General features: G+C 42.2%; 3 protein-coding genes across 3 annotated transcripts; all 3 read right to left on the bottom strand.

The window, feature by feature from the left end:
• Positions 1 to 18066: 18066 nt before the first annotated feature.
• On the bottom strand, positions 18067 to 22590 carry HELT (helt bHLH transcription factor). The gene is made up of 3 exons (XM_070754886.1): positions 22396 to 22590; positions 22014 to 22110; positions 18067 to 18608 (listed from the first exon to the last, which is right to left on the bottom strand). The coding sequence occupies exons 1-3, from the start codon at positions 22561 to 22563 to the stop codon at positions 18121 to 18123; spliced, it is 753 nt and encodes a 250-aa protein (XP_070610987.1). The 5' UTR covers positions 22564 to 22590; the 3' UTR covers positions 18067 to 18120.
• A 6501-nt stretch (positions 22591 to 29091) lies between these two features.
• LOC139169080 (endonuclease domain-containing 1 protein-like) lies at positions 29092 to 38675 on the bottom strand. The gene is made up of 2 exons (XM_070754885.1): positions 38282 to 38675; positions 29092 to 30223 (listed from the first exon to the last, which is right to left on the bottom strand). The coding sequence occupies exons 1-2, from the start codon at positions 38555 to 38557 to the stop codon at positions 29621 to 29623; spliced, it is 879 nt and encodes a 292-aa protein (XP_070610986.1). The 5' UTR covers positions 38558 to 38675; the 3' UTR covers positions 29092 to 29620.
• A 7868-nt stretch (positions 38676 to 46543) lies between these two features.
• Positions 46544 to 46984, bottom strand: LOC139169154 (angiogenin-2-like). Its single transcript, XM_070754981.1, has one exon. The coding sequence runs from the start codon at positions 46982 to 46984 to the stop codon at positions 46544 to 46546; it is 441 nt and encodes a 146-aa protein (XP_070611082.1).
• Between the last annotated feature and the right edge of the window lie 13964 nt (positions 46985 to 60948).

Below are 60948 nucleotides of genomic sequence, written 5' to 3'. Positions count from 1 at the left end.
TTTTCGTAGGATATTCTGTTTCAAGTGGAGGAGTGAAGGGCTCTTCTGGTGAAATATCTTTGGACATTTTCAAGGGTGTTCATGTCTGAGATGTGGTATGGGTTCCAGACAGATGAGCAGTAGTCTAGGATGGGTCTGGCAAAAGTTTTGTAGGCTCTTGTGAGTAGTGTGAGATCGCCTGAGCAGAAGCTGCGTAGGATCAAGTTAACAATTCTAGAAGCGTTTTTGGCAATATTGTTGCAGTGGGCTTTAGCACTTAGGTCATTCGATATTAGTATTCCAAGGTCTTTTACTGAGTGTGGGTTGGCAGTGAGAGATTGTTTATTCAGTTTGTATATGCGGTTTGGATTCCTTTTGCCGATGTGGAGGGTGGTACATTTGTTGGTTGATATTTGAAGTTGCCAGGTGTTAGACCAGTCTGAGACAAAGTCCAGCATGTCACATTTCAATCATGGTCCATTCAGCAGAGAATCTATGCAATAACTGATGAGACTGACGTGAGGTTATTTCCCAGGATGGACAGTTCATTTGTCTTTTATGACATGGGATATTTTGAGGAAATATATATCCCATAGTTTAATACACGTGCATCAGGCCAAATTTTAGAACATTGTTTTCCACTTTTTAGTTTGCCTGGGCCGCACGGACTGAAGAAGAATTGTCTTTACTGCATATAAAATATATAATTGATATATATAAATAACAAATTTTTTTAAAAAAATATTTTATTATGAACATGTGGGGCTGCATTACTAACTGTCTAGGGCCACTACAGGCTGGACACATCAGTTTTATATAAAGAAATGTTTTGTAGGTTTGCTTGAAATAGGATCAGTCCATTGGAAGTCAAAATGTACTTAGAAAAAAGTACTTAGAAAAATTATAGAATGTGCTGAGATCGATATGATGACGAGGCGGTTAAATAACCAAGAAGAATCGGAATTTATTTATTTATTTATTAGTTGGACTTGTATGCGGCCCCTCTCCGGAGACTCGGGGCGGCTCACAACAAGTAAAAACAGTCACAACAATCCAATTAATTAAAATATTTAACGATTTAAGAAAACCCCATGTAATAGCAAACACACACACAAGCATACCATGTATAATTAACATGCCCAGGGGAGATGTTTAGTTTCCCCATGCCTGACGGCAAAGGTGAGTCTTAAGGAATTTTCGGAAGGCAGGAAGAGTAGGGGCAGTTCTAATCTCCGGGGGGAGTTGGTTCCAGAGAGCCGGCGCTGCCACAGAGAAGGCTCTTCCCCTGGGACCCGCCAACCGGCATTGTTTAGTTGACGGGACCCGGAGAAGTCCCACTCTGTGGGACCTAATCGGTCGCTGGGATTCGTGCGGCAGGAGGCGGTCTCGGAGATTTTATAATATTTGGCAGAAGGTATATATTTGGTGGGATTTTTTAAAAAATGTATAAGGATGTTGAAATATTAAGTTAAAAAGTTAAACTCTTTAGAGGTAGTGATGTTTTACAATAGAATATATTTCTTTGATTTGATCCAATTTATAATCAGACTTTTTCTTTTTAGAAAACATAAATAGTTCAATATTTCACTAGACTTGTTTTCAAATAGTGAATTGTAATAGGTATTTTTATAATTCTCTGTATTGATCTAAATAATAATAAGTTTTTTTCTCTTCTGTACAAGGAAGATTTCTATTCTGTGCGGAGCAAATGTAGCTCCTTTTTAAGTTATGTGTTGTGTTTGTTATGTTTGTCTTTTGAAAAACAATAAAAACATTTTTTAAAAAAAGGAAGTCAAAATGGGACCAATCTTCCATGACTTGTAATGTTTTTTACATACAAAAGGAGCCCAAAGAACTAACTGGAGATGCCATATCTAATACAACCCAATCACCAGGAATAAAAATGAATCAATAGTAGGGGAAGAGGAATAAATCAAAAGCAGGAGTAAAAGTTACTGTACATGTACAACATACATAAAAGCAAGTTGCCTTATTCTAGCACCACATGTGTGCGATTTGTGACACTTTCCATTTATTCTAAAGTGTGTACACCTAAAGACCAATTTCCATTGGATGACTAGATTTCCCAAGATAGACCCCTTCTTCATTCAGAGTTGGCTGAACAAATAGTTTCCATTTTAGAGGCATAGATGTACTCAAAGCTGTTAATCCAAACATGGTTTTAATTGTAAATAAAATTAAAATAAAATTATTATTATTATTATTATTATTATTATTATTATTATTATTATTATTAATTAGATTCTCACAACACAATAAAAACAGTTCATAACAAATCTAATAATTTACAATTTAAAATATTTTTAAAAACCCATTATTAAACAGACATACATACAAGCATACCATACATAAATTGTATAGGCCCGGGGGAGATATCTCAATTCCCCCATGCCTGACAACAAAGGTGGGTTTTAAGAAGTTTACGAAAGGCGAGGAGGGTAGGGGCAGTTCTAATCTCTGGGGGAGCTGGTTCCAGAGAGTCGGGGCCACCACAGAGAAGGCTCTTCCCCTGGGGCCCGCCAAACGACATTGTTTAGTCGAATGGACCTGGAGAAGGCCCACTCTGTGGGACCTAATCGGTCGCTGGGATTCGTGCGGCAGAAGGCGGTCTCAGAGATATTCTGGTCCGATGCCATGAAGGGCTTTAAAGGTCATAACCAACACTTTGAATTGTGACCGGAAATTGATCAGCAACCAATGCAGACTGCAGAGTGTTGGTGTAACATGGTCATACCTAGGTAAGCCCATGACTGCTCTCGCAGCTGCATTCTGCACGATCTGAAGTTTCCGAACACTTTTCAAAGGTAGCCCCATGTAGAGAGCATTACAGTAGTCGAACCTCGAGGTGATGAGGGCATGAGTGACTGTGAGCAGTGAGTCCCGGTCCAAATAGGGCCGCAACTGGTGCACCAGGCAAACCTGGGCAAACGCCCCCCTCGCCACAGCTGAAAGATGGTTCCCTAATGTGAGCTGTGGATTGAGGAGGACGCCCAAGTTGCGGATCCTCTCTGAGAGGGTCAATAATTCCCCCCCCGGGTGATGGACGGACAGGTGGGATTGTCCTTGGGAGGCAAAACCCACAGCCACTCCGTCTTATCAGGGTTGAGTTTGAGTCTGTTGGCACCCATCCAGGCCCCAACAGCCTCCACACACCAGCACCTCACTTCCACTGCTTCGTTGATTGGACAAATGTTAAATGTAAATAAAAAACATAGTTTTAATTGTACATGTCAGCCTTATCAGTGGAGAGTTTTTAAAAATGATTTTGAATAATGTGTGCATATTCAAAAATACTTTTCATACTCATTTGTTTTAACTAACCCTGTAACTCTGCAACAACTGGACACAACATAAGTTTTCTTGCTTGGAGAGATGAAAAGGTTTATGTAGCAGTTTTATACTAATTCATATCTAATTAGATTTGACAGAGAAAATTACAAAGTACTGTTTCTTCCAACTTTAAAATACATTTATAACAAACTTTTTCATTAGTATGCAATTCCTCAGGTAAATTTAAGTTTATAATATTGTCTTCATTTCCCCCCCTAATTTGCTTGTTATAGATGTGGCACCATCAATGTTAGCAATAAAATGTAAGTTGATTTCTGCTCCTTAGAGTTCATGTAGTAACTCTCATTTTGTACAGCCAGTTTAATCATTCCTTCTGTATTTTATTTATTTTGTTTTCAATTTTTCTATAGTTAATTGAACTTTTAAAGTTAGGTTGGTAGGCTCATCTAGTCAGGTTTATAGCTTCTCAAGATCTAAGAAAGTGATCTGTAGGTTATTCTGTAAAAGCCTGGCTAGACTAAGGTAGGAATACAGGTGGTTGAGCAAACACGAACAAGTATTGCTTTGCGTTGCCAAAGGAAACAAGAAAGGCCTAATGGCTGAGCATTAGTCAGACAGATACAATACATGTGCTTTTTCTCATGCAAAGGAAAAAAATTAGATGCAAACTTTACATTTAAAACTGCATTGTTTCCCTTTTAATCTGGCCACCATCCGAGTGGTGATCTGGATGTTAGAGAAGAGATGAATGGGAGACATTGGCAGGGATTGAAGCTTGGGGATGAATGTGGAAATGTAGAATGGATGTTTCTTTTTTTCCTAGCTTTGAGTTGACTGTTGTTTCTGTCTGTTTTTGAGAACTGATCCAAAGGGACAGGGAAGTCAGTGTAGCAGCTCTGAGGAAGGCCCTCCTCTACAGCTGCAGCTCAGCGGATTAGGGAGCTTCATCCACAAGGCAACATTACACAAGTAGCCTTTGAACAAAAGTCATGGATACTATTAATGATATGGTAATCCTTAATCGAGCTACCTCCCAGTAGTGATTATACTGACATGGGAAGAATATCTAAGTCGTAAAAGCAGCCCATAACAACACTGCCCTATTGTCCACCCCAAGCTTGACCACGACTAACTTTGACCAGCATCTCTAATGTCGCTTCCACCCGCACCCCCACCTTCTTCACACTGATCCTAGATCTTTTAAGATTGTCTCCCTGCACCCCAAGTTCCCACACACATTTATTATCATCTCAGAATTCACACTGCCAAATGCATGAAGTAGCCAATGCCATAGGAGACCACACAAAAGTTAGTTCTGTAGGTCTCGGTGAAGATGTTTTAATTGGCTGACAAAAGATCTCGTGTGGATCATTTGGCTTGCAAATCCCTAATCCGTTGCTCTTAGATAACACAGAATAAGGAAAGCAAGGTACTCAGTTTAACACGCAGAATTGCAGAAAGAAAGATGTGCCTTAAAATCTCTTCAATGTTTGTTTTTCTCCCACTTTTTGGAGACATTGTTGCTGCTTCATTAGGCTGCTATTACTAAAACCTCTCTCCAATTCTGGAAATTAAAGCCCCAAGACATTCATTCATTCATTCATTCATTCATTCATTCATTCATTCATTCATTCACTCACTCACTCACTCACTCACTCACTCACTCACTCACTCACTCACTTACATACTTACTTACATATTTACTTACTTACTTACTTACTTACTTACTTACTTACTTACTTACTTACTTACATACTTACTTACTTACTTACTTACCTACCTACCTACCTATTTATATATTTATTTATTGGATTTGTATGCCGCCCCTCTCCGTAGACTCAGGGCAGCTAACAATAGTAACAAAAAACAGCATGTAAATCCAATACTAAAACAACTAAAAACCCTTATTGTAAAACCAAACATCCATCCATACAAATATACCATACATGAATTGTAAAGGCCTAGGGGGAAAGAGTATCTCAGTTCCCCCATGCCTGATGGCAGAGGTGGGTTTTAAGGAGCTTACGAAAGGCAAGGAGGGTGGGGGCAATTCTAATCTCTGGGGGGAGTTGGTTCCAGAGGGCCGGGGCCGCCACAGAGAAGGCTTTTCCCCTGGGACCCGCCAAACGACATTGTTTTGTTGACGGGACCTGGAGGAGGCCCACTCTGTGGGACCTAACCGGTTGCTGGGATTCGTGCGGCAGAAGGCGGTCTCGTAGATACCCTGATCCGGTGCCATGAAGGGCTTTATAGGTGATGACCTATAGGGGACACTTGGTCAGAGAAAGCTGTTTTATACACCCGTCCCCTTTTCAATTACTATTGTTCTTATTCTAAATGTATGATTCCAGTGAGGGGCTACCAAAATTTTTACTACCACACTGGGCGTGGCTTATACAGGATGCCCTGTGTTTCATTTCAACATCTTTCAGTGCAAATTGGGTGCTCTGGGGTGGAGCTCCATTTTTGCTACCCCACAGTGTTACCCCAGTCCGGGCAGTAGCCCGCCCCTGTATGATTCCCACCCAAATCATGGAGTACATTTTCTGCAAGAATGTCTACATATTGAGGTTAGATCCCATTCTTATAAATCTTAAACTTCAGTATGTTAGATCTCATTATTGCAATGATTAAAATGTACTATTCTAGTTCTAGTTCTAGAATATGAGATATTACTTTTCTTCACATTTATTTATTTTGCAGCTTATTTTCTCTTCTAGGCTTAGGCATTGTAGACTAATATTAAATTTGAGTCATAATTCTATGTTTATACAATAATCTGGTTGATTATTGAGAGACTTATTGAGACTTATTATTGAGAGACTGAAAATCTGGCTTGCCACTGTTCAAATCCCACAGTCAAGAATTTATCAGCATTGTCTTTATATTGATAATAGCTTTTGACTGAGATATCCGAGACCTTTTACATAGGTCTTAAGCAGGGCACAGACCGCGCTGACATCTCTTAGAAAGCTATTCACAGGGCCATGTGGTGAGGTTCTAATCTGGGAAGAACCACTTTCTCTGTGTGTGATCTGACAAAGTGACATATCACTTGACCCCAGTCACTGCAGCTGTATTCACCGGTTGGAAAGTTAGCAGAAAAGCAGATGATGCTTTATGTGCAGGCCTTTATCTGCTAAATAAATGACCAGTGTCATCTCTTGCCCCTTCTCTACACAACTGAAATATCTGTTTATAGCGTACAAGCAACACATTTGAATTACAGTTGTTAAGTCTTAAAATATATCCATTTGGGGGAGGTGGTTGCAGAAAATACATATTCATTGTCTTCAAAACTGCCCCAAAGCAATGTGTATACTTCTATGTTTAATTGACACATTGAACTTTTCACTACATACATAAAGTGCACTAGTGTGCCTTTCGTCCCCTGTCCAATTGTCTCTCCTTATCTTAGAAACATAGAAACAGAAGACTGACGGCAGAAAAAGACTTCATGGTCCATTTAGTCTGCCCTTATACTATTTTCTGTATTTTATCTGCCTTAGTAAGCTATATTCACTTAACACATTTCTTTCAATAAAACACAGTTTTATTCCGTTTTAGTGCTTTAATTAAGAGTTAGACCCTTTGGAACCAACTCCCCCAGATATCAGAGTTGTCCCCACCCTCCTAGCCTTTTGTAAGCTCCTTAAAACCCACCTCTGTCGTCAGGCATGGGGGAATTGATACTTTCCCTCCCCCTGGGCTTATAAAATTTATGCATAGTATGTCAGTATGTATGATTGATTTCTAAATTGGGGTTTTAAATTAACTTAAATATTAGATTTGTTTACATTGTATTATTATTGCTGTGAGCTGCCCCGAGTCTGCGGAGAGGGGTGGCATACAAATCTGATTAATAAAATAAATAAATAAATAAATAAATAAATAAATAATAGTCTTGGCAGATCATTCTTGCAGATTCCTGTCTTTTAATGAAGTGCATAAAAGCAGAAAAAGTCCATCGTGGCAAGACATTAACATGATGTGAGACTAGTGATATTTTAAAGATGTGATATTGTGCCCCCAACCCTCCATGCTGGGATGTCATGTTCCTTGCCCTTTGGGTCACATCTTCTGCAGGACCCCATGCTGTGAGCATGCTGTGGCATGCTCGCCTGGGTCAGAAGGTGACGACTTTAGGCTCTATAACCACGGGAGGGAAGTAAAATAACTCTTCATTTTAACCATTGATGTACATGCGTCTATAAATATAGTAGACTGCTAATCCTGATGCCAAATCTATTATAAAGCCTTCAGATTTGTGCCTTTAGACCAGTGATTTTCAAACTTTTTTGAGCCGCGGCACATTTTTTACATTTACAAAATCCTGGGGCACACCACCAACCAAAACGATACAAAACGACACTCTAAGACACTCTCCTCTCTTTTTCCATCCCTGTCTCCCCCCCCTCTTCTGTTTGTGTGTGTGTGTGTGTGTGTGTGTGTGCATGTGTGTGCGTATATACATACTCTTGAACCATTTCCAAAAACAGGTGAGGGCTGGGGGGTTTTCTCTCTTATTTTTTGGGTGCTTTTTATCTCACTTCTCTCTCTCTCTCTCGTTTCTCTTTCTTTCCTCTCATTCTCTGTCTCAATCATTTTCTCATTTCTCTTTTTTCCTCCCCGTTTTGCTCATTTCTCTCTCTCTCTCTCTCTCCCTTCCTCTCCTTTTTTCTCTCTCTCTTGCTTTCTTTCTCACTTTCTTTCTCTCACTTGCTTTCTCTCTCTTTCACTCTTTCTTTCTTTCTCTCTCTTTTCTCTCTCTCTTGCTTTCTCTCTCTCTTTCTCTCACTCTTTCTTTCTCTCTCTTTCTCTCACTCTTTCTTTCTCTCTCTCTCTAAGCAAAAAGTTGTGAGACCAGAACCTGAGCTTCCTTCTTCGCGGCACACCTGACCATGTCTCGCGGCACACTAGTGTGCCACGGCACACTGGTTGAAAAACACTGCTTTAGACTACTGATTAAGAATAGGGCCCTTGGTGACCTTCTGGGTTGTGACCAGCTACTCCTTCAAGAGGCAAAATTGTTTTCCCAAAAATGCCCAACGAATGCATCTCCTTTTTCAACTCTAGGTAAATCTTTCAGATGTACACAAGTCACCTTTATAAGGTGACATTCATAAAAGGTGACATCTGAGTGATTTGTTTGAATATAATGATGTTTTGTTGGTTTAATAAAAGGTGTAGTAGGTGTGTTACCAAATCATTGTTCAAGTAAAGAAAGCTTAGAACTACGTTGCCTAAAACACGATCTAAGTATTGCCCACAAGATCATATGCTGCAACGTTCTACCTGTCAATGACTACTTCAACTTCAATCGCAACAACACAAGAGCACGCAACAGATTCAAACTTAATATTAACCGCTCCAAACTTGACTGTAAAAAATATGACTTCAGCAACCAAGTTGTGAAAGCATGGAACTCATTACCGGACTCAGTAGTGTCAACCCCTAACCCCAAACATTTTTCCCTTGGACTATCCACGATTGACCTATCCAGGTTCCTTAGAGGTCAGTAAGGGGCATGCATAAGTGCACCAGTGTGCCTTCCGTACCCTGTCCAATTGTCTCTCCTTATCTCCTTTATCTTTTCTTCCTTTCAAATATGTTCACCTATACTTTTATATCTTTTCTTCTATTCTTTTCTTTACTTATATTATTACATATATTTCTCTTCAATGTGTATTATGTATTGGACAAAATAAATAATAAATAAACAAGTAGGTTTTATTTTTATTTACTTTCATTTCCTTATTGACATAGGCATTCATTTGCTAATTTTGCTGGTTGTGAAACTCCATTCCCTCCATTCACTTCCTGAATACTAGTGCAAAATACTTCGGGTGGCTAGGCTCAGCACCAATAGAGTCGGTACATATGGTTTTGCCCTCAGTATTGCCTACATAAAAGTCAATGTTTTGATCTCTTGAAGGAAAATAATGAACAGAATGGGCCAATATTGTAGCCCCGGTGCTAAAAACGGAGCCTTTTCAGAACGGCTTCTTAGCACCTGCAGCCAGCAAAGTCATTTGCACATGCATAAATAAATTAACAATGAATAAATAATGTAATCCCCCCCCAACACATATAACGTATACACATGCACACTGTTACCTTCAGATTTGATCAATGGCTCCCACTGAGTGTATTTGTTCATTTCTAATTCTTCCATCATTCCTCCCCACTTCTCTTTTTTGGATAAAGTCTTCAGATACTTGCTGACTGACTGTCAGGCTCATTTTATTATTGTTTTCGCTTGATTAGTTCTGTATGTGCTGGGCTGCTCTTAAAACCCACATCTCTCATGGAGTCTCCCCAAAAGCTGCGTTTTCTCTTGTTTCCTAAAAAGGGATGGAAAGTCCCTGCCCTTTCTCTGGACAAAAGCTCTGATCCCCCCCCCCTTCTAGTTATTCTTCTGGAGCTGGCTCCTTCCGTTCACCCAAGCGCAAAAAAACCTCATTAGGGGATACCTTTCTTTTTTGCCTTCTATATGCAATGCATGTAAGGCTTTCATATGTCACGTTTTTCAGGTCTCGGCTGAATTTGAACATTTTCGCCTTTAGTTTAGTTTAGTTTAGTTTAGTTTAATCAGATTTGTATGCCGCCCCTCTCCGCAGACTCGGGGCGGCTCACAGCAACAGCAAAACAAGACAAATCCAATATTAAATTAATTTTAAGAACACCACAAGTTAAAAACCAATCATACACACTAGCATACCATACACAAATTTTATAAGCCTAGGGGGAAGGAACATGTCAATTCCCCCATGCCTGATGACAGAGGTGGGTTTTAAGGAGCTTACGAAAGGCTAGGAGGGTGGGGGCAACTCTGATATCTGGGGGGAGTTGATTCCAAAGGGTCGGGGCCGCCACAGAGAAGGCTCTTCCCCTGGGTCCCGCCAAACGACATTGTTTAGTTGACGGGACCCGGAGAAGGCCAACTCTGTGGGACCTAACTGGTCGCTGGGATTCGTGCGGCAGAAGGCGGTCCCGGAGATATTCTGGTCCGGTGCCATGAAGGGCAATGCTATAAGTTGAGCTTACAACACATGGCTGGCTTGTGTCTTTTGGCTTTTAAATGGTTTTGGCTCAAAGGTCATAAATTCTGTTTCTTTTTAAGAAAGATCTTTGCGTAAAAATCACCTTTATAGGAAAACGTAAGGTTGCTACAAAAATACATTCTGACATGGATGCATCAAAGGATTGGATAAAAATGACCAACGACAGCTAATGCCTCCCTCTGCAGTATCTACCAGAATTGGATCCTTAGCCATTATTTGTTAATTGCTTGGATCCTGTTGTGGTTAGCTCTGGCCCAGCTCCTGCCCCAAGGACTGTAGATGTGGGGGAGACATCCACATGCTGCAGGCCTGTTTTGCCCCCCGGTGGAATCTGCTGATGAAGGCTCCTCTGACCAAGAAGACATGAGTGACAGAGAGGAGGAGAGTGGGGCAGACAGCTCAGAAGGAGATCAATTATCTAGCTCCTCCTTGGATTTGGAACAAGAGTTCATGATACAGCCACGCATGTGGAGAGCGATGCATAGGCAACAACAACTGAGATATTGACAAAATTGAACGGGTCCAAAGATGGGCTACAAGAATGGTGGAAGGTCTTAAGCATAAAACGTATCAGGAAAGACTTAATGAACTCAATCTGTAGAGTCTGGAGGACAGAAGGAAAAGGGGGGACATGATCGAAACATTTAAATATGTTAAAGGGTTAAATAAGGTTCAGGAGGGAAGTGTTTTTAATAGGAAAGTGAACACAAGAACAAGGGGACACAATCTGAAGTTAGTTGGGGGAAAGATCAAAGGCAACATGAGAAAATATTATTTCCCTGAAAGAGTAGTAGATCCTTGGAACAAACTTCCAGCAGACGTGGTTGGTAAATCCACAGTAACTGAATTTAAACATGCCTGGGATAAACATATATCCATTGTAAGATAAAATACAGGAAATAGTATAAGGGCAGATTAGATGGACCATGAGGTCTTTTTCTGCCATCAGTCTTCTATGTTTCTATCTTTTCCCATGTTTCTAAATTTATCTCTTTGCCAAAAATTTTTGCACCAGCTGATCTCTTTTCAGTTGGCTACTTACCAGGTGTTTTTTTATGAAGAAGACTAGAATTAGAGGTCTACTAACCAGATGATAGTTTTCAAAGTATACCTCCAGCTGTTCTTTTTTCCATCGTCTCTGTTTACATTCTGTTAATTCCCTCCTGTTTCCTCCGATGCTTTTCTTTAGGAAACCATGTCATCCTTTTAATATTCATGGCTATCTTTGAATAACCATGCCTGCAACGTCCACCATTCCAGCTTGCCATTTTGCATCATCTGAGGTTAACGAAGTTGTTGTCATGAAACCATGTGGGGCTGGGAAGAATTGGTCGCTTGTTCAATAACGCTTGAAAGCACACATGACCTCAGTATTAAGAAAGCTGCAGTGGACGGTCCTGGGTGGACCCAGACCCATGCTGGTTGCAAGGCTAAGACAAATTCGAGGCGACTGAAGCCTAGTTTTGTCCCTTGTGCAAAGAGAGCTCCTGATTTCATGGGGAAGATTATTTTTATTCTTGCCCAATCAAGGATGAAGCCCAAGAAACAAGGGGCTACAATGGTTCGTCCCCAGACCAAACTGCTTGCAAGCTTGCTCTTGTATCTTGTTGGGGGCACTATACAACTTAATTTAAAGGAGAGCGTACAAGAAAGAAGAAAATCTGATGCTACTCAGGCGGAGGGGAGGGGGAGAGAAAAATTAGCCTCAAAACATATTTATTTATTTCTTCCCTTCACCTAAAATAATATTTCTCACAGTTTGGGGATGAAATTAAGACTACTTCTTATTTACTTATTTACTTATTTACTTATTTACTTATTTACTTATTTACTTATTTACTTATTTACTTATTTACTTATTTACTTATTTACTTATTTACTTATTTACTTATTTACTTATTTACTTATTTACTTATTTACTTATTTACTTATTTACTTACTTACTTACTTATTTACTTATTTACTTATTTACTTATTTACTTATTTACTTATTTACTTATTTACTTATTTACTTATTTACTTATTTACTTACTTACTTACTTACTTATTTACTTATTTACTCATTCATTTGTCCAATACACAAATACATAGGAAGAAAAAAGACATGTGGTAATATATATAAGGGTAAAAGTGAAGTTAGAGGAGAGGATATATGAAAGGAAGAGAATATATATGATAAGTGAGAGAAAGGAAAGACAATTGGACAGGGGACGAAAGGTGCACCGGTGCACTTATGTATGCCCCTTACTGGACTCTTAGGAACCTGGAGAGGTCAATTGTGGAGAGTCTAAGGGAGAAATGTTGGGGGTTAGGGGTTGACACAATTGAGTCCGGTAATGAGTTCCACGCTTCGATAACTCGATTGTTGAAATCATATTTTTTACAGTCAAGTTTGGAGCAGTTCGTATTAAGTTTGAATCTGTTGCGTGCTCTTGTGTTGTTGTGGTTGAAGCTGAAGTAGTCATTGACCGGTAGGGCGTTGCAGCATATGATCTTGTGGGCAATGCTCAAATCGTGTTTTAGGAGCCGTAGTTCTAGGCTTTCCAGGCCCAGTATTGTTAGTCTATTTTCGTAGGATGTTCTGTTTCGAGTGGAGGAGTGAAGGGCTCTTCTGGTGAAATATCTTTGGACATTTTCAAGGGTGTTGATGTCTGAGATGTGGTATGGGTTCCAGACAGATGAGCAGTAGTCTAGGATGGGTCTGGCAAAAGTTTTGTAGGCTCTGGTGAATAGCGTGAGATTGCCAGAGCAGAAGCTGCGTAGGATCAGCTTCTGGAGAAGCTGATGAAGGATGAAGGATGAAGGATGAAGGATGAAGGATGAAGGATGAAGGATGAAGGAGAGCGTAGAAGAAAGAAGAAAGTCTGATGCTATTCACGCGGGGGGCGGAGGAGGAAAGAAAAATTAGCCTCAAAACATATTTATTTCTTCCCTTCACCTAAAATAATATTTCTCACTGTCTGGGGAGGAAATTAAGACTACTTCAGACTGTTGATCTTTGTAAATGAGTACAGAAATGAGGAGAGACTTAGTGCTAAAATGAGGAGAAGCAGGGAAATTACAGACAAGGAAAGATTGTGGTGGGATAAGGAGACAAACATTTTATCCCAAGCCCATTGTAAATCTAAAGCCGAGGTTATCCTCCTGTGTTAAATGAAAAGGGAAGGGGAGGGCACAGAGAGAGAGAGAGAGAGAGAGAGAGAGAGAGAGATTGAAGAATAGAAGCAACTTTTGAGACACAAAGACTGTCTTGGGCTGCTGCAGGTTTGCAAAATTATATGTAAATGATATCGGTTTTGACTGGTGGCCTTGGACTAATCCTAGAAAGGATATTGAGCAGAGAAAACTTAGGAAGGAGGGAGAGTTTTGATCTAATTTGGTTAACACTACTCAAAATGTTGAATAAATTAATAATAATTTATATTTCCAGGGTAACAGTGGGTGTGTAATGCTGCAATGCCAAAGGAGATCTGAACAGCTTAGCGCTAGGACAGAGAAAAGGGGTTAAAGACTTTTTCTTCATATTCTGCCTCAAGAGATGAAGAAAATGTGTGTAAGACATAATTTTTGGTAATAGACGCCAGCTATTCTTCCACTACCACATGGATTTTATCCTTAGCTTAACAAGAACTGTTTTCTTATAACACTAATAATAATGTTACACCAACACTCTGCAGTCTGCATTGGTTGCCGATCAGTTTCCGGTCACAATTCAAAGTGTTGGTTATGACCTATAAAGCCCTTTGTGGCATCGGACCAGAATATCTCCGGGACCGCCTTCTGCTGCACAAATCCCAGCAACCAGTTAGGTCCCACAGAGTTGGCCTTCTCCGGGTCCCGTCAACTAAACAATGTCGTTTGGCGGGACCCAGGGGAAGAGCCTTCTCTATGGCGGCCCCGACCCTCTGGAACCAGCTCCCCCCAGAGATTAGAATTGCCCCCACCCTCCTTGCTTTTTGTAAACTCCTTAAAACCCACCTCTGCCGTCAGGCATCTGGTAATTGAGACATCTCCCCCGGGCCTATACAGTTTATGCATGGTATGTTTGTGTGTATGTTTTTGCTTTTTTAATAAGGGGTTTTTAGTGACTTTTAAATTATTAGATTTGTTATACATTGTTTTATTGTTGTTGTGAGCTGCCCCAAGTCTACGGAGAGGGGCGGCATACAAATCTAATAAATAATAATAATAATAATATGCTCAGCCATATTATTTGTGATCCGCCCCGAGTCCTCGGAGAGGGGCGGCATACAAATCTAATAAATTATTAATTATTATTATTATTATTATTTGGAGTCATAACAAACCTGGTTGTTATTTCTCTTCCTTTCATCAAAGTTTATGTCACAGAAAAAAACACACAGATTCCCCACCCCCCATGTTTACAGTTTAAAGGGGAAAATATGGAGTATGTGATACACAATTGTAATGAACATTTTTTTGTCCTTCTCAGGAATTGTGGCTTCACAAATTGTGGATCCATCTATTTGATGACCTTAGCAAACAATATATTCAGTTCACATCTTAAGTCAGCAATAAGTTACTGTTTCCCAAGAACTAATTTGGAACTGCTTTATTTTATTTATTTATTTATTTATTTAGTTAGTTAGTTAGTTAGTTAGTTAGTTAGTTAGTTAGTTAGTCCAATACTCAATGAGGGTTTTAGTGGGTATATATCTATATACACATAGTAAAATACATGATGAAGGTTATAGAGGAGATACTCATAGTAAAATATATCTATGAAAGAATAGAGAAGAAGATATAGTAATAGAACATATTAATGAAAGAATAGAAGAAGAGATATAGGAATAGAAGAAAGGTATAGGAGATATAGGAGAGCAATAGGACAGGGGACGGAAGGCACTCTAGTGCACTTGTACCCGCCCCTTACTGACCTCTTAGGAATCTGGAGAGGTCAACGTGGATAATCTAAGGGTAAAGTGTTGGGGGTTTGGGGATGACACTATGGAGTCCGGTAATGAGTTCCACGCTTTGATAACTCCGTTACTGAAGTCATATTTTTTACAGTCAAGTTTGGAGCGGTTAATATTAAGTTTAAATCTGTTGTGTGCTCTTGTGTTGTTGTGGTTGAAGCGTTATGATTGTTACAGTATCCCCATGGTCATGTGATATACATTTGGATGTTTGACATCTGACTCACATTTATGGTTCCAATGACCCAAGGCCACGTGACCCCCTTTTGCAACTTTCTGACAAGCAAAGTCAATGGGGAAAACAGATTCACTTAACAACCATGTTGTTGTTGTTGTTGTTGTTATTATTATTTCAATTTTTATGCCCCCCTTCTCCTTAGACTCAGGGCGGCTTACAACATGTTAGCAATAGCACTTTTTAACAGAGCCAGCCTATTGCCCCCACAATCCGGGTCCTCATTTTACCCACCTCGGAAGGATGAAAGGCTGAGTCAACCTTGAGCCGGTGATGAGATTTGAACCGCTGACCTTCAGATCTACACTTTGAATTGTGACCGGAAATTGATCGGCAACCAATGCAGACTGCGGAGTGTTGGTGTGACATGGGCATATTTAGAGAAGCCCATGACTTCTCTCACAGCTGCATTCTGCACAATCTGAAGTTTCCGAACACTTTTCAAAGGTAGCCCCATGTAGAGAGCATTACAGTAGTCAGACCTCGAGGTGATGAGGGCGTGAGTGACTGTGAGCAGTGACTCCCGGTCCAGATAGGGCCGCAACTGGTGCACCAGGTGAACCTGGGCAAATGCCCCCCTCGCCACAGCTGAAAGTTGTTTCTCTAATGTAAGCTGTGGATCGAGGAGGACGCCCAAGTTGTGGACCCTCTCTGAGTGGGTCAATAATTCCCACCCACCAGGGTGATGGACCTGTCCCTGGGAGGCAGAACCCACAGCCACTCTGTCTTATCCGGGTTGAGTTTGAGTCTGTTGACACCCATCCATACATCACTTCCAGTAGAAACCTGAAAAGAAGGCTGTGTTCTGACAAACTGATTGTCAAAATATGGCGTATGTTTCATTTGCTTCTTGAAGATAAAGCTGTAGATAAATCATGAGAGACTGTCCGAATGAGTTAGAAACAGTTCGCAGAATACTCTGTTTCGTGCCGGTAAGAATGTTTGCTTAAGGAGATTTATAGCTGTTATATCCCAGTTATTCAGAATGAAATGTTAATTGCGTCATAAAGCAAGAGCTGGACAATAGAAGAATGAATAAAGACATTCCAAGCATACACACCTTCTTCCCCCAGGAGTTCATCTTTATTCTTTCCCCACCGGTAGTTACATGTCTGTTTAGAGTGATGGGAGGGCCATTGTGGTGCAAGGTAATATCTTCTCTTTAGATAACTAATGGACTTAAAGATGTTCTTTGCCTTTAAGAATAGCATGTCAGGGACAATATTTAATTTAAAATTAAATATTGTGCAGAGATGACCAAGTTAACTATGGCAGTTAGAAATGATACTGAGTCCTCATTTAACAACTGTTGGGACCCTTTCTACTGTTGGCTAAAAAAAAAAACCAACTCGCTTAACTAATGATAAGAACTGTATATATTTAAACAGATACAAATCTGGTATAAAACTTTTCCTTCTTTTTTCAATAGATGCAAGAGACATTGATATATACCCTAAAAGTGGAATGACTTTTTGAAAGCCTCTTTACCTTGATTTATTCAACGCTTGCTTTTACTTATCTATAATTCTAAAATTAGATGTAAGGAAACACAGTTCTACCGTACACCCGCCCATTCCTTTCTTCCCTTCATTCTTCTTCTTTCTTTCTTTCTTTCTTTCTTTCCTTTTGTAGGTCTGTATGTTCATTGACTGTTTTGTCTTTATGTCTTGGTTTACTGTCAAAGCATACGATTATTGCTTATGTAATTTGCCATGTTTTAATTGTTAATCGCAATTATTTGTTTCTTATGTATTTATTGTATATTTGTGTTGTGGTTCAGCCTGAGGCTGCTCAGGGACCAGCTGTGTCTCTGCTGGCTCCATGCCCGGAGGAGGAGGACAGCGAAGAGGAAGGGGCTGAGCAGTCGGACGGGGGAGGGGAAAGTCAGGAATGGGACGAAGGAGAACAGCATGAGAGCCCTGGGGGGGGGGGCTCTCCCCAGCCAGTAGCTTGGAGTCATTAGGGGATGAAGCACAAGCCGTCATTGACTTGCGACAGAGACGTTCAGATCAAAGAAAGGAGCAATTAAAGAAGTATTATCAGCACTGAATTAGGAACAGCTGGGCTTGGGTGTGGTCCTCCTTAGCAGGGTTTAAAAGGCAGGCAAGCCCTTGAAGCCATGTGGAGTGTTATCAGTTGGAGTTACGGTGTCCTGCTTTGTTCTCGACGTCTCTGTTCCTGGCTTGTGGCCCAGCAGTTTGGAAGACCCGTGGGAGGTGTAGGTCTGCTATCTATAGCCTCGTCTTGGCAGCAAGAATCCTGTATTGCTGCATGGACTTTTGCCTTCATGGATATATTTGAAGATACAGCGTTTTCCTGTTTGTAAGGACATTTTCTGTTACCTGTGTTTTTCTTGAATTTTATAAACTGCCTTTGCCTTTTACTGGTGTGTCTGGCTTCCCTTTTTGGGTTGGTCTTGGCTTCCGGAGTGACCCAGACAGAACAATTTGTAAATAAAATTCTTATTTTTTAAAAAAAATTATTTTTTTAAAAAAAGAATAACATGTCAGAAGAAACCATCCAGTTCTCTAATTTGGCCACGAAAGACACGGGAGCCCTCTTTGGAAAACAAACTGGACATCCCAGGCATAGGCTATAACACCGATGGATGTTGGCCAGGAGGCAGGCTAAATGTATTGGGGTGGGAATGGCCAATCAGGTTGAGGTAGTGACGATCCAGCCCTTGTACCGATGGCAAGAAATTGTTGCGCTGCTGGCCTGGACTAGCGAGGGGCATAGCGGTATTGGGAAGGTAAGGGATGGTGGGGTTTCTGGTGGAGCTGTGCCAGGAGAAATGACCATGCCCAGCCGCTTGTGTGAAAACAGGATCGTTCGTGCCTTGACCCAAGCAGTCTGGAGCTGGAGGAAGCTGGTAGGAAAAGTCTGACTCTGGAAGAGGTCCCAAGGAAGCATAGAGAGGTTCTGTGATGAAGTGAGCCTTGGATTGCAAGAAAGCCAGAATCCGAGCATACTTGGTATCTTTGGTCTCCATTCTCTCCACTGTGGTCAGGTAGTGAACGAGGTTCTTCATGCATTCATGATAGCCATAATAAAAGTAATTGGCAAATTCAGCTAGAAGCTCTGCTGGAAAGAAAGAAAGAAAGAAAGAAAGAAAGAAAGAAAGAAAGAAAGAAAGAAAGAAAGAAAGAAAGAAATAGCATTGCATGATTGGCTTTGGGGATTTTTTGATTTATAGTGGTACATTAGCTCTATTAGCAAACTTTTTTTATTTTTAATTGAGTAGGCTAATTTCTGAAACTGACAGTACAGTAGTACCCCTAGATACGAGTATAATTGGTTCCAGAAGGGAGCTTGTATGTCGAGCAACTCGTATCTGGAACAAATGGCTTTAGACTTTGTTTTTCCCCTCTGAGATAACCAGAAGCAAGGATTCTTGCGCCACCTAGTGAATGCTCGGCTCGTATCCCGAATTTCAGCTCGGGTCTGGAACAGAAATTTCTCTCCCCTCATGGCTCGTATCTTGAAATACTCGCATGTGGAGCAGCTCGTATCCAGAGGTACTACTGTACTCAAATATGGCAAGCCTCCAAGTTAACAAAATATTAATAAAGGTATCTATGAAAGGCAGGCTGAAGAACAATGACATTTATTGACTATCCAGTGGTGGTAGTAGTAGTAGTAATAATAATAATAATAATAATAATAATAATAATAATAATAATAATAATTTATTGGATTTGTATGCTGCCCCTCTCCGTAGACTCGGGGCGGCTAACAACAATGATAAAAACAACATGTGACAATCCAATAATAAAACAACTAAAAACCCTTATTTATAAAACCAAACATACACACAAACATACCATGCATAACTTGTAATGGCCTAGGGGGAAGGAATATCTCAATTCCCCCATGCCTGGTGGTATAAATGAGTCTAGAGTAGTTTACAAAAGACAGGGAGGGTGGGGGCAATTCTAATCTCCGGGGGGAGTTGGTTCCAGAGGGCCGGGGCCACCACAGAGAAGGCTCTTCCCCTGGGCCCCGCCAAACGACATTGTTTAGTCGACGGGACCCGGAGAAGGCCAACTCTGTGGGACCTTATTGGTCGCTGGGATTCGTGTGGTAGCAGGCGGTTCCGGAGGTAATCTGGTCCAATGCCATGTAGGGCTTTAAAGGTCATGACCAACACTTTGAATTGTGACCGGAAACTGATCGGCAGCCAATGGAAGCCACGGAGTGTTGAAGAAACATGGGCAAATCTTGGAAGCCCCACGACGGCTCTCGCGGCTGCGTTCTGCACGATCAGAAGTTTCCGAACACTTTTCAAAGGTAGCCCCATGTAGAGAGCGTTGCAATAATCGAACCTCGAGGTGATGAGGAATCACAAAGCAGATCAATAAGTCACGAAACCTTACTCTAAACTCTCTTAAACAGAAAGTTTATACAGAGAATAGTCTAAAATCAATGTCTGTCTCAGATTTTCCCAACATGGTTCTTTTCAGGTGTGTGAACCGTAAATCTACCAGTTTCAGCCAAGCCAACTGGAAAGATGAAAGGTGTCCATCAACACCTTCCCCAAGACAGAATTAATCATTATTTAACATAACTTCAATCAGCAATGTCATATACTACACACACACACACACATTATGGGTATATGTGCACAAAATACGCATCTGCTGAAAGTTAACACATCACAAAGTTGATCAATTGGCAAGTGTGCTATAGTCCCTAAAAATTTGTGGCACCATAACATTTTTATTGTTCATCTCAAAAGGCTTTTGTTTTAGTCTATTTAAGTCCAATCTTTTGGACTTCAGGGATCGCCAAGGTCATGATTTTAAATCACACGGACCCTAATTCATAATTTTAAATCCTGTAGGCCAGTGGTGAAATCTAAACATTTTCCTGGTTCTGTGGGCATGGCTTGGAGGTCAGGTGAACGGGTGGGCATTGCCAACTTGTAAAATGTGGTGAAACGCTCTTGCTTAGCAACCAAAATTTTGAGTTCAATTGTGGTCCTTCCTTCCTTCCTTCCTTCCTTAGAAACATAGAAACATAGAAGACTGATGGCAGAGAAAGACCTCATGGTCCATCTAGTCTGCCCTTATACTATTTCCTGTATTTTATCTTACAATGGATATATGTTTATCCCAGACATGTTTAAATTCAGTTACTGTGGATTTACCAACCACTTCTGCTGGAAGTTTGCTCCAAGGATCTACTACTCTTTCAGTGAAATAATATTTCCTCACGTTGCTTTTGATCTTTCCCCCAACTAACTTCAGATTGTGTCCCCTTGTTCTTGTGTTCACTTTCCTATTAAAAACACTTCCCTTCCCTTTAACATATTTAAATGTTTCGATCATGTCCCCCCTTTTCCTTCTATCCTTCCGTCCTCCAGACTATACAGATTTCCTTCCTTCCTTCCCTCTTTTCTTCCTTCCTTCCTTCCTTTCTTTCCCTTCCTCCCTCCCTTCCTCCCAGGGGCCAAGATTTCTCCATGGACCACCAAAATATTCTTGCAGACCACCAGCTGTCCGTGGACCACTGGTTGGTGACCTGTGTCCTAGATTCCTAGATTAGTCAACATTTAACAAATGCTGGATACAATCAAATGCCCAGCTAGCCAACCATACTGTCTTTGCATCCATCAATGTCCAATTACAGAAGGTCACATGCTTAATTTAATAGCCATGTTTTCTACAGTTAATCTGTCTCTTGCGCTCATGAACTGCCTGCCTCCTCACCCCATTCTATTAATTCATTCTAGCCCTTAACACAATAATCATTCCAATAAAAATAAATACTAAAGATTAAGATCAGGGAGACAGATCAATCACAGCCTTGAATCTGCTATTCTCAGGTGTGACAGAGAGCAGCTGGATTACCCTACATATACATATAGTACATGCAATACATGATTCTATTACACAGAACCATGAAAGGGGGGGAGTTTTTGAGTCAAGATAATATGCAAACCAAGTCATTGAATTATGGAAAACCTAACTTACTGCTTAGCATTTCAAATGAAAACGTCTACATTATAACAATAGTTCCCATATCAATAACATTTGAGTGAATTCATGCTTCCATTGTTGAAAGCCAAACTGGTATCTTTAAATAATGTTGTTTTCTACTTTTCTCCCATACCAAATAGTAATGTGTTCCTTATGTCATGTCTCTGAAAATATCCATGTACTGTTATCTTATTTTTCCCCATTACCACCGGGGAGCAATATATTTGAGACTGGCCTGAAAAAGTGTACATTTCATTCCAAAAAGAAAGCAAATTTTAATCTGTAGCAAGAGAAAACAGTCTTCCGGCCTTTTAAAACATGAGGTTCACCAAATCTGAGCTACAGTTCTTACGAAGCTCTGTCTTATCATCCAGTCGAACTAAGGCGCTCTGCAAGCTTTCTTTCCCCCAAATCCAGCAGCATCTCTTTCTGCGCCGTCTGCCCGGCTCGCCCCGTTTGGTGCCAAAGCGCCAGGACGCACCGCCCGCCCGAAGAGCGCGCCTACCCTTTTCTCTTCCCCGGGGGAAATCCGCGGAGTGAAGAGCCCTCAGGTACTGCACCGTCATCTCCAAAATCTCCGCCTTCTCTAGCTTGCCGGAACTCTGCAAAGAGCCAAGAGCAACATTTCAGGAGAAGTCACATCTGACGCAAAGGAAGAAAGGGAGAGGGGAGATTTGGCACAGAACGAAAAAATCATTCCGTTTTCCTTTCCTAATAAGTCTCTTTTCCTTTTCTGCCCCCCCCCCTCGGAATTGCAAGGTTTCCCGCTGGAGTCCTCAAAGCCAAGAAAAGGACCAGCCAAGGCCCCCACCCGCCCGTGTCACTTCTCTGGAAAGACGCCAAAGCCCCCGGGAGTTTGTTTTTTTTGCTGGGAGGCGCGCGTGTACCTGTTTGGCCAAAGCCATGGGCACGGTTTTCCCGAGTTCGTTTAGGCAGCGGTTGATCCGGTCTCTCCTCCTCTTTTCGATCACTTTGTGCGAAATGGGGATCTTCTGGAAAACACGTTGGCGGCGCAGAATAAATATACACAAGTAGCAGACAGGCGGGGAGATCATCAAACCGGACTCCCACCGGTTGGTGCATTTAACACCACCAGGTCATTTAAAAAGTTACTTTTATGCTTCTGGGTATCCATCTACTCTTCCCCTTTAAAAAAAAAATCCCCTGTCAAAATCATCTTTGGGAGCCAGAATTCTAGAATTAAATTCTCCCCACCGTTTGCTGAAATTTTGTCGCGCGCGCGAGAGAGAGGTTGTGTATCTTTTGTCAGTAACCAATTACCTAGAACTAAAGAGAGAGAGAGAGGTTGTGTATCTTTTGTCAGTAACCAATTACCTAGGCGCCCCGAGTTTTCGGAGAGGGGCGGCATATAAATCCAATAAAACTAAACTAAACTAAAACTAAATAGGATCTCAGATACATTTGACGGGGCGGGACAGGACAGGACAGAGGAAAGTGTTACCAGGACGAAAAGACAAGGCGCGAGAGGCACCACAGGCTCACAGGAGCTGCTGCCCAAAGTGAAAAACCTCCTTTCGACGTGTTTGCACTAGTAGCTCGTCTGCCTGGTGCTGCGTGCCACTAACCCACCCTCCTCCACTCCCTTTTAAAGCCACAAACCCAAGGGCCGAAGTTAAATGGCCCCAGAAGAAAGCTGCGTTCGGCCTGAAGCGCGCGGGGCAGCGCCAAGGCGCCAACTCACTTTCCGTTCCTTAAGTTTTGAAGACATCGAGGAAAAGCAGCGGACGGGGCAAAAAGCTAGCCGGAAGCACTCGAGGTCTCTAACTCAAGTGGCCCAGGTGGATTGTGGAGCCCGGACTTCCAAGAGGCGGTTTATAAAGCGATCATTTCTAAGGCGAGGGGGGGGGGCGATATTCATGGCCTGCCTGGTTCCATAGGATTAGGGAAAACAGCATTAGGAGGAGACATGCATTAAAGATAAGGTTTTCTTAAATGTATGTATGTACAGGGTATTTCTACCCCCCCCCCTCAGCCCCAGAGACCAGGGGCGGGTGAGGAAAGAACGACAGATCAGCTTTGTCACTACACGTGGCCATCGAGGACACGTGGTTGGCCCCCCAAAGAGTATTTGCCTGGCAACGGGGCAGCGCAGGACCACGGAAGGAACAAGTGGAGCGCAGTGGGCGCGCTAGAGGTTGTGAAACATCAGCGCCTTTCTTCAAAGCCCCCCAAACGCCTGGTCGGTTTCTCACACGACCGCCTGTTTACAAATCCCAGCCACCTCTTCTCCCCCCCCCCCCCACTTGCCTTCCTTCCCTGTCCAAGCCCCGACTGCATTTTAAAGCCTGTCCAGAGTCATTAAAGTAATTAAGTAAGCCCTTAATAGGCTGTTCCGCCCAGTTCAAGGAAGAGCCCTTGGAGACGGAGTGGGTCCGTTTGTTCTCAGGCTTTTCTCACACGACTTGGTGACACGTCCATCTTTATGAGAGATGGCAGCGAGGCTTTTCTAATTCTATCGCTTTATGTGACGGGAGGGCACCCCGGCAGGTGTGGGGACTGAAGGGTGGCACAAGACCCCTCTCCCGGCTTTATGAATTTATCTCCTCCCCTCAGCAGACCCAGGGAGGCTCCTTCAAACTTTTGGCACACGACAGTCCTTTTTCTTATGGTGTGTATGTCTCCATCTTGTTTGCCTCGCTCCCCCGCCCCCGTCCCCCGCCGCCGCCGCCTTTGGAGAGGCTCAATTTGTAGCCTATTATCCTATAGGAAAATGTCCTATTGAAAAGTGTGAATAGTTTCGTTGGGCCTAAATTTTAATAATGCTGGTCAAAGAAAAGAGGGGCAAAATAAAGAGGGAATCGCAGCTGCTCCGAGAGCGCATTATGCGGTGTCACCTGCACCTATTCATTTGCCTAATTTTGGTCAATTTAACAAACTTCGGGAGAAATTATTGTGGCATTGTTAGAGAGGGTAAAGCTTTCTGATCGAATTAACAGCATGTTTTGATCCGGTAAATGTCTTGAGAAAGAAAGAAACAATCGCGTTTAAAGGGGCTTGGAGCGAAACGCACCAAGTGGAGACGCCAAAGCGCAGCGCTCACAAAGGAAGCAAGTAAACTGCCACAGGGAACTTTTGTACACGCGCATTGCTGAAGTTTTTACACAAAAAGGCATTATTTCATACTTGAATAGTCTAATCCAACAATTGTCTATTTTCTGCAAACATATTTTCACAGCATTGTTATTTTTTTTCCGAGGGCCTCTGCTTTGGCAGCCGCGCCTCTTGCCTTCGAGAGCGCAAAGGGTTCTCATTCGGGGGGTGGGGTGGGGGCAACAGATTTGTTCGAGGGGGGGCATCCTGAGGGAAATAATGGACGCTTTGGAAAGATGTTTATATATTCTGAAAGACTAAAGCGACTCCAACGGGAATCTAGGGAAATTCGCAGAAGAAGAAGAAGGACCCCTTTTCCTCTCCAAAGCTTCCGTGCGCATTTCCAGATCTCTTTCATCTCGCGGTGGCACCTCCTTATTTCACTGCCCAGGGACACCCCGCACCTCCCAGCCACTTCATCTGATCTAGTGACTGCCTGAGTAACAAACGCGATCAAAAATACAACTCTGGGTTTGCCAGTTCATATCAAAATAACCCAGAGAAATTTGGAGAGGTATGCCAGAGCCTTAACATTTCCATCCACGGAGCCCCATTCCAGGGAAATACGATTCGCCGCGCTCCCGATTTCAAGTTCTTGCTTTCGTTGTCCTATTTTGCAGGTTCTCTTCTCTTTCTTTAAAACAGATTAATGTTCATCTCTTCTATTATTACTTTGAAAAGTGCCACATCACGTCCTTAAAGTTTACTGTTTTCTCTTTTCATTGCATTCATGGTAACATGCAAATCGGGGCTCTTCTCTCGTGATAAAATGCTAGCCAAAGAAACGTTCTTTCCCGGTGTTTTGTCTGCAACCTGTTTTGTCTGCAACCTGGTGGGTGACTAAACCAAATCCTTACAGAAAGTTTCCAGAAGCAACGTGCCCTGCTCCATCCAGCCCAGGGACGCTCCCGAGTGCTGCCCTGCTTGCCAGAGATATCCTTTCAGAAAGCTGTTAGGTTTCAGTATATTCAGTCCTGCACAATGGGATTAGAAACTAACCGTTATCATCCAAATTAACTAAACTTTGAATAGTAAACGTAGGGGCTTTATCCCCCCCCCTCCAGCCAGTGGAGAAGGAGTTGATCCGCTTACTGTCTGTGTTAACCGCCAGCTGCAGGCACCTGCGAGGCAATTCTTCTTCACCACTCAGTTTGTTTATTTGCTTCTTCCCCCCCCCCCTCCTGCCAGAGAATTGTGTCTGGTCCAGGACAAGCTTCCACGAGGTGCAGGTTCAGGCCGGCCCTGAAAGCTAGAAAGGACACGTGCAAAGTGGATATGACAGGGGCGATGGTGCCCGGGTGCTGGAAGCGTTATGGCATATTAAGGAGATATGTTTGCTGTTGCTTTTGATTTTTAACGTTATTTTTCTGCTTAGATTAACAATGAGGGCTCCAGACGTATATTATTAGCTGCTTTGGGAAGTGTGTGAACGTCTCCTGTTAAAGACAGGCAGAGGTAGGGTTTTTATTTTATTTTATTTTATTTATTTATTTATTTTATTATTTATTCATTTGTCCAATACACAAATACATAGGAAGAAAAATAGACATGTAGTAATATATATAAGGGTAAAAGTGAACTTAGAGGAGAGGATATATGAAAGAAAGAGAATATATATGATAAGTGAGAGAAAGGAAAGGCAATTGGACAGGGGACGAAAGGCACACCAGTGCACTTATGTACGCCCCTTTGTTTTTTAAAAAACTTTTAAACTCTCCTTTTTAAAGATTTGTCAGTGCAGGAGGTTGTTAACTGAATAGAGGGTGTTAATTTTGCCCTGTTCCCTCTCTTTTTTATTTATTTATTTTATTTATTTATTTATTTTGTCCAATACACAATGAGGGTTTTAGTGGGTATATGTATATATCTATATACACATAGTAAAATACACGATGAATGTTATAGAGGAGATACTCATAGTAAAATATACCTAAGAAATAATAGAAAAGAAGATATAGTAATAGAACATATCAGTGAAAGAATAGAAGAAGAGATATAGGAATAGAAGAAAGGTATAGGAGATTTAGGAGAGCAATAGGACAGGGGACGGAAGGCACTCTAGTGCACTCACCCTTTACTGACCTCTTAGGAATCTGGAGAGGTCAACCGTAGATAATCTAAGGGTTAGGGTTCACCTTCACCTTCCTAACCATGAGGAAGACTTTTAAAAATTGTTTTGTTAGTAACCTATCTGTTTTAAACTATTTTTAATTAAGAGAAATGCTTTACAGCAGGAGTCCCCAAACTTGGCAACTTAAAAGACTTGAGGACTTCAACTCCCAGAATTCTCCAGCCGGCTATGCCAAATTTAAAGATCTCTGCTTTAGAGCGATGGTGCATTTATTTATAAAAAGGGTAATGTTTAAAAAAGAAACAAAGAGGCTAAATGCAAAATTGTGCCCAGTCTTGTATAACAATAAATGAGTCTCCTCTGAATCATACTTTTTTATTTATTTATTTATTTATTTGTCCAATACACAATACACATGGAAGAGAATAGACATGAAGTAATATATATAAAGATAATATGTAAAAATAGAGGAGAAGATATATGAAAGGAATAAAATATATATGAGATATGAGATAAAGGAAAGATAATTGGACAGGGGACGAAAGGCACACCAGTGCACTTATGTACGCCCCTTACTGACCTCTTAGGAACATGGAGAGGTCAATCATGGATAGTCTAAGGGAGAAATGTTGGGGGTTAGGGGTTGACACTATTGAGTCCAGTAATGAGTTCCACACTTCGACAACTCGATTGTTAAAGTCATATTTTTTACAGTCAAGTTTGGAGCGGTTAATATTAAGTTTGAATCTGTTGCGTGCTCTTGTGTTGTTGTAGGATTGAGTTTGAGTCTGTTGACACCCATCCAGACCCCAACAGCCTCCAGGCACCAGCACATCACTTCCACTGCTTCGTTGACTGGACATGGGGTGGAGATGGATAACTGGGTATCATCGGCATATTGATGATACCTCACCCCATGCCCTTACATTCAGTGGTCAGGAGAAGATCTAAAAGTCCCAAGCCTGGTGTCAAAGATGAGTTTGTAAACTCTTCCGGAAGGCAAGGAGGGAGGGGGCAGTGCGAATCTCTGTGGGGAGCTGATTCCAGAGTGCCGGGGCTCCCACAGAGAAGGCTCTTCCCCTAGGTCCCGCCAACCGACATTGTTTGGTCGACGGGACCCTAAGGAGGCCAACTCTGTGGGACCTCACCGGTCGCTGGGATTCATGCGGCAGAAGGCGGTCTCGGATATACTGAAAGACACCCACAAGGATGCAGATCTTTGATAAGCAAGTTTTATTGGAGGAAATAAGAAAGCCATTGAGACAGAATTCTACCCGCCAACCATGCAATGATTGCTTGCAAGATACGTTTTTCAGCATTGCCATAACCTCAAACAAACAAAACAATTTTCATCATTTGAGGACTACTTGTATCAAATATAAGCACTGTATAACATAACATCAATTTTGATACCTATACGTTCAAGACCACAATGCCAAATGATGGGTCAGCTCCTGAGTGAGTTCCTTGACTCAGCTCATGCCCAGCAAACAGTTCCAAAACATGCAAATGAGAGTAGAAAAATAGGTACCATGTTGATGAGAATGTAACTATGCACTGTGCATCTCGGTGTATAGTGCTACTGGCCACATGATTAGAGGAAATATCTTTGGACAATGTTGGCTCCCACAGCTAAGAAATGGAGATGTGTACTGCCCCCTATAGATAGACATGACTGGACAGGGGCAGCCCAAATCTTTTTCAGTCAACCTGGGCAATCCAGGTTTAGGAAGTGGATTTTCTGCAATCAAAAGATGGATGGTAGCCATTTAACAGTATCGATTGCTAAATGTTTCCTGCAGCCAGAGTTTAAAAAACGGACAAACCTGGAGATTCTTGTTGAACCACACAAATATATCACCTGCTTTTATACTCCAGTGTAGTCTTCCTTTTAGTAACTGGTATGGAAAGTGGAGTTAAACTTGGAAAGGGAAATGTTTTAAGGCCCCAATTCTATGCAACCTTCCTTAGAATTAATCCACGTTAGATCCAGATGTTTCTAAATGAAGAACTGAAGAATTCAGGATTATTGGATTTAGATGATGATGATGATGATGATGATGATGATGATGATGATGATAATTATTATTATTATTATTATTATTATTATTATTATTATTATTAATTAGATTTGTATGCCGCCCTTCTCCGAAGACTCGGAGAGGAGTACATCATATCCATCTCTCTGTTTACTACAATTTGACTCAACCAACCAACCAGCCAGCCAACCAATCCAGGGCAAAATAAAGAAAAAAACCTGAAGCTATTAGCAATGTATCTTTCCTCTGTACCCCCAAACATATAACCTTGATTGACTGATTTATTGATTGATAATATTGTGAAAAATGGAGTGATCAAATTTCTAAATTGACATACTGAAAGACACCCACAAGGATGCAGATCTTTGATAAGCAAGTTTATTGGAGAAAGTAAGAAAGCCATTGAGACAGAATTCTAGCCATCAACCATGCAATGATTGCTTGCAAGATACGTTTTTCAGCATTGCCATAACCTCAAACAAACAAAACAATTTTCATCATTTGAGGACTACTTGTATCAAATATAAGCACTGTATAACATAAAATCAATTTTGATACCTATAAGTTCCCTCCCACAGAGTCCCATGGACTGCAAACCATTCCTTCCCACTGCATTATTTTTAAACAAATTATACATAGGTTGAAATCACATAAGCCCATTCATCTTCTCTAAACCGTGATAAATGAGATACTGTTTTGGCTGTGTCAGCATTTTGCCTTTCATCTGATTATTGAATTAATTGACTTTTTATGTTTGCTCCATAATATAATCAAACATTTAGCAAATGGGGGGAGGGGGGAGTCATAGATCAAACCAGGATTAAAATTAACTGCATTCTTTCCATATGTGGAATAACTAAGCTGCTAGGTTTGTACTTGGGTTTCATTTGTTCAGTTTTGAGGTACATTACAAGCATTATTGAAAAGATCAATGCTTTTCGTCTTCTTGTCCTTGTTCTTCTTGTTTTGGCTTTTGTCGTTGTTGTTGTTCTTAGAGTTGTTCTGGTTCTTGTTGTACAAAGTAGCAAGTTCATCTTGCAGCTGCTCCAAGGTAAGACGGTTTATCTCATCCCTATCATTTTTAGCAATGACTGCCCAGGATCGTCTACGCTTTTTATCAATCACACAACAACCTGCTGCCCAGATATGACTAGGTATATTAACTCTTCCATTGATTAATTTATCCCCGGGCACTGCACCCGCAATGATATACGTACGCTGGCATCCTACTGCGTTTATAGTTTCTTCATACGTGCGCCATTGCCCAGCATTGAGTGGGGGATACTGGGGCACGATGTTGGTTATGGTGAAGGTTGCATTTTTACTCTCCTGATCTGGTTGATGGCCATTTGGAACCAAGTGTCCCCTGTCATGCCGAATACTCTCTCGGTAATCTTGGTCAACCGCCTGGTTCTTTTCAAGAACTTTTTTGTTAATTGCACAGGTCTCTTCCAATTCCATGCTTTTCCGATTTTTAGCCACAGGCAGGGCAAGCTAGGAATAATAAAGGACAATCAGTATGTCTGATTTTCATTTCCACTACATTAAGTCAAAGTCCCTGAATCTGGGGAAAGTTCCATCTTTTTAAATATTTTTAAAATAATTTTCCACTTTTAAAAAGAAAACACAAAAGTAAATACAGAAGAAAATCAAAGGAAATTAAATTAGTAATGGTATATGCAGATATTAGCATTAAAGTCACTATATTTATACTATATTAATTATACACTGTCTCAAGTGTGTATAATTAGAACATGCATTTTTCCATTAACAAAATAATTTCATATATTGTATATGTCAATGATTTATCATTCAGGCTATATTACACACACACACACACACACACACACACACACACACACACACACAATGGTAAAGTCTCGATTTTATTTCTTACATACTTCAAAATATTTAAGAAAATAAAAATAATAAACAAACTAACTTTATTAAAACAACTATAAAGCAAAACCAAACTACCTATACCTTTCTTTATCTTAACGCATATTTTATCGTTTTTTATCTTACGATGGATATATGTTTATCCCAGGCATATTTAAATTCAGTGACTGTGGATTTACCAACCACGTCTGCTGGAAGTTTGTTCCAAGGATCTACTACTCTTTCAGTAAAATAATATTTTCTCATGTTGCTTTTGATCTTTCCCCCAACTAACTTCAGATTGTGTCCCCTTGTTCTTGTGACTATGCCTTTCCTTCCACAAGAACACATGTCATCTATCCATTGACTTTCATTACTGTGAGACTTAGTATTACTACACTGTAATGGTTATGTTCTATCGCTCTAAATCGGGTTTGTCATTTTAGTAAAGTGTATAATTAATTAATTATTTTATTTTATTCAATTTCTGTTTGCATTTACGAGTGACGAATTTAATGCTAATTTTATTTTATGTTACTTACCTGCTGTTCTATTCGGGTCCTATGTGACCCGAAACCAAGTTTGAGTCCCCGGTAAAACATTTTACCTGCATATCTGAAACTTGAAATTTCATGACTTTTCATCATTTCAGGGGTTCTCTCTATGATAATTTTTTTTGGGGGGTGGGGGGTTTCTTTCTTGCTGAAAAAAACCCCTCCCTAATGTTGTGGTTCCGTCTGAGGCCCCTCAGGGAACGGCTGATCTTCTGTCGGTTTCCAGCTCAGAGGGAGAGGATGAGGAACAGGAGGTGCAGGCAGACGAGGAGGAGGAATCCCAGGCTAAAGAAGAGGGAGGACAGCCAGAGTCCCCCCAGAGGGAGCTCTCCCCAGCAAGCAGCCTGGATTCCTTAGAGGAAAATGCACAAGCCATAATTGATCTGCGACAGAGAAGAGCTACACAGCGAAGGGACCAATTGGCTAAGTACTTTCAGCATTAAAGAGGCAACAGCTGGGTTTGGGTGTGGTGCTCTTTGGAAAGGCTTAAAGGCAGACCCACCCTTCCTGGCTTGTGGAGTTTTATCTTTGAGAGTCTTGGGACCTGGCTGTGAACTTTGGCGTCTTGGAATCCTGGTTTGTGCCTTTGACTACTGAAACCTTGGGGTGGGTGTGCCAGCAAGAAGCTTGCTGTATTGTCGGGACATCAGGACTCTGCTGTAAAGTATTATAGCCTGTCTGTTGGGAAGAACAGGTTTTCCTCTGTGTTTATTTTTTCCAGCTATAAAGTACTTTTGCTTTTACCAGAGTGTCTGGCTGTTTTTTCCAGTTGGTGTTGAGGTCTGGGGGAACCCAGACAGAACACCTAATAGTATGTTCCGGGTCTATTTGACCCGGACTGCAAATTAGTCATTTTAGGTACTTATATTTGGTCTTTTTGAAAGCTTTTTTCACCTGGAAACATGTTTGAACATTTCTGCACACAATGGAATGAAAATTGAACTGAAAAAATTAATCCTTATTGGTTTATTTTGCACATAAATGTGCCTCCCCCCCGTTTTTGTGAAAGTTTTTTTCAATTTATGGATAGTTTTGCTTGCAAAATGCAATCTATTTTACTGGAGTTGGTGTGGGAATGGTAGCTTGAACATTTCTGTATATAAGAAAAATATAAAGGAACTGAAAAAAATGATTCTTACTGGTTTTTTAACATCAGAAATAAGCCCCCCCCCCTTGGCTGCTTGCAGCCATTTTCACTTTTTATTTTTTTATGCTCCAAATCCGAAATATTCTTTAAAATCTTAGGCATCCATTTACTCAATTTAACAATGCTGATCATCAAAAAATATTTTTGGGGTGGTGGCTAATTGTTTTCTGGGCAAAAAAAATCATAACTTCGAATCTGTTTCTGTTCGTATATGACCGGACCAAAAATATTTTTTTTAGGTACTTGAATTTGATCTTTTTGAAAACTTTTTCAACTGGAAAACTAGTTTGAACATTTATGAACATAATGATATGAAAATTGAACTGGAAAAATTGAGACTTATATTTTTATTTTGATCAAAAAGCCCCTCCTCCCATCCTTTCTGAATTTCATGTCAATTTCTATTTTTTAAGGCTACAAATCCCTAAGGAATTTTCCCCCAAAAGGTTTGATATACTAAATTGAACATTTCTGAATATAAGAAAAATATAAATGAACTGAAAAAAATGGTTCTTATTGGTTTATTTTTGCCACAAAAGGGACACACACACCCGGCCTTGCTGTGTGCCATTATTGTCACTGTTTATACATATTTGTCTAGAAATATTTGGAATATCCTTTTGAAAATCAACCACATTGTAGCCAGATAACTAATTTTATGAAAGAAATCCATTTTACTAAAAAAAAGTACGTAAGTTTGAAATTAACAGCATAATTTTTATATAAATTGAAATAACTTTATATGCAAAATAAACCAATATGCATCAATTTTTCCACTTCAATTTTCATATCATTATGTTCATAAATGTTCAAGCTACAAATCCCACACCAACTTTAGCAAAATTGAATGTATTCTGCTAGCAAAACTATCCATAAAGTGAAGACTATGTCACAGAAAGGGGGGGCACATTTATGTGCAAAATAAACCAATAAGGATTAATTTTCTCAGTTCAATTTTCATTCCATTGTGTGCAGAAATGTTCAAACATGTTTCCAGGTGAAAAAAGCTTTCAAAAAGACCAAATATAAGTACCTAAAATGATCAATTTGCAGTCCGGGTCAAATAGACCCGGGAACATACTATTAGAGCCATGTATACCATCTTTCTCAGGCTGTATAGAATGTATATCAGGGAATGGGGTGTGGGAGACTCTACAAAGATAGGCTACATAGCCTCTTCCTCCAGGCATCCCAGCCAACAGGGAGGTTTCTGGGAATTCTGGAAATTGAGGCTCCTGACCATAGTTCCCTCTAAGCTGAGCAGTGAGCAATCGCTCACTTAAAAATCATCATCAACTCAGAGTTTTCCAAACCTGCCCAGAAGCTGAGAGGGAAAGAGTGAGAGGGAAGGAGAGAGAGAGGAAGAGAGGAAGAGAGAGAAACAGAAAAGAGAGGAAGGAAAAGAGAAAGAAAAAGAATGGGAGTAAGGAAGAGAGAAAGAAAATCAAAATCTAGTTTGAAACTAGCTCAACTATTTAAGTGGCATTTTGATATTGATAGAGTTGCCCTATTATGAGCTCACTGTTATAGACCCACAGTACAGGATTTTATTTTGAAATTCTCTGAGGCAAAACAGGGTGGGATTTTTATCCCTCTGTCTGTCTGTCTGTCTGTCTGTCTGTCTGTCTGTCTGTCTGTCTGTCTATTTATTTATTTATTTATTTATTTATTTATTATTTCTGTGCCACCCAGTCCCGAAGGGACTGCCGCTCAGACACTATACTTTTCTGCCCCCCCCAAAAAAAAAATTAGAGGGAACACTGCTCCTGACTGACCCTTTTTGAGGGCCCATTCTAAGCTTTCCTCTACTACAGAATATGGTTTAGGTTAGGTTTAGGTTTATTGGATTTATATGCCGCCCCTCTCCGCAAACTCGGGGCGGCTCACAACAATAATAAAAACAGCACAGTACATAATACCAAATCCAATGCCCACCCATCTAGTTACAATTTAAAATTAATAATCTCATAAAACAGTATATATATAAAAAACAGGCACACAGTCAATCAATCAACAAAACAACATGGGCAAGGGGGAGGTGTTTTAGTTCCCCCATGCCTGACGGCAAAGGTGGGTCTTAAGGAGTTTACGAAAGGCAGGGAGGGTGGGGGCAATCCTAATCTCAGGGGAGAGCTGGTTCCAGAGGGTCGGGGCCCCCACAGAGAAGGCTCTTCCCCTGGGTCCCGCCAGACGACATTGTTTAGTCGACGGGACCCGGAGAAGGCCAACTCTGTGGGACCTAACCGGTCGCTGGGATTCGTGCGGCAGGAGGCGGTCCCAAAGATATTCTGGTCCGGTGTCATGAAGGGCTTTATAGGTCATAACCAACACTTTGAATTGTGACCGGAAACTGATCGGCAACCAATGCAGACTGCGGAGTGTTGGAGTGATATGGGCATACTTGGAGAAGCCCATAATTGCTCTCGCAGCTGCATTCTGCACGATCTGAAGTTTCCGAACACTTTTCAAAGGTAGCCCCATGTAGAGAGCGTTACAGTAGTCGAGCCTCGAGGTGATGAGGGCATGAGTGACTGTGAGTAATGACTCCCGGTCCAAATAGGGCCGCAACTGGCGCACCAGGCGAACTTGGGCAAACGCCCCCCTCGCCACAGCTGAAAGGTGTTTTTCTAATGTGAGCTGTGGATTGAGGAGGATGCCCAAGTTGCGGACCCTCTCTGAGGGGGTCAATAATTTCCCCCCCCCCCAGGGTAATGGACGGACAGATAGAAATGTCCTTGGGAGGCAAAACCCACAGCCACTCCGTCTTGTCTGGGTTGAGTTTGAGTTTGTTGACACCCATCCAGGCCCCAACAGCCTCCAGGCACCGGCACATCACTTCCACTGCTTCGTTGACTGGACATGGGGTGGAGATGTACAACTGGGTATCATCGGCATATTGATGATACCTCACCCCATGCCCTTGGATGATCTCACCCAGCGGTTTCATGAAGATATTAAATAGCAGGGGGGAGAGGACCGACCCCTGAGGCACCCCACAAGGGAGAAATCTTGGGGTCGACCTCTGACCCCCCCACTAACACTGACTGCAACCGACCGGAGAGGTAGGAGGAGAACCACTGAAGAACAGTGCCTCCCACTCCCAACCCCTCCAGCCGGCGCAGAAGGATACCATGGTCGATGGTATCGAAAGCCGCTGAGAGGTCAAGGAGCACCAGGACAGAGGACAGGTCCCTGTCCCGGGCCCGCCAGAGATCATCCATCAACGCGACCAAAGCAGTTTCCGTGCTGTAGCCGGGCCTGAATCCAGACTGCTGAGGACCTAGATAATCGGCTTCATCCAAAGACCGCTGGAGTTGAAGTGCCACCACCTTCTCAACAACCTTCCCCATGAAGGGAAGGTTGGAGACTGGACGGTAGTTATTAAGCACGGCTGGGTCCAGGGAAGGCTTCTTGAGGAGGGGGCGCACAACCACCTCCTTATAAAGGGGCAGAAAGGACCCCCTCCCCAAGGAGGTGTTGACAATCTCCTGGACCCAGCTCCGTGTCACCCCTCGACTGGCCAAAACCAGTCAAGAGGGACACGGATCCAGTAAATAGGTGGCGGAACTCACAGCTCCAATGGCCTTGTCCACTTCATCAGGTGTCACTGATGAAGTCAAACTCCTCCCAGACAGATGGACAAAGACGTTTAGCCCCAGTCACCTCAACTGACTCATTGTCAGTCGACTCTGTTTCACAATTGGAGTCGAGGTCCGCTCAGATCCGAGCGATTTTATCAGCGAAAAACGTGTTAAAATCCTCGGCACTACTCTGCAAGGGCTCCCCAACTCCCCTCTGATTAAGAAGGGAGTGGGTTACCCTAAACAGAGCGGCCGGGCGGCATTCCACTGATGCAATCAAGGCGGCATGATACGCGCATCTTGCCGCCTTGAGCGCCACTTTGTAAGTCTTAATATGAGCTCTTACAAGTGTTCGATCGGATTCGGACTTACTCTTCCTCCATCGCTTCTCCAGACGTCTCTTCTGGCGCTTCAACACCCGGAGCTCCTCGTTGAACCATGGAGCTCTATGGGGTCTAGTGCCACGGAGAGGTCGCAACGGCGCAATCCTGTCAAGAGCCTCCCCTGCAGCCTTGTTCCAGGCCTCAGCAAGAGACTCTGCCGAACTGTGGACAAGTGTATCTGGAATAACCCCAAGCGCCATCTGGAAGCCTTCTGGATCCATCAGGCGTCTGGGGCGGAACCTCCTAATTGGTTCCGCCTCCCTGCGGGGAAGGATTGGAGCCAGGAAGTTAAGCTGCAGTAGGAAATGATCTGACCACAACAAAGGCAACACTTCTAAGCCCCTTAATCTCAGATCATTACTCAGTTGCTCAGAGAGAAATATCATATCGGGTGCATGCCCACCCTCGTGAGTCAGACCCTGAACTACTTGAGTCAGGTCCATGGCTGTCATGGTGGCCATGAACTCCTGTGCCAGTCCAGAGGAACCGCCGAGCGACGGCAGATTGAAGTCCCCTAGGACGATAAGTCCGGGGAACTCCACCGCCAACCCGGCCACCTCCTCGAGCAGCACAGGCAGGGCTGTTGACATGCAGCTGGGAGGCAGGTACGTGAGTAACAAGCCCACCTGAACCCCTAAGTCCAACTTCACCAGAAGGGACTCGCAACCCGCAACCTCTGGAGCAATGAGCCTACGCAGGCAAAGACTCTCCCTGGCTATAATAGCCACTCCTCCTCCCCTTCCCTGGGGTCAAGGTTGGTGCCATACCCGAAACCCAGCTGGACAGATTTCCGAGAGAGGAACTCCTCCCTCCGGGCCCAGCCAGGTTTCGGTCACACAAGCCAGGTCGGCCTCCTCATCCAGGATCAAATCCCTGATGAGGAGAGCTTTATTTACCACCGACCTGGCATTGAGCAGCAGCAACTTGAGCCCAGGGCCAGAATTACACTCATCACCAGTATCTTGGGTTGAGCTCAAGGAGCTGGAAGAAGGGATCGCTACTAAGCAGCGATCTCTCCTTCCCCTGGAACGGCTTGAAATGGTTTCCAGGTGATCTCTGAACTTGGTTCTTTGGGGAAAGAAATCAGATAGAAGTAGGACCTAGCCAAGGTGGACAGTGAGGTCAACAGAATTCTTACAGTCTCGCTCCTGGTGAACCCTGGAATTAATTTTAGTTTTAAAACTCTTTTAAATTCACTGTCTTGACTTATTTCCTAACCACTGGTTGTTCCTTTAAGGTGGCCTCCATTTGATGATTGTTCAGCTAGAGCAGTGATTTTCAACCTTTTTTTTAGCTGCGGCACATTTTTTACATTTACAAAATCCTGGGGCACACCACCAACCAAAATGACACAAAATGACATTCTACGACAATACATATTATACATATTATCTCCCCCTTTTGTGTGTGTGTGTGTGTGTGTGCATGTATACACACTCTTGAACCATTTCCAAAAACAGGTGAGGGCTGGGTTTTTCCCCTCTCTTATTCTTTCCAAAAACTGGTGAGGGCTTGGGATTTTCCTCTCTTATTCTTTGGGTGCTTTTTATCATATGCTTTAAATCAAGAGTCACTTCTCTCTCTCTTTTGTTTCTCTCTCTTTCCTCTCATTCTCTGTCTCAATCATTTTCTCATTTACAGTATTTTATTCTCCCCCTTTTCTCTCATTTCTCTCTCTCTCTCCCTTCCTCTCCTCACTCACTCACTCTCTCTCTCTCTTGCTTTCTTTCTCTCTCTTTCTCTCTCTTTCTCTCTTTTTCTCTCACACACTCTTTCTTTCTCTCTCTTTCTCTCTCTCTTGCTCTCTCTCCTTCAGTATCTCTCTATCTTTCTTTCTCTCTCTCTTGCTTTCTTTCTCTCTCTCTCTCTCTTGCTTTCTTTCTCTCTCTCTCTTGCTTTCTTTCTCTTTCTCTCTCCCCTCTTGCGGCACACCTGACCATGTTCCGCGGCACACTAATGTGCCGTGGCACACTGGTTGAAAAACACTGAGCTAGAGGAACTCCTCTTACCTGCGGTTCGATCATCCACTCGTCAAATCTGTCACCTTCACCCTGTTGATATATATAAGCTGAGTACAGAGGGATGCGCCGAGTTTTGTCATACATTGTGGCAAAGCGATACTTGTTCTCATACAGCTGGCAGATTCTGACCGGATCCACGGGCTTCAATTCCGGTGCTTTTCCATCCAAGAAGAACTGACGGCATTTTCTGAAACTATCAACCACCTCCCCCGTTGCAGGCAGGAGGAAAGAGGCAGCCAAAGGGAGGATCCATAACAGCCACATGGCCTTGTGTTTGGTTGATTCCCCCAATGGGATATTTCTGCCAAAAAAAGGAGGGTAGAATAATGATAAAAGTGGATTTAGCAAGAATGGCCTTGAGGATGGGTATGGCCAAGGGCACCTGAAGTTCAGCTGGTCCTCCTGGTCATTTAGAGGCCAATCCAGGGGTGGGTTCTTCCCGGTTTGGACGAGATCGCCCGAATTTAAGGAACCCATTGGTGAAAAGCAGGAATGTGAGAAGGAAAGGTAGGGGGAGGAAAGGAAAGGAAGGGGCAGGGCGGGAAAAGACAGGAAAGCGGAGAAAAGGAAAGAAAAGGAAAGAAAAGGAAAGGAAGGGAAAGGAAGGGAACAAAAGGAAGGGGCAAGGCAGGAAAAGAAAGGAAAGGAAAAGGAAAGGAAGGGGAGGGGAGGAAAGGAAAGGAAAGAGCCGGGGTGGCGCAGCAGGTAGAGTGCTGTACTGCAGGCCACTGAAGCTACTGTACATCTGTAGGTCAATGGTTCAAATCTCCCCACCGGTCAAGGTTGACTCAGCCTTCCATCCTTCCCAGGTGGGTCAAATGAGGACCCGGATTGTGGGGGCAATAGGCTGGCTCTGTTAGAAAGTGCTATTGCTAACATGTTGTAAGCCACCCTGAGTCTAAAGAGAAGGGCAGCATAAAAATTGAATAAATAAATAAATAATAAATAAAGAAAGGAAAGGAAAGGAAAGGAAGGGAATGAAAGGAAGGGGCAGGGCAGGAAAAGAAAGGAAAGGAAAGGAAAGGAAAGGAAAGGAAAGGAAAGGAAAGGAAAGGAAAGGAAAAAATAGTATCCTCAGATAGAATACTATCCTATGTCTTTCTAAACCAGGAATGGGCAACTCTTTGGATTTGGTTCCAAACTGTGAATGTCATCCTCTGTAGTGAGAAACTGATAAGAATACCAATAGCATTTAGACTTACCATATTTTTCAGAGTATAAGACACACCTTTTTACCTACCCCTCAAAAGAGGCTGAAAACGTGGTTGCATCTTATACACTCAATGTTGCCCCACCCAGCCGCCACCACTCTTTGGTCTCTGCCTGCCTGCAATTTACCTCTTAGCAGCAAGCAGCAGCAGAGCCTGAAGCCCAAGCCACTGATTCTATCTGTCTCCTGACACTCAGCTGATTGACTGAAGTTGCCAACAAGCCCACCTGCTAAAATGAAAGTGAAACTAAAGCTGCACAGGGGCAAATTGCTGCAGGGAGAGGCAAAGGCTGAAAATGGCTGTTTTTTGTTTCATAAATGCCTATAGAATGTTCAAATTATTAGTTTATTTTTTAAAGACTGTTTTATTATTGTTCTAGACAACTTAACAACATGAAGCGGCTTTTTTTAAATAAACGCTTGATCTGAAGAGGCCCAATGCTACTGTATCTTCTTTTAAATAGCAGAGAATGCTTCCAGAAAGCCCCATCAATTTTAAAGATCTTTAAAGGTATAATCCGAAATGTCTTTGTTTTAATATTAAGTATTAGTATTAAGATAAGGCAACTGAATTAAACCCTGACTTAGTATGTTTGGAGTAGATCTATTTAAATAATTGGGGGGAGTTAGCATGACTACATTTAGGAAAAATTTCTGGGACATGTGCATTACTTCCATAATGTACATTTCTCCAATTCTTTGCTATTTCTATGGGTCAGGCACACATGCTATTTCCATGGGTCAGGCATACACAGGAAATAGTGTATATTATCTGTGCTGTTTGGCAAATTGCTGGAAGGCAGAGTCCTTTTTTCCATGTTTTTCTCCCCAAAAACTATGGTGCATCTTATATTCTGATGTGCCTTATACCCTGAAAAATATGGTATATGCTGCTTCTACAGCCCTCTCAAAGTGGTTTACAGAGTTAGCATATTGCCCCAAACGATCTGGGTCCTAATTTTACCTGCCCGGAAGGATGGAAGGCTGAGTCAACCTTGGCCGGTCAGAATCGAATTCTGAACCGCAGTCAGCTGGCAGTCAAGTGAAGTAGCCTGCAGTAGTGCGCCATCAGGGCTCTTCCTTCCTTCCTTCCTTCCTTCCTCCCTTCCTTCCTTCCTTCCTTCCTTCCTTCCTTTCTCCCTCCCTCCCTCCCTTTTTCCCTCTTAGCAAAAGACTTATACACCACTTTACAGCCCTCTCTAAGTGATTTACATAGCAAGTCTATTGCCCTCAACAATCTGGGTCCCCATTTGACCCACCACGGAAGGATGGAAGGCTGAGTCAACCTTGAGCCAGTGAGATCTGAACTGCCAAACTGCAGCTAGCAGTCAGATGAAGTAGCCTCCTGTACTACACTCTAACCACTGAGCCACCTCCACTCTTGAAGCTTGTTTCTAATATGCAGGACATTGAATTTTAATTAACTTTACCCAAAGTTGCATGGAATCTGTTACAGCAGTTCTATTGCCTCCATGATAAACAAATCCACAGACAAGAAACCCAGATATTGCGGTGTGTTTTTTCCTGTCTATGCTTCATGAAGAAGTATTGAAAGCCCTGGAAACAAGAGTCCTGGTGGCGCAGTGGTTAGAATGCAGTATTGCAGCCTAGCTCACTGCCAGGAGTTCAATCCTAACTGACTCAAGGTTGACTCAACCATCTAGCCTTCTGCGGTCAGTAAAATGAGGGCCCAGATTGTTGGGGGCAAGATGTAAACTGCTTAGAAAAGGCTGCAATGCACTGTGAAGCAGTATATAAGTCTAAGTTCTATTGCTATTGCTAGCAAGAGGACTACATCCTTACACTTCTTTGCCCATATTAGTCACAATTAATTTTAACAATTCCTGTGGTTTTGTCAGAAGGTCAAGTAGTGTTAACCAATAGCTGCCATCTGTACAATCTTCAGCTCAATTTATCCAGGAATGAAAGACATAATCCAGTCTTCTAATTTAAGCATTTGCGCAAAATATCGCACATTGACTTACCCAGCAGAATACACACAGGTGCAACAAGTATCTTGCTTGTAGACAAGATTGAAGTCAAGTCCTAGATTTCAAGTCAAGTCCAAGATTTATATTCTGGCTATTTCCTGTTTACCTTTGCAAGTTAGAGAATATATGACTTGTTTTGAAGACTATAAAGATGCTTAATTTAGATAACAGAAGGTTATGTCTCCTGTTGATAAAGTGAGTAGTCCACAGTGAGGTATCTACATTTGGCACTTGTTAAATTCCAGAGAAAGAAGTAGTAAAGATCAATAAGTCTGATAGATATCAGGCTAAATCAATAAAAAGCATTGAGCAAAGAAAAGACTATCTCCAAGGGAATAATATAAATCGAAATTTGGGAAATATCAATTCCAGAGAAGAAGGCAATAAATATCAGCAATAAATATCAGCAAATAAATCAGAAGAGATTAGGACAAATTGTCAAAAACAGCAGTAAACAAAAGATAATCTCCAATGGGCAATATAAGGTGTAGTCAACAATGTTACCGCAAATTCAAATACAGGCATCTCTTCCTAGTCCAAAGTTTAATAACATAACTACGGAATAAGAAAATAAAACAATAATAGAATACATTAAAAGGAAACTTGGGGGTCTTCTAATCCAACCCCTTTTTTTGCTCGGGTACCAAAAGGGTACACACTTGCAAGATAGGATACGCGTGTGTGCTCTCATTGTCCCCAGGCTTTCCTGAAACCTGGGGACAATGAAACATGGCTGAAGAGAAGGCCAAAAATCAGCTGGCGAGCACACACATGTGCACTGGAGCTGACATAGGGCATCGTGCAGAGGTAGGCCCCACCTGGAATGGGCAAGAACACTGCTCCGGTAGCAAAAATGGAGCTGTGTACTCAGCTTTATTATCACTGGCCATGCCCGCACCATACACGCGCAACCAGTGTCTTTCCGGTGAAATTTTTTGGCTGAAATCTTGCTGCCGGAAGGACGTTCGCGCCACATTTCAGTTGCTACACATGCACAGCAGCCAAATCTCGCCGCAGCGCCTAGAGTGGCAGCTGGGGTCAGCAGCAACAGCGGCAGGCCCAAGCTCCGGCTGTGTGGCCTGCTCTCTGTCCTCCCACGCCGCAGGCATCACACAATACACGTGGCGATGGTTCCCCAAGTGAATTGTGACCTCCAGGAACAGCGTTGTGCTCCCGAAGGCCACAACTCGCCTTGCCCAGAGTAGGTGTGGAGTAAGCGTAATATTTAATTTAATTTATTCATTTGTCCAATACACAATACATATGGAAGAGAATAGACATGAAGTAATATATATAAAGATAATGTGTAAAAATAAAGGAGAAGATATATGAAAGGAAGAAAATATCTATGATATATGAGATAAAGGAAAGACAATTGGACAGGGGACGAAAGGCACACTAGTGCACTTATGCACACCCCTTACTGACCTCTTAGGAACCTGGAGAGGTCAATCGTGGAGAGTCTAAGGGACAAATGTTGGGGGTTAGGGGTTGACACAATTGAGTCCGGTAATGAGTTCCACGCTTTGACAACTTGACTGTTAAAGTCATATTTTTTACAGTCAAGTTTGGAGCGGTTAATATTAAGTTTGAATCTGTTGCGTGCTCTTGTGTTGTTGCGGTTGAAGCTGAAGTAGTCATTGACCAGTAGGACGTTGCAGCATATGATCTTGTGGCCAATACTTAGATCGTGTTTTAGGCATCGTAGTTCTAAGCTTTCAAGACCAAGCATTGATAGTCTGCTTTCGTAGGATATTCTGTTTCGAGTGGAGGAGTGAAGGGCTCTTCTGGTGAAATATCTTTGGACGTTTTCAAGGGTGTTGATGTCCGAGATGTGGTATGGGTTCCAGACAGATGAGCTGTATTCAAGAATGGGTCTGGCAAAAGTATAATATAAATATATAATATATATATATATATAATATAATATAATATAAATACAATAAATAAATGAAGACACAGATAAACCTCCAGGTGGGCTTAATGGCTCTCTAAAAGGATGCAAATGACCAGCTGTCTGCTAGGAATATAAAACCTTCCATTCCTCACCATTTAGTCAGAGCTGAAGAAGCTTTTGAAGTTGAATTTCTGGATATTCCCTGTCTTCTTTCAGAAGCAATGAACACATAACAGTTCTGGCAATACCTGATCAAGGCTGACCTTTATGAAGAACGGATTCTGTGGCCAGAGCATGTTAAAGATGCGGAAGTCAAGACCACAAAGCTGAAAAGCAGCCCACAGATTATCTATATTTGACACTTGTGTCTTTAAATTCCCGACAAAGGGCTAGTAAAAAAATGACCATGTCAGCATTTATGGGTTTGGAAAACCACAATGTCTTCCTAGAAGGACAATCAACAAATCATGCCAAACCAATCTCATATCCTTTTTCAACACCATAAGCAAATCAGTAGATCAGCACAACATGGTGGACCTCATATACTTAGACTTCAGCAAAGCTTTTGACAAAGTCGATCACCATTTCCTAATCAACAAATTAGAAAAAAGCGGAGTAGACTACAACGCATGCAGATGGATCAATAGCTGGCTGACCAACCGCACCCAACGAGTTGTCCTCAGCGGTTCCAAATCCACATGGAAGAACGTAGGCAGTGGGGTACCACAGGGTTCAGTCCTGGGCCCTGTGCTCTTCAACATTTTCATCAACGACTTGGACGAGGGAATGGAAGGGCAACTGATCAAATTCGCAGACGACACCAAGCTGGCGGGGGTAGCCAATACCCTAGAAGACAGGCTCAAATTACAGAAAGACCTAGACAGACTAACACAGTGGGCCCACACCAAGAAAATGATGTTTAACATTGACAAGAGCAAAGTCCTTCACCTAGGCAGAAAAAACCCTGGACATGCATACAACCTGGGAGAAACCCCTCTTAGCAGTAGCGACTGCGAAAGAGACCTCGGAGTCTTGGTGGACAATCAGCTAAACATGAGCCAACAATGTGCAGCAGCAGCTAAAAAAGCCAAAACAATCGTAAGCTGCATCAACAGGGGAATACACTCCAAGACCAGGGAAGTCTTAATACCACTCTACTACGCCCTGGTCCGACCACACCTGGAGTACTGTATTCAGTTCTGGTCACCACACTTCAAAAGAGACATTGAAACTCTGGAGAAGGTGCAAAAAAGAGCAACCAAGATGATTAAGGGATTGGAAACCAAGACTTACGAAGAGAGACTGAGGGAACTGGGCATGGATAGGCTAGAGAAAAGGAGGGCCAGAGCGGACATGATAGCAGTCTACAAGTATACAAGGGGATGTCACAGAGAGGAGGGGATCACTTTATTCTTCTGGGCACCAGAGGGCAGGACGAGGAACAACGGCTGGAAGCTGACCAAGGAGAGATTCAACATGGAGATAAGGAGAAACTTCCTGACGGTCAGAGCGATCAACCAATGGAACAACCTACCAGCGGACGTTGTGAACTCCAACACTCTGGACATTTTTAAGAGAAGATTGAACTGCCACTTGACTGGTGTACTATAGGGTTCCTGCTTGGGCAGGGGGTTGAACTCGATGGCCTTCATGGTCCCTTTCAACTCTAACAATAAATAAATAAATAAATGAATGAATGAATGAATGAATGAATGAATGAATGAATGAATGAATAAACAAACTTATCCTTGGATGTTCTCCAGACCTTAACAAATTATTCATGAATTCATTTACTCAGCAGAAGATTGATCTAATCATAGGTCCGAAGGATTCTCTGCAGGTGGGGAATTCTGGGAGTTGAAGGCCACACACCTTAAAATTGCAGAGGCTGAGAAACACTGATCTAGCTAACATGTCTATGGAGATTCTCAATCCACCAGATCATGGTTGTTGCCTTTTTAAAAGGCAACTGGACAGTTTTGTTTTGCTTTTTCAACAAGGTGACAAATTGGCCATTCAGGTAAAGGGAACTTCTGCTATTTCCAATTACATTTCTGTAGAAATGAACATTTAATGGTCCTTGAGGTATTTGACATGGGCTGAAATTTCTGTGAAACTGATTCTGAAAAGCAGTGAAAAGATGATGTATATTTGGCATCTGTCCCTTAAAATTCTAAAGGAGGGCTTATTTAAAAAAAAAATCAGTGTGGTGGATCTCGGGCCAAGTTGCAAAGAGGAAAAAATCATCAAGGAAAAAACCATTTCTAAGAGAGAAATGGGAATCAAAGAATGGGGATTATAATATAAGGTGCAGTCAAACTGATAGGCCAACAGACGTTTACAGCTGAACTCCTCCTGAACACTGAGGTTAATTATGTAGATTTTTTTTAAAAAAAGAAAATTCACCATCTTGATATATTTTCTGTTTCTTTAAGGTCACCTCTTTTTAAGGTATTTCACTTCTCATCCAAGAAGCTTTTTCAGTTCTGGAAGATGAGAATCAGAATAGAATAGAATAGAATAGAATAGAATAGAATAGAATTTAACTTAACTGATCTGATCTGAACTGAACTATTTATTGGCCAAGTGTGATTGGACACAAAAGGAATTTTTCATGGGTGCATATTCTCTCAGTATACATAAAAGAAAAGGTTTTGTTTTTCAAGAATCATAATACTCAGTGGCCAACACAAAGAGGGCCCTGATGTGTTCAAAGTGAATGAAAGAAGAACTATTTAAGAAGCACAAACATTTTCTTCAGGTTAACATAGGATGAACCTGGTCATCCCTTCTTTGAAAAAAAAAAATCACAATTGTTTAAAATGAAAAGAAGTGACGCAAAGAACAGAGAAAGTAATGCAACTTTTTGTTTATTTTCAATCATTCATTTGAAAGCATTTGGCAGAGAGATTATTGCTGGTTTACATAAAGTTTGAGATATTCAGAGTTTTGATTTTTGTGCTGGCTGAAAGCTAAAAGTGGGTGGGACGGGAAGGAAAGCGTGGGAAATTTCTAGGAAGGTTACAAGGGCATAACTTTGAGTGCAGATTATGAAAAAGAGTTCCAGAAACGAGCCACGGGATCAGCAGAAAACGTGATTATTTTCCCCCATAGAAGAGAAGCCATCTTGCATGAAACTCCATCCGATCAATTCATATATGACCTTCCTCGTAGTGGACCGGGTTTCCATCCTCACAGGCAATGACAATATATCTGCGGGAAGGGTTTTCCCTGTATTCACAAGGAGGTTTTGGGGACTTTCCTCTCATCTTGCAGGTGGTGACCTGGAACTGTGCCGTGCTACGCCGCAATATTTTGACACGGCCGTCTGGCAACTGTATTGGATAATCTTGACCACCATTCCCCACACACACAGCTTTGATGTTGTTAGTTGCGTCATGGATGAAGGTGTTCAGTTCCTTACACTCTGGCCTGGTCATTTCGCGTTCTTTCATCTTTTTATTACAGTAGCCCTTCCCCCCTGTTTTTTGGGAGTTATCGTAGTGCTGCCTCAGGAAGTTTGCATAGTCAGCAGCGACAGTGCCCAGCATCAGGACTACGAAGAGCCCAAGGCCAAATCCCTTGAACAGCATGATCAGCTCTGCCACAGAAGAAAAGGAGAAAATGCATGAATTTCCATTTGAAACCAGGGGTTGAAATTCCCAGCACTGAAAGGGACCCTTCTAGGTTAGCTATTACAAAAAATCCTTGACTTTCCATGTTGTCAAAATTAGGGAATTTTCCTCATAAGCTGCTCCAGGGAATATCTAAGGAGGCTTCACCCCTTCCATTGAAAGCTTCCCAGACTCTCATATGAAGAGCATAGAATTCTTTATTGGCCAAGTGTGATTGGACACACAAGGAATCTGTCTTTGGTGCAGATGCTCTCAGTGTACATAAAAGAAAAGGTACATTTGTCAAGAATCATGAGTTACAACTATTTGGACCGGGAGTCTCTACTCACAGTCACTCATGCCCTCATCACCTCGAGGCTCAACTACTGTAACGCTCTCTACATGGGGCTACCTTTGAAAAGAGTTCGGAAACTTCAGATCGTGCAGAATGCAGCTGCGAGAGCTATCATGGGCTTTCCTAAATATGCCCATGTTACTCCAACACTCCACAGTCTGCATTGGTTGCCGATCAGTTTCCGGTCACAATTCAAAGTGTTGGTTATGCCCTATAAAGCCCTTCGTGGCACCGGGCCAGAATATCTCAGGGACGGCCTTCTGCCGCACGAATCCCAGCGATCAGTTAGGTCCCACAGAGTGGATCTTCTCCGGGTCCCGTCAACCAAACAATGTCGCTTGGCGGGACCCAGAGTAAGAGCCTTCTCTGTGGCGGCCCCAACCCTCTGGAACCAACTCCCCCCAGAGATTAGAATTGCCCCCACCCTCCTTGCCTTTTGTAAGCTGCTTAAAACCCACCTCTGCTGTCAAGCATGGGGGAACTAAGATACACTTTACCCCTAGGCCTTCACAATTTTATGTATGGTATGTTTGTATGTATGATTGGTTTTAATATAATTGGTTTTTAACTGTTTTTTTAGTATTGGATTTTGTTGTACTGTTTTACTGCTGTTGTTAGCCACCCCGAGTCTGCGGAGAGGGGCGGCATACAAATCCAATAAATAAATAAATAAATAAATAAATAAACAACACTTAATGAATTTGCAAGCTCCTTAAAACCCACCTCTGCCGTCAGGCATGGGGGAATTGAAATTTTTCCCTTCCCCCTAGACTTATAGAATTTATACATGGTATGCTTGTTTGTATGAGTGGTCTCTTAAATTGGGGTTTTTTAGATTATTTTTAATATTAGATTTGTTACATTGTCTTCTTTATTGTTGTTAGCGGCCCCGAGTCTTCGAAGAGGGGCGGCATACAAATCTAATAAATAAATAAAATAAATAAAATAAATAATGAGTGTCACAGGAGTCAAATGAGCAATAAAGAAACACTCGATATGAATAAAATTGTAAGGTTAGAGTCATATGGTCATAAGTGGGAGGAAATGGGTGATAGGAATGATGAGAAAAAACTAGCAGTAATAGTAGTGAAGACTTAGTAAATAGTTTGACAGTGCTGAGGGAATTATTTGCTTAGCAGAGTGATGGCGTTTGGGAAAAAGCTGTTCTTGTGTCCAGTTGTCTTGGTGTGCAGTGCTCTGTAGAGATGTTTTGGGGGTAGGAGTTGAAACAGTGCATCTTATATTCTGATGTGTCTTATACCCTGAAAAATATGGTATGCAGTAGTCCCTCACCTATCGCTGGTGTTACGTTCCAGACCTGGCCACGATAGGTGAAATCCCCGATGGGGAATTTATCGACTGATAGTACTTATTTAAATATTTATATTGTAATTGTTTGGTAAGTTTTCGTTGTTTTAAGTGTTTATAAACCCTTCCCACACAGTATTTATTTTAGATACAGTATTTAAATACAGTATTTACAATTTTAGATGTATATATTTTTTTAAAAAAAACTGCCGATCGAGTTTGGCGGGCTGTTTAAATCTGCCAATCGACTTCCTCAGAAACCCGCGATGAAGTGAAGCCGCAGTAGGTGAAGCGCGGTATAGCGAGGGACTACTGTATAATGCTTCCACAGCCCTCTCAAAGTGGTTTACAGAGTTAGCATATTGCCCCAAACGATCTGGGTCCTAATTTTACCTGCCTCAGAAGGATGGAAGGCTGAGTCAACCTTGAGCCGGTCAGAATCGAATTCCGAACTGCAGTCAGTTGGCACTCAAGTGAAGTAGCCTGCAGTAGTGCGCCATCAGGGCTCTTCCTTCCTTCCTTCCTTCCTTCCTTCCTCCCTCCCTCCCTCCCTCCCTCCCTACCTTCCTTCCTCCCTCCCTCCCTACCTCCCTTACTCCCTCCCTCCCTCCCTTCCTTCCTTCCTACCTTCCTTCCTCCCTCCCTCCCTCCCTTCCTTCTTACCTTCCTTCCTTCCCTCCTCCCTCCCTTCCTTCCTCCCTTCCTTTCTCCCTTCCTTCCTTCCTTCCTCCCTCCCTCCTTCCCTTCCTTCCTTCCTCCCTTCCTTCCTCCCTCCCTTCCTACCTCCCTCCCTTCCTTCCTCCCTTCCTTCCTTCCTTCCTCCCTTCCTCCCTCCCTCTCTCCCTCCCTCCCTCCCTTCCTTCCTCCCTCCCTCCCTTCCTTCCTTCCTCCCTCCCTCCCTTCCTTCCTCCCTCCCTCCCTTCCTCCCTCCCTCCCTTCCTCCCTCCCTTCCTCCCTCCCTCCCTCCCTTCCTTCCTTCCTACCTTCCTTCCTCCCTCCCTCCCTCCCTACCTCCCTTACTCCCTCCCTCCCTCCCTTCCTTCCTTCCTACCTTCCTTCCTCCCTCCCTCCCTCCCTTCCTTCTTACCTTCCTTCCTTCCCTCCTCCCTCCCTTCCTTCCTCCCTTCCTTTCTCCCTTCCTTCCTTCCTTCCTCCCTCCCTCCTTCCCTTCCTTCCTTCCTCCCTTCCTTCCTCCCTCCCTCCCTTCCTTCCTACCTCCCTCCCTTCCTTCCTCCCTTCCTCCCTTCCTCCCTTCCTCCCTCCCTCTCTCCCTCCCTCCCTCCCTCCCTTCCTTCCTCCCTCCCTCCCTTCCTTCCTTCCTCCCTCCCTCCCTCCCTTCCTTCCTCCCTCCCTCCCTTCCTCCCTCCCTCCCTCCCTCCCTTCCTCCCTCCCTCCCTTCCTTCCTTCCTTCCTACCTTCCTTCCTCCCTCCCTCCCTCCCTCCCTCTTAGCAAAAGACCCTCTCTAAGTGATTTACATAGCAAGTCTATTGCTCTCAACAATCTGGGTCCCCATTTGACCCACCACGGAAGGATGGAAGGCTGAGTCAACCTTGAGCCAGTGAGATCTGAACTGCCAAACTGCAGCTAGCAGTCAGATGAAGTAGCCTCCAGTACTACACTCTAACCACTGAGCCACCTCCACTCTTGAAGCTTGTTTCTAATGTGCAGGACATTGAATTTCAATTAATTTTACCCAAGATTGCATAGAATCTGTTGCAGCAGTTCTATTGCCTCCGTGATGAACAAATCCACAGACAAGAAACCCAGATATTGCAGAGTTCTTTTCCCTCTCTATGCTTCATGAAGAAGTATTGAAAACCCTGGAAACAAGAGCCCTGGTGGCGCAGTGGTTAGAATGCAGTATTGCAGCCTAGCTCACTGCTCACTGCCAGGAGTTCGATCCTAACTGACTCAAGGTTGACTCAACCGTCTAGCCTTCTGCGGTCAGTAAAATGAGGGCCCAGATTGTTGGGGGCAAGATGTAAACTGCTTAGAAAAGGCTGCAATGCACTGTGAAGCAGTATATAAGTCTAAGTTCTATTGCTATTGCTAGCAAGAGGACTACATCCTTACACTTCTTTGCCCATATTAGTCACAATTAATTTTAACAATTCCTGTGCTTTTGACAGAAGGTAAAGTAGTGTTAACCAATAGCTGCCATCTGTACAATCTTCAGCTCAATTTATCCAGGAATGAAAGACATAATTCAGTCTTGTAATTTAAGCATTTGCACAATATGGCTACCTAACAAAATATCGCACATTGACTTACCCAGCAGAATACTCACAGGTGCAACTAGTATCTTGCTTTTAGACAAGTCTGAAGTCAAGTCCTAGATTTCAAGTCAAGTCCAAGATTTATATTCTGGCTATTTCATGTTTACCTTTGCAAGTTAGGGAACATATGTCTGGTTTTGCTTAATTTAGGTAACAGAAGGTTACGTCTCCTGTTGATAAAGTGAGTAGTCCACATATAGGTATCTACATTTGGCACCTGTTAAATTCCAGAGAAAGAAGTAGTAAAGATCAATAAGTGTTATAGATATCAGGCTAAGTCAATAAAAAGCATTGAGCAAAAAAAAGACTATCCTCAAAAGAATAATAGAAATTGAAATTTGGGAAATATAAATTCCAGACAGGGAGGCAATAAATATCAGCAAATAAATCAGAAGAGATTAGGACAAATTGTAAAAAGCAACAATTAAAAAAAAAGACAATCTCCAATGGGCAATATAATATTAGATGTAGTCAACAATGTTACCGCAAATTCAAATACAGGCATCTCCTCCTAGTCCAAAGTTTAATAACATAACTATGGAATAAGAAAATAAAATAATAATCGAATACATTAAAGGGAACTTGGGGGTACACCTTAAAATAGCTAAGTTGTCTATGGAGATTCTCAATCCACCAGATCATGGTTGTTGTCTTTTTAAAAGGCAACTGGACTGTTTTGTTTTGCTTTTTCAACAAGGTGACAAGTTGGCCATTCAGGTAAAGGGAACTTCTGCTATTTTCTATTACATTTCTGAAGAAATGAACATTTAACGGTCCTTGAGGTATTTGATGTGGGCTGACATTTCTGTGAAACTGATTCTGAAAAGCAGTGAAAAAAATCAGCAAATAAACAATTTCCAAGAGAGAAACGAGAATCAAAGAATGGGGATTATAATATAAGGTGCAGTCAAATTGATAGGCCAACAGAAGTCTTACAGCTGAACTCCTCCTGAACACTGAGGTTAATTATGTAGATTTTTTTAAAAAAAAGAAAGTTCACCATCTTGACATATTGTCTCTGACTGTTTCTTTAAGGTCACCCCCTTTTAAGGTATTTTGCTTCTCATCCAAGAAGCTTCTTCAGTTCTGGAAGAGGAGAATAGATATAATTAAGATTAGCAAATTGCCTAAATTTATTTCAAGTGGCCCCTATTAAATTAGAATCCAAATTTTCGAATGAAATGAATAGAAATGCAATCAAATTTATTTGGCAAAACCAAAAGACAAGGATCAAAATGGCTAATTTGCAGGACAATAACAATAAGAGCAGGGGTGGCCTGGGGCTCCCAGATTGGAAACTGCCTCCCTAACCTGGATTAAAGACTGGATAAATCTATCAAACAAAGGGCTATTAACATTAGACGGTCACGACCTTCAGGTGGGATGGCATGCACTCCTATAGAGAGATGGTTCTAAAATACTGTATAACCAAACTTTAAACAACACTTTATCAGAATGTTCAACTATCTATCTATTCCTTCCTTCCTTCCTTCCTTCCTTCCTTTAATTCTTTTTCTTTTCTTTGTATGTTCTGTTTGTTTAAATTGTTTTTTCTCTTCTCTCTATTTTTATATGTAGAAACTTAATAAAGATTATTTTTTTAAAAAAATAAAAGAATGTTCAAATTATTAGATTTATTTTTTAAAGATTGCTTTATTATTGTTATAGACAACAACACGAAGACGCTTTTTAAAATAAATGCTTGATCTGTAAGGGGCCCAGTGCGTCTGTATCTTCTTTTATATAGCAGAGAATACTTCCAAAAGCCACATTAATTTTAAAGATTTGAAAAAGTATAATCTGAAATGTCCTGTTTTACTATTAAGTATTAGTATTATTAGTACAGTGGTATCTCCACTTACAAATTTAATTCACTCCGTGTCCAGGTTCTTAAGTATAAATGTTTGTAAGAAGAAGCAATTTTTTCTATTGGAATCAATATAAAAGCAAATAATGTGTGCAATTAGGGAAACCACAGGGAGGATGGAGGCCCTATTTCCTCCCTGGAGATTCCTAGAGAGGCCCCACGGAGGCTTCTCCCCGCCTTTTCTGGCCCTTTTTCCTCCCAGGAGATTCCTAGAGAGGCCCCACGGAGGCTTCTCCCCACCTTTTCTGGCCCTTTTTCCTCCCAGGAGATTCCTAGAGAGGCCCCACAGAGGCTTCTCCCCGCCTTTTCTGGCCCTTTTTCCTCCCAGGAGATTCCTAGAGAGGCCCCACGGAGGCTTCTCCCTACCTTTTCCGGTTACAGTTTCGGAGGCTCGGGTTTGTAAGTGGGAAATGGTTCTTGAGAAGAGGCAAAAAAATCTTGAACACCCGGTTCTTATCTAGAAAAGTTCTTAAGTAGAGGCATTCTTAATAGAGGTACCACTGTACTTTAATTATTGTATTTTGTAGAATCTGGGGAAAGGGAAACTAAACAAGGAAACAGAATCAGAAATGAAAAATGGGAAAACATGATGATGTGTTTCTTTCTGATTCCGAAGTTTCAACATGTAACCTTGGACTCGGTAGCACACACACAAAAACATTATTTATTTCCAATTTGGAAATTCCCCAAAACAATGAATAATTAACACTGGATGTTTCCTGATTAAAGGATGATCATATTACATGGCAAATAGCCACTGATTTTTTCACCTACTTAATATGAACGCATTCTGAAAAATTTAAGATTCTTATTAAATATAACATTTAATGGTCGTATGAAATATGAATGCTTTGATCATTGTATTAAGTAGAAATATCCTAGTCGTCATATCAAATACTTCAATACAGACAGTCCTCGACTTACAACCACTGCGTTAAGATAAGGCAGTTGAGTTAAATCCTGACTTAGTATGTTTGGTGTAGATCTGTTTAAATAATTGGGAAAAGTGATTACATTTAAGAAAACTTTCTGGGATTAATATACTGCTATAATGTCCATTTCTCCAATTCTTTGCTATTTCTATGGATCAGACACACATGCATAGAAATACACAGCAAACAGTGTATATCATCTTTGCTGTTTGTTGTTTGGCAAATTGCTGGAAGGGAGAGGTCTTTTTTCCTTGTTTTCCTCCCTCAAAACTAAGGTGCGTCTTATACTCCGGTTACATGGGTAAGAGGATGTATGGCTTGTTTTGACGGCTAGAAAGATGCTCAATCTAGGCTGACGTAACTGTGGAATTTCTTCTGTTGATAAAGTGAGGAGGCAGACCACATTAAAACATTGGAAACAATCAATGTTTAAACAATCAAGAAGAATCAGAATTCTATAATGTATGGCAAAAGGTATATATTTGTTGGGAAATAAAGAAAAAGCGATAACTTTGTTGTTATACTACTTTAAATATATTTGAACTAGTAGTTTTATTGTATTAGAGGGTGATTATTTACAATATAAATGTAGATTCCTTTTTTCTTCTTCTTTTATTTTCTTTATTTTAGTTTGATTTAATGCATAATTTAAGAATTTCTATATATGTTTTTATAAATTTTTAGATGGGTTTTTTATTCTTTACTTATTATGTTATAATTAATACTTTTACACACCTTGTAGACGACGTTAAACAATGATAAGATTTTTCTTTCTTTTTTTCCCTTTTTAATGTAAAGAAGACTTCTTTCTTGACTGTAGCTCCACTGTGTGTTTTATGTTATGTGTTTCATGTTTGTTTATGCAAATTAATAAAATATATTTTTTTAAAAATAAAATAAAATAAAACATTGGAAGCAAACAACCCAAAGCTAAAAAGTACTCCATAGATTGTCTATATTTGACACCTGTCCTGTTAAATTCCAGAGAAAGAAGCAGTAAAGATCAGTAAATGTGGTAGATATCAGGCTAAGTCAACAAAGAGCATTGAGCAAAAAAAAGACTATTAGAAAAGAATAATAGAAATTCGAAGTTTGGGAGATATAAATTCCAGAGAAGGAGGCAATAAATATCAGCAGGATTTGGAAGAGATTAGGACAAGCTGTAAAAAGCAACAATAAAGAAAAGACAACCTCCAAAGGGCAATATAATATAAGGTTTAGTCAACAACCTTACTGCAAATTCAAATACAGGCATCTCCTCCTAGTCCAAAGTTTAATAACATAACTACGGAATAACAAAATAAAATAATAACAGAATAATAGGTTAAATGGAACTTGGAGGTCTTCTAATCCAACTCCTTGCTTCAGCAGGAGACACCATCCCAATAATGTCGTGAAAGCTCACTCCCTGCTGTCATCTAGAAGTATTTTATATGATTTTGGCCCTTTTGGTTCCTTTTTGCCATTGGATCTCGCCCTCATAACATTTTGTAAATACAGTGATACCTCATCTTACAAACGCCTCATCATACAAACTTTTCGAGATACAAACCCGGGGTTTAAGATTATTTTGCCTCTTCTTACAAACTATTTTCACCTTACAAACCCACCGCCGCCGCTGGGATGCCCCGCCCCTCCGGACTTCCATTGCCAGCAAAGCCCCTGTTTTTGCACCGCTGGGATTCCCCTGAGGCTCCCCTCCGTGAGAAACCCCACCTCCGGACTTCCGTGTTTTTGTGATGTTGCAGGGGAATCCCAGCAGCGCAAAAACAGGCACTTCGCTGGCAACAGAAGTCCGGAGGTGGGGTTTCCCAGCGAGGGGAGCCTCAGTGAAATCGCACCATCACTAAAACACAGAGGTCTCGAGGTGGGGTTTCGAGGACTTTGGTGTTTTTGTGATGCTGCAACTGATGCTTCCTTCGCTGGGAAACCCCACCTCCGGACTTCCGTTGCCAACGAAGTGCTGGTTTTTGCGATGCTGGGATTATCCTGCTGGGATTCCCCTGCAGCATCGCAAAAACACAGAAGTTCGGAGGTGGGGTTTCCCATGGTGGGGAGCCTCAGGGAAATCTCAGCAGCGCAAAAATGGGCGCTTCGGCTGGCAAAAGGGGTGAATTTTGGGCTTGCATGCATTAATTGCATTTCCATTGATTCCTATGGGAAACATTGTTTCGTCTTACAAACTTTTCACCTTAAGAACCTCATCCTGGAACCAATTAAGTTTGTAAGACAAGGTATCACTGTACTTTATCCCTTACCCTCAGACTCCACTCTGGTGTTCGGGGGTCTCTTAGCATATTTTGTGCAAAAGCTGGGTGAAGCCTGTCTGGGGGGGGACCTTAGTTTGCACCCCATTAGCAATTCCATGGGGCTTTTATTTGTAGAGGGGCAGGTGTTATGTGCTGGGTGAGCAGAAACTGATCTACTTGCTCCTGTCAATCCCCTGGCTCCGATCTACCCAATGCCTCTTTTGTCATGCGGACCATTCTTTCCGCTATTCCATTACTGGCTGGCAAACATGGGGAAACCAGTGTATGCCTTATAACAGTGATGGCTAATCTGTGGCACGGATGCCACAGGTGGCACGCGGAGCCATATCTGTTGGCACAAGAGCTGTTGTCCTAGCTCAGCTCCAACGTGCATGTGTGTGCCAGCCAACTGGTTTTTGGATCACATAGAGGCTCTGGGAGGGCGTTTTTGGCTTTCAGAGAGCCTCCAGAGGGATGGGGAGGGCGATTTACCCTCCCTCACCACCAGGGAAGCCTTTGGAGCCTGGGGGGGGGGCGAAACACAAGCCTACTAGGCCCACCAGCAGTTGTGAAACAGGTCATTTCTGGCCTCCAGAGGGCCAGGGGGGTTGAGGGAAGCTGTTTTCACCTTCCCCAGGTATTGAATTATGGTTGTGGGCACTTGCACATGTGCAATAGCATGCCCGCACACCATAGTTCCCTCTAAGCTGAGCAGTGAGCAATCGCTCACTTAAAAATCATCATCAACTCAGAGTTTTTCAAACCTGCCCAGAAGCTGAGAGGGACAGAGTGAGAGGGAAGGAGAGAGAGAGGAAGAGAGGAAGAGAGAGAAACAGAAAAAAAGAGAGGAAGGAAAAGAGAAAGAAAAGGAATGGGAGTAAGGAAGAGAGCAAGAAAATCAAAATCTAGTTTGAAACTAGCTCAACTATTTAAGTGGCATTTTGATATTGATAGAGTTGCCCTATTATGAGCTCACTGTTATAGACACACAGTACAGTATTTTATTTTGAAATTCTCTGAGGCAAAACAGGGTGGGTTTTTTATTTATTTATTTGTTTGTTTATTTATTTATTATTTTTGTGCCGCCCAGTCCCAAAGGGACTGCCGCTCAGACACTATACTTTTCCGCCCACCCCCCAAAAAAATTAGAGGGAAAACTGCCGCACACTCTTTCAGCATCCAAGGAAAATAAGGTTTGCTATCACTGCCTTATAAGATAGCAGACCATGTTAAAGCTTTGGGTTGCTTGGAAACAAACAACCCAAACCTAACAAGTAATTTACGGATTGTCTATATCTGGCAGCTGTCCTGTCAAGTCCCAGAGAAGGAAGTAATAGAGATTATCAAGGTGTGGTAGGTATCAAGCCAATTTGCATTGATAAAGAGAAGGCAACCTCGAAGAGAGGAAGGGGAATCAAAATACGGGAAATATAATACAAGGCATAGCCCATATCTTGGAAATTCAGCTTCAGTTCTTTTCCTCCTCACCCAAAGGTTGACAGATTAACAAAATGACAGAATAACTGAGTTGCAAGGAACCTTGGAGATTCATTTATTTATTTTCCAAAGAACCTGTTTTTCAGGGGAGAAAACAATGGATGGAAACTAATCAAGGAGAGAAGCAACTTGGCATTGAGAAACTGCTCCCAGGACAGTTCCAGCTGACTGGTGGTCGGGCGTGTGCGCCCGGCACAAGATTTGCTTCCTGGGTATGTGCAGGAAGTGAAATTTCATGGGAGGACGTCTGTGACTGTGAGATTTCGGAGATTTTCCACACATGCACAGAAGCAAAAAACTGGCTGAAATTGCTAAAATCTCACAGTCGTGTGTGTCCCCGTGTGATATTTCACATTCTGCGCATGTGTAGGAAGCAAATCTTGCAACAGTCACACACACCTGACCTCCGCCCATATGCCTGTGATCGCCTACGCCTGGAGGCGTCCAGAGGTAAGTGCGCCCCCTCTCTGTTCCTAACAGTGAGGACAATTAACCTGTGGAACAGCTTGCCTTCAGAAGTTGTGGATGTTTTATCACCATAGGTTTTTAAGAAGAGACTGGACAGCCACTTGTATGAAATATCATAGGATCTCCTGCTTGAGCAGGGGACTGGGATAGAAGACCTCCGAGGTCCCTTCCAGCTCTATACTGATTCTAAGCTTCTAGTCCAGGGGCAGGCAAAGTTGGCTCTTCTATATCATGTGGACTTCAACTCCCAGATTTCCTGAGCTAGCATGATTGGCTCAAGAATTCTGGGAATTGAAGTCCACAAGTCACAGAAGAGCCAACTTTGCCTACCCCTGTTTTAATTCAACCCCTTGCTTGAGCAGGAGATCCTATACCTGTGATGGAGAACCTATGGCACGGGTACCACAGGTGACACATGAAGCTGTATCTGAAGGCACCTGAGGCATTACTCTACATCAGCTCCAGGGTACATGTACACCCTGGCCAGCGGATTTTTGTTGTTCTGGAGGGCGTGGGAGGCCATTTTTGCCTTCCCCAACCTTCATGAGGCTTTCTTCAAGCCTGGGAATGGCAGAAAACATCTCAACGGCCCAACCAATCATTTCCAAACTTCCGGTATGCCTGTTGGGACCATTTTTCTCAATCCACAGGCTCCAGAGGCTTTCATAAAGCCTGGGGAAGGCAAAAACAGCCTCTCCTCCCCTTCCAGAATGAGGTTGTGCACACATGCGTGGGAGGGAGGGTATTGCATTATGGGTATGAGCACACACGTATGCACGCATGCTCTTTTGGTACCGGAGCAAAAAAAGGTTTGTCATCAATGTGTCAACGAACCAAATAGCATCTGAGAAATAAATCACATTCCACTCCTGTGCTCTCACACAGGGTTCGATTTATTAACATCGCCATGTTGGATTTGTGCTGATCATTCCAACATAGAATAGAATAGAATAGAATTTTTATTGGCCAAGTGTGATTGGACACACAAGGAATTTGTCTTGGTGCAGATGCTCTCAGCGTCCGTAAAATAAAATATACTTTTGTCAAGAATCATGTGGTACGACACTTAATGATTGTCATAGGGTTCAAATAAGCAATGAGGAAACAGTATTAATAAAAATCTTAAGGATACGAGCAACAAGCTACAGTCATACAGTCATAAGTGGAAGGAGATGGATGATAGGAATGATGAGAAAAACTAGTAGAATAGAAGTGTAGATTTAGTAGAAAGTCTGACAGCGTTGAGGGAATTATTTGTTTAGTAGAGTGATGGCGTTCGGAAAAAAACTATTCTTGTGTCTAGTTGTCTTGGTGTGAAGTGTTCTAATCTCTGGGGGGAGTTGGTTCCAGAGGGCCGGGGCCACCACAGAGAAGGCTCTTCCCCTGGGTCCCGCCAAGCGACATTCTTTAGTTGATGGGACCCGGACAAGATCCACTCTGTGGGACCTAGCTGGTCGCTGGGATTTGTGCAGCAGAAGGCGGTCCCTGAGATAATCTGGTCCGGTGCCATGAAGGGCTTTATAGGTCATAACCAACACGTTGAATTGTGATCGGAAACTGATCGGCAACCAATGCAGACTACGGAGTGTTGGTGTAACATGGGCATATTTGGGAAAGCCCATGATTGCTCTCGCAGTGTACATAAAAGAAAATATAGATTTGTCAAGAAACATGATTGTCAGAGTGGTAAAATAAGCAACGAAGAAACAATCAATATTAACAAAAATCTTAGGATACAAGCAACAAGTTACAGTCATACCGTCCTAAGTGGGAGGAAAAGGATGATAGGAATTATGAGAAAAAACGAGTAGAAATAGAAGTGCAGACTTAGTAAAAAGTTTGACAGTGTTGAGGGAATTATTTGTTGATGGAACCCCCATGATGGTGTCTCCAGGCCCACCTCCCTGGACTATTAGCCATGGCAGGAGTAGGCAAAGTTGGCTCTTCTATGACTTGTGGACTTCAACTCCCAGAATTCCTGACCCAATCATGCTAGCTCGGGAATTCTGGGAGTTGAAGTCCACATGTCATAGAAGAGCCAACTTTGCCTACTCCTGATCCAAGGGATGACTTCTTCATTCCAGTCGAACTCTATTGGTCCAACCCAGGCCTGTCTCCTAGCAACACAGAAGAATCCACTGATGTTGCCACCTTGGTCTGAACAATAGATAACTAGATTCTGCACCATGGACTGTGGCCCAGGATTGAACGATTGCTCGGGCTGGCTGATCCAAGCAGTTGTAGTCTTCCTGTCATTGTTGGAGCTATGTGGTTTTGACCTAAAATGTAAGAAGAGGGCCTGGGGAAGGTGAAATAGGGGCTTCTCCAGGACATCCAGAGACAGGGTCGATCATATGAGCAATATCCTAAAGTGAGGGTCTATCCACTGACTTTCCACTCTAATGTCTTCCTCATCCTCCAACTGGGACCACTCCCACATTGTCATATCAGCGCCCTCTAGTGGTTCCTCAGGCTCACTCAGGTCACTTTCCCCCTCAATTTCACTCCCTGCATCAGCTGGCCCAGGATATGAAGTCTCAAAATGGGTGAACAGTGCAGTCAGGTGGTAGGGAAACCAAGTAGAAGGCTTGGTTGCATAGCTAGAGGTATAACAAGCAGGAAGAGGGAGATTGTGACCCCGCTGTATAGAGCGCTGGTGAGACCCCATTTGGAATACGGTGTTCAGTTCTGGAGACCTCACCTACAAAAAGATTTGGATAAAATTGAACGAGTCCAAAGACGGGCTACAAGAATGGTGGAAGGTCTTAATCATAAAACTTATCAGGAAAGACTTAATGAACTCAATCTGTATAGTCTGGAGGACAGAAGGCAAAGGGGGGGGGGGACATGATCGAAACATTTAAGTATGTTCAAGGGTTAAATAAGGTCCAGGAGAGAAGTGTTTTTAATAGGAAAGTGAACCCAAGAACAAGGGGGCACCATCTGAGGTTAGTTGGGGGAAAGATTAGAAGTAACATGAGAAAATATTA

Source organism: Erythrolamprus reginae, chromosome 6 (assembly GCF_031021105.1).
Source record: "Erythrolamprus reginae isolate rEryReg1 chromosome 6, rEryReg1.hap1, whole genome shotgun sequence".
Classification (NCBI taxonomy): Eukaryota; Metazoa; Chordata; class Lepidosauria; order Squamata; family Dipsadidae; genus Erythrolamprus; species Erythrolamprus reginae.
Note: the sequence above shows the minus strand (reverse complement) of the source record. Positions and strands in the feature narration are given on the sequence as shown.

Coding starts and splice junctions, on each gene's coding strand:
- LOC139169154 (XM_070754981.1), bottom strand. CDS start 46,984: ATGCTGTTCAAGGGATTTGGCCTTGGGCTCTTCGTAGTCCTGATGCTG.
- HELT (XM_070754886.1), bottom strand. CDS start 22,563: ATGATCTCCCCGCCTGTCTGCTACTTGTGTATATTTATTCTGCGCCGC. Junction 22,111..22,395: donor CCATGGCTTTGGCCAAACAG/GTACACGCGCGC, acceptor GGCTCTTTGCAG/AGTTCCGGCAAGCTAGAGAA. Junction 18,609..22,013: donor CCCCCGGGGAAGAGAAAAGG/GTAGGCGCGCTC, acceptor TCTTTCCAGCAG/AGCTTCTAGCTGAATTTGCC.
- LOC139169080 (XM_070754885.1), bottom strand. CDS start 38,557: ATGTGGCTGTTATGGATCCTCCCTTTGGCTGCCTCTTTCCTCCTGCCT. Junction 30,224..38,281: donor AGTGGATGATCGAACCGCAG/GTAAGAGGAGTT, acceptor TATTATTCCTAG/CTTGCCCTGCCTGTGGCTAA.